Genomic DNA, 72,089 nt, shown 5'->3' on the forward strand with positions numbered 1-72,089 from the left:
GTGAGAAAGAGGTTCAGTAGTTTATTTGCATGAGGCAGAGAGAGGAAGCATATGTGTATTTGTGTCCATGTTAAAGTACTAGTAAAAGACAAAGACAGATTGAGCAGTCATTCTGTTTGTAGGCCTCAGTTTATATATTGTATGTAAGTACGTATCTGCTGACTAGTTTTCATCTCAATCGTCCGTGTTTCTGCACTGTTCAGGTGCTCTTGACTCTGATGGGCCGAGCTGGAGGCGTTATAAATAGAGAAAGGATGACCTCCTTCTCACACACCATTACCATCACATCTCACAGCAACCTCAATTGCAGAATTCTGCTCTTTCATTTATTTCAGACATTTACATTTAGTTATTTGACAGATGCAATGATATAAAGTACCAAAAGAGTGTGCGAGGCTTATAATCTGAAAGATATAGAGACTAATGCTGGTTGGTAGAACTGTTCAAGTGGTCTAGTTGGTAACTTAAAAAGATACATTCAAACCTAAGTCCTATCGTTCACGCATTTATTCAGTAATTTATTTATTTATTTACTTTCAGTAACTGCTTTATTTTAGAGAGGATCACAGTGGATCCAAAGTCTAGCCCAGGAATACTCACCAAGAATACACCCAAACAGGAACGCCGGTACATCACAGGAAACAAATGTTCTACCACTGATCAATAGTCATAAGAATTTTGCCACTAAACTGCCAATCCACTGCTGCAGGTGCAGTGCAAACCATTACACCACAGGACCCACCTAAATGCCAGGGCAGAAACTTGGCAACTAATTAGCGTCTTTTTCTGGGATCTGTTCTGATTGATGTTGCCCAGTATACACTGCTATACTTTGTCCAGAGTCTAGTTGAAAAATACATTTGATTCATTATGACTAGCTGGAAACTCAATCTATTCAATCCAGAGGCTTAGCTCCATGCACCAGAATGTGATTAATGAGAATAATCAAGGTGAAAGTTCTCAAATGTAATGTTTGTATAATGAAAATAGTTGAGGGTGTCAAAATTTATCTGACATCAATCCAAAAGAGTGCCACACATTTTCTGACCTTAGTGACTGAAATATTGCCTAATAATAAGAGTCTCATAAAACAATATGTTCTTATAATGAATTAGGACTTGTTAGTAACCAGGAACCTTACATTGACAATTAATGACAATATAATATTGTGTACATTAATGAGGAAATCTAGCATTTCTCAGTTGTATGTAACTACTTCATTGGGGTGGCATGGTGGTGTAGTGGTTAGCACTGTCAACTCACAGCAAGAAGGTTCTGAGTTCGAGCCCTGCAGCTGATGGGGGCCTTTCTGTGTGGAGTTTGCATGTTCTCCCCGTGTCTGCATGGGTTTCCTCTGGGTGTTCCGGTTTCCCCTACAGTCCAAAGACATGCAGTTAGGTTAACATGGGGCGGCCTTGGGCTGAAGTGCCCTTGAGCAAGGCACCTAACCCCCAACTGCTTCCTGGGTGCTGCAGCATAGCTGCCCACTGCTCTGTGTGTGTGTGTGTGTGTGTGTGTGTGTGTGTGTGTGTGTGTGTGTGTGTGTGTGTGTGTGTGTGTGTAGGCATGTGTTCACTGCTTCAGATGGGTTAAATGCAGAGGATGAATTTCATTGTGCTTGAGTGTGCATGTGAAAAATAAATAAAGGCTTCTTCTAAGGCTTCATTAAAAAAATACTCTAACTACAAGTTAAGCTTTAAAAGGCAGTGAGACTAACATTTTGTTACTGGAAAAGTAGAAGTTGCAAGCTAAGGAAAAGTATTTACTGAAGATGAATGAAAGCAGGAAATGCATCATGCAGCACAATTCAAATTCTTTATATTGGACCATCAGATTATCATAAATATATGTTACCATTGAATATGATCCAATAAAGTTTATGACTTCTTCAAAATCAGTTTAGAGTGCCTCAAGTCAATTTCCTGCACTGAAATATGCACTGAAAGAGCAAAAATAAAAAATTCCTAAATAGCATAAAGTTGTTACACTTGCTAACTGGACAAAAGGGGCAAAAGTCATATGGATAAAGAAAATATGCATTTGACAGAGGTTTTTATTCAAAAAGCAATGCTAAATCTAATCCTAACATAAAACAGTTAAGGGTTAATGGCCAAACAGTGGCAGTTATAAGATTTGATCGCATAACCTTTGGGTCAGCAGTACAGTACACTACCTGCTACCACTACCCCAAACGATGCTTCCTGCTCTGATACACGCATCCTCTTTACAGGCCAGACTGAGACAGATGAGCAAAAGTCTAAAACTGGCCGTGTGGCACAGCTGGCATCCTTCCTGCTACTTCTGATGACACATTAAAGGAAGTTGAGCTCAACGGAAAACACAAAGTAATAAAAAACTCTGGCTTGGCTTCATAGACATCTCACATGATCTTTTGCTCCAGCATCGGGCAACTTTCCAGTCCAGGAGGCTGTGTGTTACTCGGACCAAGGGCATATGTTCTGAATTTGGACGAAGCACTTGTCAGCTCTTTTCCAGCAAGAGTGCTGGAATCGTTTCCTCACAGTGAGGTTTTATGAGGGCCAGTTTGCATGTTTCCATCTGAACCCGATCATTAAGGCCCGTTCGCTGTGCGGTTATTATCAAGCAACGGCGGCGAATTTTCTTGCAGTCAGTCTTTCCATGCAAAAACCACACGACACTTCAACTGCTGCACTACAGGCTAAAATTTAAAACCAGAACTTGGAAAATACTTTTGACTTGTGGGCATTTCGGGTTTGTCAACATCATGACTTCGCTGTTTTTGTTTCTTTTTTTGTTATATGAACTGCTGTGACATAAATATGGTCATGTTTGTGAACTCCCTGATAGCATGTAGCAGCTGTTTTTATGTGTAATTTTTGTGCTTAAGAAAACCAGAATGGAAATTACAGGACTATATTTTGAGAGAGAGAGAGAGAGAGAGAGAGAGAGAGAGAGAGAGAACAAACATGGGTGAGATGAATGAGTCAGTTTATGGATAAAAAAATGCAACAAGGAGTGATAGGAATTTTTTTTCGTAAGTGATGACCAGTGTGTGTGCCATTCCTGCACTTCCTGCCTCTTTTAGCACTGTTTTTAATATACACTCATGGACATCTCCATACAATAGGTCCTATGAGTCATAACAAAATAATAAAGTATGGATATGCAGTATAAAACATACTGTATATAAATATGACACTTCTGAAATACAAATTCACTTGCTTATCTACTTGCAGAAACACCATCATCTGTTTTTCTTTGCTGTTGCATTAGATTGCATTAGATTGCATTACCTTCTTGTTAAGTTCAGTCCTGAATTCTACATCAATGTTTGTTTGTAGGAGCCTGAAAATTTTCAGAGGTTTCACTTGGTTGGAATAAAAACCTGCAGCCACACCAGCCATTTACAGATCAGACTGCACACCAGGGGTCTAATCCTACCTTCAAACATTGCACCACACTTCCTACCTGAGTCTGATGCTCAGGCAGAGTGACACCAAACTGTAAGCTCTTTTTAGGGATCGTTCTGAGTAACCACTCGCTAGCGTTTCTGCATGTACAGGTTCAGCATGTTTAACTAACCATACTCCCTTGCAGCAAAACTGTTCTGGTGGAATATCTTAAGGAAAGTATTTAACGATTGTTCCTCTTTGCACTATTGTGATGTCCAGTTCTTTGTCATGCTTCTAGTGTCAAGGTCAAAATAAAAACTTGTTCCAAGCAATAGTCCCAAATACAGTACAGCATTAAATATTTTTTAATGCTCAACAACCACCTGATCAAAACCCTTCATAACACCCACCATCACTACATAACAGTACTATATAATACTCCAATGACATGTTTTACTCCTGATCTTGCTGCTACACTTTTTTTTTCCACCCAATTGCATGAGAGAAAAGACCTGATAGTTTATAGACCATTATTTGCATTGTCTTTCCATCTAATACTGCACTTCCTTGTGTATTTATTAATTTCCTGAATTTTGTCCAATGAGTTTATTGTACATTTTGCACTCATCTCATACTATTGTGTATTTACTGTTTGTAGTTCTTGTGTACTTTGCTACTGCAGTATATCCATCCATCCCTCCATCCATTATCCATAACCGATTATCCTGTGCAGGGTCGCAGGCAAGCTGGAGCCCATCCCAGCTGACTATGGGTGAGAGGCAGGGTACACCCTGGACAGGTCACCAGATCATCACAGGGCTGACACAGAGAGACAAACAACCATTCACACTCACATTCACACCTACGGTCAATTTAGAGCCACCAGTTAACCTAACCTGCATGTCTTTGGACTGTGGGGGAAACTGGAGCACCCGGAGGAAACCCACACAGACACGGGGAGAACATGCAAACTCCGCACAGAAAGTCCCCCATAGGCCACTGGGCTTGAACCCAGAACCTTCTTGCTGTGAGGCGACAGTGCTAACCACTACACCTACTGCAGTATAGTCTGGGAAAAATTACATTGTGCTCCAACATAGTTAGCAAGTTACTCTATTAAGTTATCAAAGAATGACAATAAAAAAAAAAAAACTTGACCTGACTGGTAACAATCATTAGACAAGTCCCCGAAATGCATAATGCTCTTTAACTTACAGTATATGCAGGTCATTTAAGGTGAACTGCACAAGTCTCTGATCATCATATGAAGAGACAGCAATGAGATGATCAATAAGGCTCCTGCGTTTCGTAGCAATCATTTCATGTCTAGACGTCATTCACATAAACACTGTTTCCTGACGTGGTGTGAACTACTAGTAATATTCAGTGCTAATCTCAACTCTACTTTAAGATATTATTCACAGTTCTGCGGAGAACACCTAAAATATGATGACTTCTACATATTTATTATGTATGCCAGACGGCGTCACCGTCTCAGACATCACTTTGTCATAACTGGAGTGTTTCCAGAGGCACCAATGTTGCTAACAAGAAAATCCTAGCAGACAGAGAGAAAAAAACAGACATTTACCACAAAATCCTGAGCGGATATCGGTGGATGAGGCGGGGGTTTTTTGTTTGTTTGTTTGTTTGTTTTAACTTCAAATGTACGCCAAGCAACAGTAATAAAATGTTGAGGTAAAAGGCCACTGTGACCGCTACTTAATAATTAGCAGCTCCTATGTTTTTTTAATCAACCAAAGAGACCACATTCCTGCCCACTTGGTTTGGCTCATGAGACCTCGGCTTCTGAATTCAGAGGTCAAAGTTAGATAAAGCAAGTGGGTGCAAAGTGAAAGACATTTTTTATTTCTTTCTCATCTTTTCCCTTCAGAAAACAGAAATGTGTAGCTTTTATGTTGCTCCTGGATCACTGTACTAATGATACAGCTAAAGCATAAACGTTGGCACCTCTGTGTTACTTTGGAACTTCCTAGTCCTGATTTAGGAGATGGAAAAAGGAACTGTAACCATTCTCACAAGCCCAAACCTGAACTAAATAAGCCCAAGGTTTGGCCTTGCAGTGGAAAAAAAAAAACATTTCCGGCTTCATGTTGTCCACTACTACTGTTTATACCTGTGTTATGTCATTTTTTTTTTTTTAGACATAGCAGTACGTCATATTACAGCAGAAACTACATAAGCAAAGATTATGTAACTTAGCACGGTTTGAGTGTGATGATTTAGACAAGCAGTTTGCACAATTCCAAACTGACTACAGGCTTCCGTTATTTGGTGGGAACATTAGCCTTTAAGCTAACTTTAACACAGCAAATCTAAAGAGAGTATAAAGTTGGCTAGATTTTATTTTTAGCCAAACTGTTCTGTTAAAAAATTATTTTGCAATTTATGACAAGAGACACCTCTTAACGTCTACTGCACTGGATATTTGTTAAAAAAAATTTTTTAATTATTGTTGAAGAAATGTTTAGCAGTGGACATAATGCTCACATTTTCATGCTGCAGTTGTACTGATTTGCATTCGAGAACGATATGATTCACTGTAATGTCACTATTGCATCACTAGCCTTTAGAAACCTGTACATATAAGGTAGTACACTGTGTTTTTCTATGTGTATGATGCTATATATAATTTTTGGACACTATGACACATAGTAAGCCATAGATGAACTCTGATTAATTTCTCAGTGATGTCTAAGAGCCAGTTTATCCCTAAAGAATGTTTCACTTGTACTGCTCTACCTAAACAATGAACTCTTCACAAAGAAGACTTGCATCTATAAAAGATACAAGCTTTGCACTGTTAGAACTAATAGCCTCCAAAAGGATAATTAACACATATAACCTTAATGCTACAGATAGCATAGATAACTTTACACTTTATTTCAATATGTATGTTCTCGGTGCATCTGTTAAACTAATGCATGCCCATAGTGCATTGTGGGTAACAGCAACAACACGATTACCAGGAAATCTTGTTAGAACAAATTCTATGTGTAAGAGCAGTAGTGTTTGGGACGGAGTATACTTCACGTCAAGTCACTCAGGTGTTATAAATAAGTTATAAACTGGTATATATTGACTGTAACGTCTGTTAACACATAATGTCAGTTAACATTGTGTAATGACTGAAGCAACACACTTCTTTCATGTACCATTTTATTGGACTTGTATAGAAATACTTAAAAAAACATGAAGTAGCACCATTACTTAAGTTTTACTTTATCATGTAGAACTTTAAATGTCAGAAAAATAAAACTCTTGATACATTTTTCAAATCTTGTTTCAGCAAATATAATATTAGTATTTGACCATGAGGTTAAAGGCCTTTTTTATCATAAAATAAAATATACTTTGTTTTTAAACTTTGCTCAATAAAGTACTTTTACGCTCAAGTAACTTCACCTACATATACATAAACAAGTGGTAAACAAACGTATTAAAATAGAAATACTAAAACTATAGTGGTGCAACAGAAGTCTGTAATACCCACTGGAATCTAATTCATACAAATTTTTAGAAAGCATAAATGGTTTCCTTTTTGTCCAACTTACTAAGTTTTATACATTTGAATGCTTCGTAATAATATAGAATAAAATATGTTTTATATTACTGAATAAAAAATATGCTGGGTGAAACAGATTTAAAAGATTTTTTTTTTTTTTTTGCTGAACCTCGAAACCCTCAGTCCCAACAGAATACTGTTAAATGCAAGTACACACCATGATTCGGATCATCCATCCACATTTTCCGTGTGATATTAAAATAATACAGTGTTCGTTGCCCGAAGGCCATACTAAAAAATAAACCATATTTGAACCCAGCTACAAAAAAGTTCACTGAACTTAAATTAAAATATCTGTAAACATCTTTGCCATATGAAATATAATCTTTCAAGTCAAAAAAGAATAAAATACTTCAATCTGTATTAATGTCATTAATATTTAAAACGTGTGGATTTCGTTGGTTCATTTGTTCTATACATATAGATATATGCAGGATATGTTATCACTCCGCCTCGGATAATTTGTAGCCGCTGCAGTATCGTCACTGCTGTAAGTCTATCAATGTGTTTTTCCGATCCCTTGGTGAAATCGAAAGGCCTGACTTAGTTAACAGTCTACACGCTGACTCACGTACCTTTGGCCAGACTTTTGCGGCCCTTCTCCGGACTTTGCGGAAAACTTTGTCTGCATCCGCTCTACTAGAACTATGTAGATTACTAGGCTTTTAAATACATTTAAAACATGCATTAGAGGTTGAAATTATACGTCCCGAGCTACAGTATAAGCAAATGACACCAGAGCCCTCGTTCGGCTTTCACTTTTTTGGATACTGCAGCTTCATATACATATGTATATACACGTATGATAGACGCGTTATTATTAGGAGTTTCATAAAGCCATAACAGGAGTCTGTGGTTAAACGTTCCGTCGTGGTGCTATCTTTGTTGCTATCATAGTCATGTCTTTGTTATCGTTTTTTTCAATTGTTTATTTAATTACGAAAATATACGTATTGCCTGAGTAACTGCAGCGTGGCAGACGGGGCATTCAGGGTCATTGCGCTCGCAAATGCGGTTGGCACATTCCATGCAGAAGAGGTTATGGCCACATGGCACAAGGGCGGCGATCACCTCGCTCTCGAAGCACACGGAACAGTCCCGGCTGCCTTTACGGCTCGTTCCAGAGGAAGAGGAAGAGGAGGAAGAGGAAGATGATGAAGAAGAGGAGGACGCAGACGAATCTGAGGGCAACCCAGGGAGATGGGAAGCCATGCTGTTGTAGCCTGGGAAATTTAAGGAGCCTCCGCCTGGGTCGCTGCGTACCCTCCGGGCTAGTGGATGATCACTGATCCCACCCACATGATGAAGGGGCGGGGATAAACGAGGCTGGGTGGAGCAGTTCATCCCATTCAGCCGCCTCTGGTTGGCCAGAATCCCATTAGCGTTAGAGGAAGCATTGGAAGGGAATATGGACGACGATGTAGCACTATTTGTTAAGCTCATGCTACGTTCGTACTGAGACCAAATCAAACCAGGCGCCGGGTCAAATCCAGGTGAGGAATCGAATGCGAGATCAGCACAGTCAGGTGATACAATCTCGCCGCCGTAAACAAAGGAGTTGCCATTGATGTTCAGGTTGTTGTTGTTGTTATTGTTGTTGTAGCTCAGTGCAGGACTCGGCGGACTGTAGTTGGTGCCAAAGTACGAGTCAGTGGAGGCGCTACCTAGAGAGCTGGAGCTGTCGTTGCGATAGCTGGCAAAGGGCTTGCGTCCAAGGCTGGGTGTGGCGCTGGCACTAGCACTAGCACTTGTTTTGCCCCATAGGCTGGCATGATGACCGCTGGCGCTGGCCGCATGCATTTCAAAGCCCACATCTGTGCCGTTGGCGTGGAAGTCATTATCATCAGCAGCACTGGCGAACTCGATCAGCCCAGCACCTGTGCGCATAGCGATGTGTGCCTCAATCTCATCACGTGCTCGGTCCACATTCTCTGGCATGCCTGTTACCTCAAACACAGGCTCCTTGTCTCGGCTCGGGGTCACAATATAGGTGTGTGTCTGCTGTTGGATGCGCTTGATCGTGGCTCCTTTGGGTCCCACCACCAACCCGACAACACGGTATGGCACTCGCACCTGGATGGTAGTTTGACCTGGTAGGTTGGGCGGCCCAGGTACACTACCACTCCCATTCATGCTGCTGTTTTTGTTTCGTGATGCTCGGATCATGGAGAAATGCTCAGCTGCTGAGATGATTTCCCTCCGCGCCATGGCTACATCCTCCCTCCTGCCTGTCACTACAAACACGGGCTCCTCCCCTCGCACCGGAGTCTTAATGTAGGTGTTGGTCTTGGCGCGCAGGGCTTTAATCTTGCAACCTAAATGTCAACAAATTAAAAAGAAAGAATTAAAACAAAAATAATGAGCAAGAATGAAATGGTAGATGCTGGAACATGCTACACCGGGGCTACATGTGTCAAAAATGACATATTAGAATTGTATTACAATGCACATGATGGCAGTGTTGCAGTGTATTAAAACAAAAAGTGTACTGTAAAGCTGTGAAGTGTCACAGTTCAACTGGCTTGCGTCAATTTGATCAAAACAGACACAAAAATGTGCTTTTTTACAGTATTACGATATATTGTGCAGTCCTGTAGGACATACAGTAAGCGAACATGCCTTTCTACAGCAGCCAACCAGGACAAACAAAAGTAGCAGAAACAGACAAAGTGGTCAAGCAGAGCATGAAATGAATGCAAAAATATAAATATAAGATATATGGTATATGATGAAATAAAAGAAACACGCTACACGCAAATGGTTGCAGACTGCAGGCAGATGCGTGCTTTTAAATCTAAGAACAACGATTCGCTTAGCTTTTGCACGCCATAAATTCAAACCACATGCTCAGCTACATGACACACAGTGGTCCAGGTCAAAAATAGCACGGGGGGGGGGGGGGGGGGGGGGGGATCTGGATTTTCCCTGCTTTCACATTTTCAACCAGACATGAAGGGAGTGCTTTTTGTCCACCATATGACTTAAGTGCAAAATGACAAGTCAAGAAAATAACAACACTGCAGTTCCTCGAACCTGTGCATAAATTCCCCATAAATAGTGAGTCAGGGAGGAATCAGGAGTGTTAAAGCAGGACTACACAGACAAACTGGCACTGTCTGATCCATCTCAGACTAAGTAGGCTATCACTCTGGTCTGTTGTGTCTCAACAACTCCACAAACACCTTTTTATTTCGGGTGCACAGTGAAGTGTACTTTCCCAAAACAGGCTACTGTGTCAACCTGGAAAGATTAGAGGAGCCAATAATAATAATAATAATAATAATAATAATAATAATAATACCAGTTCTGTACATGGTGAAGGGTGAAGCATCTGGCTCTCACTAGAGAATTTTTTTTTGTTTGTTTTAAAGCAATAATAAAAAAATAAGTAAGGACGAATAACATGACAAACAGAGTGAAGACCCATGCATGGTGTGTTCTGGTCCGGTCTGGTGTGTCACACAAGAGGCTGCAAAGCAACTCCCTTCCTTTTGTGAGACCAAAATAAAGTAAGATCATGCATCATGTGTGATTGCATGTTAATAATGACCCCCACTTAAAGAGTGAATGTCATGCAAGGCATTTGCAGCATATGGGCCAATAATAATAATAATAATAATAATAATAATACCAGTTCTGTACATGGTGAAGGGTGAAGCATCTGGCTCTCACTAGAGAATGTTTTTTTTTTAAAGCAATAATAAAAAAATAACTAAGGACGAATAACATGACAAACAGAGTGAAGACCCATGCATGGTGTGTTCTGGTCCGGTCTGGTGTGTCACACAAGAGGCTGCAAAGCAACTCCCTTCCTTTTGTGAGACCAAAATAAAGTAAGATCATGCATCATGTGTGACTGCATGTAAATAATGACCCCCACTTAAACAGTGAATGTCATGCAAGGCATTTGCAGCATATGGGCCAATAATAATAATAATAATAATAATAATAATAATAATAATAATAATAGCTCCTAATGAGACATGGTCATCTGAAACAGCAAAAATAAAAAAAATAAAAAGGAGCACACCTTGTCTGCCCACGATCTCGGCCACATGCTCGGAGCTGGGCACAGGCACACACTCGGTCATGTTCACGCTCTTCTTCCGGGGCTCGTTGTCGCACGCGGGGTTCTCGTCCAGGTCGAGCAGGGTGAGGTCCAGCGCGAGCTGCAGAGCTCTTTGGTCGTCCAGGGCGTCGACCCCCTGGCTGCTGCCGCTGCCATTCCTCTCCAGCTCGGGGAACAGGGAGCTCGGCATCTCGGGAAGACGGGGAGGGAGGGGGGGCTGATCGCACTGTTTCTCGGCGGCTCTCCTTTGGATCAGCAACACCGGACAAAGGACCGAAAGAAGGGTGGGGATTGAAGAGGAGGCTGTGGAAAGAAAAGCCCCTGATGCAAAAACAAAAAGAAAAGAAAGAAGAGAAAAAAATCAGTGCGCTCTCTCTCTCTCTCTCTCTCTCTCTCCCTGTCTGGTCCTGGGAATAAAAAACAGACAGAAGCAGTGCAAATCCGAGCTCCCGATTTTATCCCCCCAGAAAGCGTATTCCGAAGGTACTGGGGATTGTTTCGGTGCCGGCAGTGGTACTAATCCTCCGAAAGTGCCCCTCCCTGCGCTCAGCGCTTTTCCTGTTTTCTCTCTGAGTTTTTGCTGCAGACACACAGCAGCAGCGGCACTCAACTGGAAGGGGGGGATATGCTTGCATGACGTCACCGTCCGGGCGGCGAACAGAGGAAAAAAAGAAGCGGGGCTAATTTGCATACCGCGAGCGGATTGGCGGATGAGTGCTCGATGAGCCGCTGCTTCTGTTTTGCATGAACGGACCGGACTGAGGCAGTGTTGATACAGGGGCGGAGTGATGCGGTGTTTCATTTGCTTTGTGCGACCAGATTGGAGCATCCGAGCTGCGACGCTTGTGTAATTTGCATATCGACGAACGATTGGATATTGGATGTTTGTGATCTGCATAAAACTATATGATTTGATAGAGCCGGTGAAAGGGACGGAAAGCGTGTCGGACAGCCCCGCCCTCCTTTGTTGTCCCGTCAAAATCATTACACAGATTTTATAAGGACATTTCTGTTGTTGTTATCAGATTGTTATGTATCTTCTTACGAACATTTCAGTGTATGCTCGTCAAACAGACCTAGCTGTTACTGATTCATGTATATCTATATATTATTTGGAATTAAAATGGATATTGTGTAAGAATGTTTACTTATATTGCCTTTTATTCATCTGTTAGAGTGATCAGTGTTGCTGTTATCAGATTATGTATTTTCTTACGAACATTTCAGTGTATGTTCGTCAAACAGACCTAGCAGTCACTGATTCATGTATATCTATATATTATTTGGAATTAAAATGGATATTGTGTAAGAACATTTACTTATATTGTCTTTTGTTCATCTATTAGAGTGATCAGTGTTGTTGTTATCAGATTGTTATGTATCTTCTTACGAACATTTCAGTGTATGCTCATCAAACAGACCTAGCTGTTACTGATTCATGTATATCTATATATTATTTGGAATTAAAATGACTATTGTGTAAGAATGTTTACTTATATTGCCTTTTATTCATCTATTAGAGTGATCAGTGTTGTTGTTATCAGATTATGTATTTTCTTACGAACATTTCAGTGTATGTTCGTCAAACAGACCTAGCAGTCACTGATTCATGTATATCTATATATTATTTGGAATTAAAATGGATATTGTGTAAGAACATTTACTTATATTGTCTTTTGTTCATCTATTAGAGTGATCAGTGTTGTTGTTATTATCAGATTGTTATGTATCTTCTTACGAACATTTCAGTGTATGCTCATCAAACAGACCTAGCTGTTACTGATTCATGTATATCTATATATTATTTGGAATTAAAATGACTATTGTGTAAGAATGTTTACTTATATTGCCTTTTATTCATCTATTAGAGTGATCAGTGTTGTTGTTGTTATCAGATTGTTATGTATCTTCTTGGCGGCACGGTGGTGTAGTGGTTAGCGCTGTCGCCTCACAGCAAGAAGGTCTGGGTTCGAGCCCCATGGCCGGTGAGGGCCTTTCTGTGCAGAGTTTGCATGTTCTCCCCGTGTCCACGTGGGTTTCCTCCGGGTGCTCCGGTTTCCCCCACAGTCCAAAGACATGCAGGTTAGGTTAACTGGTGACTCTAAATTGACCGTAGGTGTGAGTGTGAATGGTTGTCTGTGTCTATGTGTCAGCCCTGTGATGACCTGGCGACTTGTCCAGGGTGTACCCCGCCTCTCGCCCGTAGTCAGCTGGGATAGGCTCCAGCTTGCCTGTGACCCTGTAGAACAGGATAAAGCAGCTAGGGATAATGAGATGATGTATCTTCTTACGAACATTTTAGTGTATGCTTGTCAAACAGACCTAGCAGTCACTGATTCATGTATATCTATATATTATTTGGAATTAAAATGGCTATTGTGTAGGAACATTTACTTATATTGCCTTTTATTCATCTATTAGAGTGATCAGTGTTGTTGTTATCAGATTGTTATGTATCTTCTTATGAACATTTCAGTGTATGCTTGTCAAACAGACCTAGCTGTTACTGATTCATGTATATCTATATATTATTTGGAATTAAAATGGATATTGTGTAAGAATGTTTACTTATATTGCCTTTTGTTCATCTATTAGAGTGATCAGTGTTGTTATTGTTATTATCAGATTGTTATGTATCTTCTTACGAACATTTCAGTGTAAGCTCGTCAAACAGACCTAGCAGTCACTGATTCATGTATATCTATATATTATTTGGAGTTAAAATGGATATTGTGTAAGTACATTTACTTATATTGCCTTTTGTTCATCTATTAGAGTGATCAGTGTTGTTATCAGATTATGTATTTTCTTACGAACATTTCAGTGGAAGCTTGTCAAACAGACCTAGCTGTCACTGATTCATGTATATCTATATATTATTTGGAATTAAAATGGATATTGTGTAAGAATGTTTACTTATATTGCCTTTTATTCATCTATTAGAGTGATCAGTGTTGTTGTTATCAGATTGTTATGTATCTTCTTACAAACATTTCAGTGTAAGCTTGTCAAACAGACCTAGCTGTTACTGATTCATGTATATCTATATATTATTTGGAATTAAAATGGATATTGTGTAAGAATGTTTACTTATATTGCCTTTTATTCATCTATTAGAGTGATCAGTGTTGTTGTTATCAGATTGTTATGTATCTTCTTACAAACATTTCAGTGTAAGCTTGTCAAACAGACCTAGCTGTCACTGATTCATGTAGATTTATATATTATTTGGAATTAAAATGGATATTGTGTAAGAATGTTTACTTATATTGCCTTTTATTCATCTATTAGAGTGACCAGTGCTGTTGTTGTTATAACAGATCAGTTGTTTGTTTAGGTTGTAAAAGAAGGAGTACAAATTCACAATACAGGCAATTGAAGTTAAGTATACAGTGTTGTAACTGTCCTGTAAACACACCTACTTAGTCCAATAGATTGTCATGACTATCTAAAAGTCACTGAAAGTAAAAATTTTGTAAACAGCTCATTCACCTTTTCCAGTAAAGTCGATATGTTTGGATATGGAATGATAGTGTCAGCTTCTGAAAATAAACATTCCATTCTGGTAGACTTTTCAACAATCAGGTTTCTTATTTGTCTTGTGAAATCAAAAGTTATAATCCCATTCTCAACATTGTTATTTAATAAAGAGTGACTAACAACTACATGCCCAGACATGCTTTGTCCTGGAGTTCAGAGTGTGTGTGTGTGTGTGTGTGTGTGTGTGTGTGTGTGTGTGTGTTTTTCTTTGTTTCTATCCGTCCGCCTCTCTTCTCCTTGACTCCTAAGAGGTAACTGCTATGGTCAAACACAGCTCATTTCTTTGGGATGTTGCCAGTCTGGGACATTGAGCAGTATTTACATGATCGTCACTCAATCCGTGAACACCAACAAAGCAGAAATGATGCAACATCAAGTTCTGTAGCCTCTGTTTGACCATAGTCACTAAGAAGAAAAACAATCATACGTCCAGCTGTCTGAATTGAAGAAGCCTTTCGGATGAGAGGTGAAATGTCTTCAAGGATTTCAAGCAAGTCCAGTTGTCTTCTTTAGCACCTACGGTTTACGATGACCTGGATGACTAAGAACCTTCACAGACATAAATCATATGTCCATGTTTTTTGTCCTTTGGTACTCAACAATCTAGAAATTGAGACATGCAGTTCATAACTCTTTATCATGCATATGATAGAGTTATATCACAATACTTGAAAATGTTTTTGCAGTATGTAAATTCTCTGTTTCATTTAGATAATGATACACAATACTATCAAAAATGCAGCAGCACAATATGAAAAACTGTGTCCTGAATTGATTTTTATTTCCAAAAATGACAAAAAAAGAAAAGAAAAAATTAGGAACAAAGGGCGTGAGTCAAGTATGTAATTAGGTGCATTAGTCTATGTAATGGAGGAATCGAATGATGTTGTAGAGTGATATTGTAGAAGTACTGTTAATATAAAACGCACCCAGAAAAGCAATTCAGGACATGATACTGCTGTTATATTGTTATACTGCCTGATTCTAGTTCAAAACAAGGAAGGCTGAGAAAATTACAAGTCTAGTCTTTCCATTTGTGACCCAAAACCTAGACCCGAGCCCAAATACATAATACAATCAGTTCAATCAATACTCCTTTCAGACAAGTCTGGGCTTGACTGATTAAACATTAACAACACACCTAAGCAATGTGTTCGTCCCCTGTATATAAGTGCTAGACGTCCGTGTTTCTCCCAGTAGTTCCTCATCTGGGTGTACAACTACCTTTTATAGCTCAGGACATGGTGTATGTGTGGGGGTGCTCCTCTTCTTTCACAAAGAAAATCTCAAACCAATTCAGTGGCACTGAAATGAGAAGCAGCTGCTTTGTCACCTCGAGTCCTGGGAACAATAGCTATGCTAATTCAAACTGCCCTTCTAAACCTGAGATTATGCTCCAAGCTTCTCTTATTTAATACTCACCCCTTTTTTATGCTTCTTTAACCCCTTCTGCCTTCTTCTTTTTCCATTGGAGCTGTATAGGGAAACATCTGGAGGGGCATTATGCAAACTCCACATGTACGATCTCAGAGCTACTCACACAAGGCCGTTCTGATTTGAGATTCAAGATGGAAAGTGCCTGCGTGCTACCATACATGCATCATTGCAGCGTGTCCTGTTGAGACAGGGAAATATTTTATTGGGTACTTGTTCTGCAACATTTGCCACCAAAATAGTTCCATATTCATACATACCTTTTTTTTCTCAAGTAAATACTGAAACAAGTGCTTTTAAATATTTAATTGCTGGATGTAATTCCATCCTTTTATACTCAAAGCAACAGACTAGTACTCATGTAACTATTCCTAAATATTAGCTTACATATCCAATAGCAATCAACAGCACTCCCAGTCTGTGGAAAACAAAGGGAATTCAGCCTCTGTTACGGTTAACTGCCTCTCAGCCAGTCAGTGTTCCTCTCTCTCTCTCTCTCTCTCTCACACACACACACACAAAGAGCAGAGGTTATCTAAAAAATGACCCTTTCCATTCTCTTCCTAAGATCTCTGTGGGACAGCTCAAGCATTTCTGAAATAAGGAAAATGAAGAAACACAAAACTGAACAATAACATCACTTACAATATGGATGTGTTAATTTTCTCCTCTGCGGCATTGTGCAGATCATAGTGAAATACACCCTATACCACAAATTTTTTTTGCTCTTGCTTCAAATTCCAGATGGGATTTCACCTACGCTACCATGAATACATTTTATTTAAAAAAAAAAAAACATTTAATATATCTGGGAATTGGTTTCCATCAATATTTATCATTCTGTGAGTGGTGTCCATTTGAATCAGGTATGTGAAATATTTGGCACAAGCCTTTAAGCACACTTGGCAGATTCGTTCTTTGTTCTCTCTTTGCACAAAAGACAAATGAAGGTGAGCTGTCCCTAAGGACAAGCCTATTCAAATAGCACTAATCAAACATAAATACATCCCTGGAGTCAGTAGAGTGCTGCATGTGAGCAAATGTGATTCCTGTACTATCATATAACATCACTATAATTGCTCTGTTTGCTAGCTGAGGCATTGTGAACCCATGACGTTACATATTTACCAGCAGCTATCTACCATAGGAACATGTTTATGTCTTTCCCACATTCCTTCATTATCAGAATGTGCTGTAAAGTTGGAGCAAATTTTGAACAATTCAAATTTTTTTTTCAAGTAATCTGTGTGAGTAATCATGTGAGTGATTTTTAAGTAACATATTGTGAAGAACATGCATGTTTGCCTCATCTACCTCGCATATTTGTGCAATTCGAGTTTGCTGAGCTAGATAGCTGGATGCAATAGCTAACATGTATGACTAGCAAGCTAACAGTAGCTAACTCTCTTCAAGCCAATACTAGACTTACAATAATGGGCAGTTTTGGAACAATACAACAAAACGATCACATAATAAGGGTGATTAACAGAGAAAACATATAGCTCCTTCGTTCTCTCACTTCAATGCCAATAATATTGTTACACCTTGATATGGCTAATCCCAATTTGAGTTTATGAGGAACGTGCTTACAAAATTTGTAGTAATCTTACAAATTTTAAAATGTAAGCCTATAGCATGCCAATCCTAAATTGGCAGATTTGCAGTTAGTATTATACGATGTGAAGGCAGGGTTCCAACAAAAGAGACCAAATGACTACCTGGTGATTAAATAAGCTGTAAACCTCAGGTTCTTTTTATAGGACATTTACCTTAGGTTGTTGAAGATGGATGCTGGATTGTAACTGATATTTGCTGTCTGGCATTAACTGTTACTCATAAGCTTAATTGCATATTAGCTGTATTTTCTTTACCAAGGAAAGGAAGCTTAACGTAGCATGTTAGAGAGGTCCTGCTAGCTTTCAACCTCTACTGTCTGGGAGAAACGAAGAGAAAGGAAAAAGCGTCAGGTGCCTGTGTGCACAGTGAGCAGGGCAGCGGAGTGTTTAGAGGAAATACAGTAGTCAGTGGACTCTGAGATCATCTTTTTTCCCCCTTGAGGGCTCTGTGTGTGTGTGTGTGTGTGTGTGTGTGTGTGTGTGTGTGTGTGTGTGTGTGTGTGTGTGTGTGTGTGTGTGTGAGAGTGATGCAGGATGAGGAAACACATTCAGATTTGCAGCCCGAGTTGCCCTCTAATCCACATTCATTCATGGATTTAGAGTGTGCATGCATGCAAATGTGTGTTTTTGTACGTGTTGTAATCTGCTCCATTGAACTTAACTCATACAATAAAATGTTACACACTCACATCACTGTGACAAGCAGCATCACTGCCTTGTTGTTTATCATAAGCCCTTTATGTCTATTATGGTTGGTTCAATTTGGTGTGTGTGTGTGTGTGTGTGTGTGTGTGTGTGTGTGTGTGTGTGTGTGTGTGTGTGGATGCATGCATGCATGCATACAATCCAGAAGGAAGAGGTAAAGTAGGCCATTGCTGCAGTGGTGCAGGGGGAGTGTGTGTGTGTGTGTGTGTGTGTGTGTGTGTGTGTGTGTGTGTGTGTGTGTGTGTGTGTGTGTGTGCACTGACACACTGAACTGGAGTGGCACTGAATCTGCCACCTCCTATTGGCTGCCTGCCAGACGGCTGGAGAAGCATGCAGCAGAACGGCAGGACAGCTGGGGCTGATCACCCATAATGCATCACTCCTCCTCCCCTCACCTTACACTGCCTAATCCATCCTTCCACCTCTCCACCTCTTCCTCTACCTCTCTTTCTCATCCGTGTTATGAATGCTGCTGCGGAATTTGACTCACTGTATGATCCACCCTGAATAAGTCTGACTGGAAGGTTGTCAGAGAGAGAGAGAGAGAGAGAGAGAGAGAGAGGAAAAAACATGAGACCTAAACCTATACATGCGTCATCTTCTGCATCCTGGAGCTCTGAGGCAGGCAAGTAAAAAGTATTAGTGTGTAAGGTAATAGGGGTAATTACTGGGGAAAACCATTCATACAGACAGCTGGAAAAAAATATAGATAGATAGATAGATAGATAGATAGATAGATAGATAGATAGATAGATAGATAGATAGATAGATAGATAGATAGATAGATAGATAGATAGGTGTGTGTGTGTGTGTGTGTGTGTGTGTGTGTGTGTGTGTGTGTGTGTGTGTGTGTATATACCTCTCAGCCCTGCCTCTCATTGGCTCCAGCTTCACCTGTGACCTTGATGACTAAGTGGCATAGAAAATGTGTGTGCGTGCGTGTATAACTGAAATAAAATAACAGCAAGTATAAATGTGAACAAGTAAATATATATTAAAATATTATTTTTTAATGCTCAGGTCTTTGGATATACTTTGGATATAGCTTGGACTAGATTCTGCCTAATGTAGAAAAAAAAGCATCTGCCAAATGAATAAAAACATAAATATTGAATAAATATTATGTTTATGTGTATAGAAGGGAAAGCTGAATCCAGAATCAGTGGATGCTAACCAAGTAGAGCAGGAAGTGCTGAAGTGGAGTGCTAATTACACTCTTAATGAGTAGGACAAGCTGTGCTACTCTTGCTGCAGGCTCACCGGGCAAACCGTGCCAGCCGTGCCAAGTTCAGCCACCCTGTAACACAAATTGTGACAAACAATAGCAAGAAGGAGTGTGTGTTACAGTTCAGCTCTGTATTACGTTAAAACTGCACGCTAATTCAAACAGTCGGGCGTTTACAGCTGACTAAGTGACTTCACTGTGAGTGAGGGATGAATGAATCCTGTCTTTGTCTGTCTGCCTGGAAAAATAGGCCCTCTGTTTGAGCCCTGAGGAACCCCAGCACAGGAAAGCAGGAAAAGGGAAGTGATGTAACGGTCATATATACAGGCTGCAGGGGACAAATACTGTTCGGCATGGACACACATACACACACACACGAATGGGGGTAAGGTCTGAAACCTTCGTTCACATAAAGCAATCCAGAGATTAGAATTAGTCCTGTCATTGCACTAGCTGTTCAATTCACACTGCAAAGAGAAGGGAGGGGATCTTACCCACCTCTTAGGGAAAAGATCCGTTCTTTTTGTCCTTTATTTGTTATAAAGTTTAAATATATTTTAGGTGCTTGATAAGGTCTCCTGTTATTGCCTGTTTTAAAGATGTTTTACACTCATTTTTCAACAGTACTGTACATAAAGTTGAAGTCTGCTTGTTTGCTAAATTGCTGTTAAGTGCCCTATGTACATATGTACACTGTCAACAACTTTGATCTCAGTAGTATTTAAGGTGGTTTGTGACCAGTAGGTTGTGAGTTTTTCCCCAGTGCTGATAGGCCCTGGAGCAGTCCCCAAATCCTGTTCAGGGGTGGGTTTCTCAAAAGCCTCTTAACATTAAGAGCATCTTAACGAGGAGAGAGAGTGTTCATGATGATGCTCGCTCTACCATTTAACAATGATCTTTGTGCTACGATGCTTTTGGGAAACCCACCCCAGGTTAGTTGTACTGTATTTGGGTTGCAGTCCATCTCACTTGTAAATTGTGTTGGATTAAAAAAAGAAAAAAGGACAAAGGAATACAGGCATAAAGGATGTAACCAATTACAAATTCACTATTCTGAAAGAAGAGATCATGTATTTTAAATGGATTCAAATACAGATACAGTGGTTTGCTCCAGTAGCCTAACCTAAACATGGCTTTACTGAGCTCTAAAATAAAATCACATATCGACATTTTTGTATACAAGCTGGCCCGAAATTCAAAGATTTTATTTTATTTTTTATTCAACTGAAATACAATTTCAGTTTGTTTAATTTTTTTTAAATATCCCCTTATCACTTCCCAGGCAAATAGATAGATAGATAGATAGATAGATAGATAGATAGATAGATAGATAGATAGATAGATAGATAGATAGATAGATAGATAGATAGATAGATAGATAGATAGATAGATAGATAGATAGATAGATAGATAGAATGCTCATTATTTTGTATTATTATTTCTCATTATTAAATGAAAATCCTTTCTGAGATAATGGTTTTGTTCATATCCACTTCTGGTTCAAATCTGAGTTTAGATAGCCGGCATTGCATTATATCCTGATCTATCCATCCATCACCTATCTGCTTATCCATCAAGGTCATGGGGAAGCTTGAGCCAATCTCAGCTGATTTCAGGCAAGAAGTGGTTTACACCTGAACAGGACACCAATCTACCACACACTCACATTCACACCTGTGGGCAACTCAGAGTAGCCAGTTGACCTTTGGACTGTGGGAGGAAACTGGAGCACCCAGAGGACACTCACGGAGAGAACATACAAACTCCACACAGAAAGGCCCTGCTCAGCTATGAGATTTGAACCCAGAACCTTCTTGCTGTAAGGCAACAGTGCTAACCACTGCACCACTTACTAGCCATAAATTAATCTGACTACACAGGTGGGATTAGCTCTTGGGACAAAGAAAGTTCATTAATGTGAATGATGAATGATGCATTTACAGCATTCATTCTTCATTAGTAACAGTCTGGTCAGGATCACAGTGCCTTAAATTAGGCTAGTAGTTTGTTTATATAATTATGTGAGAGGAATTAAAAAGCTGGCGGCACGGTGGTGTAGTGGTTAGCGCTGTCACCTCACAGCAAGAAGGTCCGGGTTCGAGCCCCGTGGCCGGCAAGGGCCTTTCTGTGCAGAGTTTGCATGTTCTCCCCGTGTTGCGTGGGTTTCCTCCGGGTGCTCCGGTTTCCCCCACAGTCCAAAGACATGCAGGTTAGGTTAACTGGTGACTCTAAATTGACCATAGGTGTGAATGGTTGTCTGTGTCTATGTGTCAGCCCTGTGATGACGTGGCGACTTGTCCAGGGTGTACCCCGCCTTTCGCCCGTAGTCAGCTGGGATAGGCTCCAGCTTGCCTGTGACCCTGTAGAACAGGATAAAGTGGCTAGAGATAATGAGAGATGAGATGAATTAAAAAGCAGTCCCTTGCCGACCTTTATTTTTAAATCAATCAATCAATCAATCAATCAATCAATCAATCTAGCAAACAAACAAACAAACAAACAAACACCCTCCCAGTAAGCTATGCCCACTACAGATACAGTTATGGATGTTTGGAACACTACACAGATACAGATAGTGGCATTTCATCGCCATTTTTGAAGCATTTCATCGCCATTTTTGAAGCAAAAAAACACATATCTCTGTTATATTTTGCACCCAATGATACAATACAGATAGAAAATTATGGTTACTCTTGCGCAAGACCACACTTATGGACTGAATCAGCCTATTCGAGCTGAAATCCTACAGCAGAATGTATTCATTATGAGTCTTTGGCTCACTGTACACATCCATCCATCCATCCATCCATCTATCTATCTATCTATCTATCTATCTATCTATCTATCTATCTATCTATCTATCTATCTATCTATCTATCTATCTATCTATCTATCTAAATCCTACAGCAGAAAAATGAGCTGGTCTTCACCACAGATAGTAGATCAGCTGAAAGGCTACGAGTCTAGTACACCTCAGTGTGATTTGCTTTTCAGACATCGCATGTTTACAGTCTACTTTTAGGCAATTTCCCAGAGGTTCATAATAAAGCAAGTTGCAAATAGTTTACAACATCTCCACAAAACAAACATTATTATCTCAGCTAGCTATAGGCCAGTGGCTGACTTACCGCTAACACTCAATAAACGACAAGAGTTACGCCTAACACTCAATAAACGTCCAAACAAAGTCCAAAGAAGCACTGTGATTTCCAAGCATAGAAACAAAAGCACACACTGACACTAACTTGCCCTGAGCTTTGTTTTTCTTCAAAGACGTCCTTGTGCATAATGACAACAGTGACAGTTAGCAACAGTGCTAACAGGTTTTTTTGTGCCAAGAAGACTGATTATCCCCCAGGCTCGGTTTTCTGGCTTTTCACTCCTTATGTCTCAAACAAGTGCAAAAATACATAGCCAATGTGGGTTTTTAGTTCATTCGTTGTGGAACTGGGCTTCAGGCTTGCTAGATGCTGTGCACTTTAATGGCTGTTGGCTATGTTTTGATCACATTTCAAAAGACGAAGTGTAAAACCTAGATAACACTTTATAAATTAGCTATGAGGTTTGGCAAAAGTGAGTCACATGGTGAAAGAGAAACAGATCCAAATACAAATGAGAAAGACACACACACACACACACACACACACACACACACACACACACACACACACACACAGGAAGACAGAGAGAGAAAGTGCTCACTTAGAGCAAAGGCTGTGTTTTGAGACAGTTTGAAGAGCATGCAGGTCAGATATGAGCTTCCACTAAGTCCAGGCTGCATTGATCGTCTGTTTGGGAGGCTTCCAGAGTAACAATAGCAGACTGTGGGTGGTAAAAGAGAGCAACTGGACTTGCTTGAAGATTCTTGAAGACGTTTCACCTATCATCCGAAAGGCTTCTTCAGTTCTGTCTGACTAATAGGGAGTATCAGTTATTTATCCTCTCATGGATGAAAAGCAATCCTAAGGTGTCGTTGAGTCATCCTGTTGGTGTGGGTCACTGGGGGCTGGGTGTGAACGGCCTAGAGAGTCGTTGGGGTGATCAATGGGTTGTTGGTTCTCTCTGTCCTCCTGTGAGTCAGTCAGTGCGTTTACATGCACATAGAGAAAATCGAATTTCTGCCGTTGCTCGACTGAAATCGAAGTTCTAAATGCCATGTATACACCTTAATTCGGCTGAAATTGAACCGAACTTGATTTCTCGGAATCGAGCTACACGACCTAGATTATGCGATTTCTGCCGAGCTACTTAGTGCATGTAAACCCAATTGAGCTACGTATTCGAGCTACTTACTTCAGCACTGCCCCTTCCGGAAGTGACGAGTGACGAGACCACAAGCGGGAAACACAACAGCCTCGGTCGGCATGACAACGGCATGAATCTTTTTCTTTTTGTGGCATTGTTTGCACTGTTAAAATTTAGCTCACTTACTGTATCACCAAATACATCTGTACAGCTGTTGCATAGCTGTGAATTGTGTACATAAACAAGTCACTGTATTTGTGTGTGTGTGTGTGTGTGTGTGTGTGTGTGTGTGTGTGTGTGTATATAGATGTCCAACATCTGAAGAATGTCAATAAAAACAAAACAATTTAACTTTTTGTGTGTTTATTAAGACAAGTTAAATTGTAAGCAAAAAAAAAAATTTTTTGTAAGCAAAAAATGGACTTTAGAAAAATATACAATTGTGCAAAATAAGTTGTCTTACAAAACAGTGGTCTGCGCAGGACAGTTTGTAGCCATACAGTCTGTTAGAGCAAGCCCAACAGCTTGAGCACGGAACTGCCAGTGTTGCCAGATTGGGGGGTTTTAAGTGCATTTTGGCGGATTTGAACATGTTTTGGGCTGGAATACGTCAGCAGTATCTGGCAACAGTATAGCTCTTCTTCATGACGACAACCGGAAGTGTACCAACACGATGGGGCGTGTAGCGCCACGTGTGGCTCGGGTGCACAATGCACCTTGCACAATAGCCCGATTTCACTTGTGCATGTAGGATTGGATTTCTCTGGCACCCCTGCTGGGACCCTTTGCTCGATTACCGACAGTAGCTCGATTTGGATGTGCATGTAAACATACTGACTGAAAACAGCTGGGTTTTGGTGTGCATTCAGTTGTCTGGGAAGTGTGCCAAGAACTGCATTGTAGGTGGCTGATAAATGGTGTCTTAGGCCCTGTCCACACGGCAACAGATTCAGGTGAATCCAATACAATTGTTTATCGTTTCAGCCTGGCGTCCACATGGCACCGGCGTTTTGGGTGCCCCAAAACGCAATCTTTTGAGAACGGGTTCCAGAGTGGAAAGATCTGGCAACGTTGCCGTTGCGAAGTCATCTGGATGAGTAGAACGGATTTGTTTACGATGACGTCACAACCACATGACTGTGAGTGCTTCACGCCGGGCAGAAGTGTAACGAACTCGATGCGAGTTGTCAACAAATCCTATAACCTGGTTCATGAAATGCGCTTACAAAATATTTTCACTGTGAATATTTATTGTGTAATGGTGCAAAGTGAGAGAGAGAGAGAGAGAGAGAGAGAGAGAGAGAGAGAGAGAGAGAGAGAGAATAGCCCTTAGGGCAGAGTCAATCCCGCCAGCAAAAATAGGGAAAAAAAGGAGCGATCTCACCTCTTCAGATGTTGGTTTAAGTCCTACAATACATTCCTCAAAAAGGGCGTAGAAGAACAAATTAATCCATCAACGTGTAGCATTCAATTTATTCCAGACCATTAAAGACGCCGCCTTCCGCGTAGAATCATACGTCATCCTCGCCGCCATATTGGATGGGTCAAAGCGGAGAATAAAGATGCCTCATTCATGTGCTGCGTTTAACTGTACCAACAGGTTTACCGTCCAAACGAGATCACATGGGATTACCTTTCACAGGTGAGACTGGAAAAATACTTTTCATTGTATTTGGTCATTATAATGTAATTTTACGAACAGATTTTTCTGACTTTGTGGCTAATATGAAGTCTCGCGCATAATAGTTTATGCGCATGCGTCCTTACTTCTTCTATTGTTCTGGTGTCTCCGAAGGGACCGTCTTACAGTGCCCCTAGAGGTGTGGCATGTGTATTGCATCATTTTCAGCAAGCGTTGCGTTGCAATATGGACCTGATATTTCACTGATCGTTGCCCATGTGGACGCGATATTTTTTTAAATAACATCTCGTTGCCGTTGTCGTGTGGATGTCGTGTGGTAAACCTGTTGGTACAGTTAAATGCAGCACATGAATGAGGCATCTTTATTCTCCGCTTTGACCCATCCAATATGGTGGTGAGGATGACGTATGATTCTACGCCGAAGGCGGTGTCTTTAATGGTCCGGAATAAATTGAATGCTACACGTTGATGGATTAATTTGTTCTTCTATGCCCTTTTTGAGGAATGTATTGTAGGACTTAAACCAACATCTGAAGAGTTGAGATCGCTCCTTTTTTTCCCTATTTTTGCTGGCGGGATTGACTCTGCCCTAAGGGCTATTCTCTCTCTCTCTCTCTCTCTCTCTCTCACTTTGCACCATTACACAATAAATATTCACAGTGAAAATATTTTGTAAGCGCGTTTCATGAACCAAGTTATAGGATTTGTTGACAACTCGCATCGAGTTCGTTACACTTCTACCCGGTGTGAAGCACTCACAGTCATGTGGTTGTGACGTCATCGTAAACAAATCCATTCTACTCATCCAGATGACTTCGCAACGGCAACGTTGCCAGATCTTTCCACTCTGGAACCCGTTCTCAAAAGACTGCGTTTTGGGGCACCCAAAACGCCGGTGCCGTGTGGACGCCAGGCCGAAACGATAAACAATTGTATCGGATTCACCTGAATCCATTGCCGTGTGGAAGATACATTAGGCTACATCCACACGACAACGGCAACGAGATTTTATAAAAAAAAATATCGCGTCCACATGGGCAACGGATCAGTAAAATATCAGGTACATATGGCAACACAACGCTTGCTGAAAACGATGCAATACACATGCCACACCTCTACGTGCGCTGTAAGACGGTCCCATCGGAGACACCAGAACAATAGAAGAAGTAGGACGCATGCACATAAACTCCTTCTTCTACCCAGCGTGAAGCACTCAGGAACAAACACACAACAATAAGAAGAAGATGGCTGCGACTACGCGAGGAAATCGTGCCTTCTGTGTGTACAAATTAGTTTTATTAGTGTGCATAGTTTTATATAACTTAATTTTCTTATTGTGTGTGAACATTTTGAAAAGCATTTTTATATAATTTATATAACTTTTTATATTGTGTGTGAACATTTTGAAAAGCAGTCTTATCCAATAAAAAAAAGAAATTCAAGAAATGGTTCAGTTACTTGTTTATTTAAAAGAAAAGCTGTATACAAAAGTGAATGCAATGCAGTGGTTCATATAAAACAGCGAGAGTGCTGCTTGTTCTAGTCATGTGGTTGTGACGTCATCGTAAACAAATCCGTTCTACTCATCCAGACAACTTCGCAACAGCGCTGTTGCCAGATTTTTCCACTCTGGAACCCGTTCTCAAAAAATATCATTTTGGGGCACCCAAAACGCCGGTGCTGTGTGGACACCAGGCCGAAACAATAAACAATTTTATCAGATTCACCTGAATCCGTTGCCGTGTGGACAGCCTCTTAGACCACCACCCCTGTTCAGGGATGGCCGTTCCAGGTTGACAAAAATGGCTTCTTTAACTCCTCGCTCATACCAATGATCCTCTCTGGCTAAAATGTGTACGTTGCAATTCTGAAATGAGTGTCCTTTGTTGTTAAGATGAAGATAGACAGCAGAGTCCTGGCCTGAGGAACTGGCTCTCCTGTGTTGAGCCATGCACCTGTGAAGCGGTTGTTTTGTTTCCCCAATAAAAGAAGCCCGTGCATTCCTCACTGCACTAAATTGCATACACTACGTTGTCCTGTTTGTGTCTGGGTATTCTGTCCTTAGGGTGGACCAGTTTCTGCTTCAGGGTGTTGCTGGCTCTGAAATGTACTGGAATGTTGTGTTTGTAGAAGATCCTCCTGAGTTTCTCAGATAGACCAGAAATGTAGGGAATGACAATGTTCTTGCGTTTGTTCCTGTTATCTTCCTTGTCCGTCATGCTCCTTTTTCTGCTCTTGAAGAAAGCCCAGTTGGGATACCCACAGTTCTGAAATGCTTTCTTGATGTGATTTTGCTCCTTCTCTTTTCCCTCTACTATTGTAGGAATGTTCTGAGCCCTGTGTTTCAAGGTTCTAATGACCCCCAATTTGTGTTCCAGTGGGTGGTGTGAGTCAAAGAGTAGGTACTGGTCTGTGTGTGTGGGTTTCCGGTAGACCTCGATGCTAAAGCTTCTGTCTTGTCTAATGTGTACATCACAATCCAAGAAGGCTAGATTATTCCCACTGACGTCCTCCCGAGTGAAATTGATGTTGATATCCACTGCATTGATGTGTTTAGAGAAGGCTTCCACTTCATGGGTTTTGATTTTAACCCAGGTGTCATCCACATATCTGAACCAGTGGCTGGGAGCAACTCTTGAAAAAGTGGTCAAAGCTTACCGGTGTCCCCTATTGGCCACAATAGGGGACACCGGTAAGCCCATGGCGCATACATGCTTCTGTCTGTAGAAACTTTCATTAAACTGGAAAAAAGTGGTGGTCAGGCAGAGGTCAGGCAGGGTGCAAATCTGGTCCATGGTGAGGTTCGTTCTATCCAGTAAGGTGCTGTCTTGAAGGAGTTGTTTTCTAACAGATTTGACTGCTTCTGTGGTGGGAATGCAGGTGAATAGAGAAGTGACATCGTAGGAAACCATGGTTTCATCTGAGTCTCGTTTGAAGTCTGCAACTTTAGTAGCAAAATCTTGGGAGTTTTTGACGTGATGTGGCGTGTTTCCAACAAGAAGAGCCAGGATGGTGGCTAGGTGTTTGGCAATGTTATAGGTGACAGAGTTTATACTGCTAGGTCTGAGTGGAGCTCCTTCCTTGTGAATCTTGAGGAGTCCGTATATGAGAGGAACGGCTTCCCCAGGGTACAATCTGTAGTACAGAGATCAGTTGATGGCTTAGTCCTTTTCTAGTTGTTGCAGGCAGCTAACAACTTTCTTTTTGTAACAACTGGTGGGATCCCGCCTCAAGGTTTCATAGGTAGTTGTGTCGCTGAGGAGACTGGCCATCTTTGAGTGGTAGTCTGCTGTGTTTAGTACCACTGTGCATCTCCCTTTGTCAGCAGGAAGGATGGTGATGTTCCGGTCTCTTTGAAGCAATGTAAGAGCCCTCCTTTCTTGAATGGTAAGGTTGGAGGGGGGTGCTTTCGCACTGGCAAGAGCAGCCGATACCTTCAGTCTAAGTTGTTCTGCCTCTGTGTTGGTCAGATTGTTGTTTCTGATGGCTGACTCTGTGGCTGTGATGAGGTCTACCACTGGTATCTGCTCTGGTGAAATGGCAAAGTTTAGTCCCTTGGATAAAACATCTTTCTCTGATCTCTCACCCAATCAGAAGAAGTCGTCTTTTGAATGATAGGTGAAACGTCTTCAAGAATATTTAAGCAAGTCCAGTTGCTCTCTTTTACCACCCACAGTTTACTATGACCTGGATGACTGAGAATCTTCACAGACAACAATAGCAGACTTAGTATTATAGCTATAATGCAACATAAAAAAAGGAATGTGGGTTTACTTAATACAAAAGGAAGCAATTTACTGTTTTGAAAATGTGGTCAATTTTTAATGCATGAATTGAAATACATGCATTTCCCTCACCAAAATGCACTGGAGTGACATTGAATACAGGTAATTTTCAACATGTATTACAGCTTGACTCGATGTTATAATAAACACAGTTAACTAATTTACCATATCTTTAAATAAATTGTGAATTTTCACATTGCACTTCACACACTTTGTCACACTATGTGTAGCCATGTGTATGAAGCACCTTGTGATGTCTTGTGCATTGCACTGTAATCCTGGATGCACACTATTTCATCCTACTTAAGACTATATGGTGTCTAGACACAGTCATGTGGAAAGCCATGGCCTAATGGTTAGAGAAGCACCTTTTTGGGGACCAAAAGGTTGCTGGTTTAATTCCCTGGACCAGCAGGAATGGCTGAAGTGCCCTTAAGCAAGGCCCCTAACTGCTCTGGGTATGTTATATGGTGCTCTGGATAAGTTCTGTTCTGTTCATTCCCGTAACCGCATTGCGGTCGTAGGGAGGCATGAGAGATGCTGACATAGTCACTCATCTCTCATGTCTTTTCTCTGGGCTTGGATTGCTTGGTGGCACCCAGCTCCTCTCCAAGCATATTCACACCTACGGTCAATTTAGAGCCACCATTTAGCCCAACCTGCATACCTTTGGACTGTGGGGGGGAAACCGGAGCACCTGGAGGAAACCCACGCAGACACGGGGAGAGCATGCAAACTCCACACAGAAAGGCCCTCATTGGCCGCTGGGCTCGAACCCAGGACCTTCTTGCTGTGATGCAATAGTGCTAACCACTACACCAACGTGCCGCTGGATAAGAGTGTCTGCTAAATGTCATTAATGTAGTGTAATATAGATGACACAAAAAAGACTTATTGTCGTACTGTTAAATTTCCAGTTTCTTAGTAACATGACAAGAAGCATATTTTTTCGATCTTAAATTCAAGATAGAGAAAAAAAAGAGGCAGGTAAAGGAAGGACTATTTGTAGTTGGTACATCTAGTTGCAAAAAGGAACATTTATGCAACCTTAAATGTAACTATAAATGGTGAAAATGTACAACATGTCAGATTTGTTACAAAAAGTGGTAGAACAGGAGAGGAACACAACACTTTGGAACATAGTAGCCAGGCACTATTCATGACATAACTGCACGTTGTATAAAAATCTTCTTTACATAAGACCTTTTCTTGCATATAAAACATACTTCCTAGTTTGTGCAAGAATCAATATGTAAGAAAAAATGTAACCAAGAAAACATTGCATTGTGACTATAATTATTACGTTTATGTATAACTCATATGTATGCTTCATATACATTGTTCAGATGTATTGAATCTTACCTTTTAGCTTTTCCTTTAAACCTTATATCTGAAAGGAGAGGGCATGAGGTCATTGTAGTACACTACAACCACCAGAAGGGGGAGCACCGCAAAGTAACCATGCAGCCAGAACAAAGACCATGAGCACCATGTTTGAGACAAAGACTTTTCCCCCCAAATAATCTGATCTTGGCTCACACTCTCTGAGGGAAAACTATGCTGTCACCACTTACTGATCCTGGCTCCCAGGCATGTGCATCCCTCCCTCATCAAGGTCATTACGTAGGGCAGAAACATTTAGCTGTTCAGGTAACAGCTCAGAAGAACTTACAAGTAAATCATAACGCTGTGATACAACGAAGCTGGTTATTTAGGGCTCCAGTGAAGAGAAGTATGGCAAGGGATAAGGCCACATACATGACAAATCTAAACCAGATCACTTGTTTGTCCTTGAAGAATGTTCAGTATGTAAAATCCTCTCTCTCTCTCTCTCTCTCTCTCTCTCTCGGTACTCATACAGTGGATATACAAATGTCCACACACCCCTGTTAAAATCACAGCTTTTTGTGATGTAAAACACAAAACCACGATTAATCACATCAGATCTTTTTTCCAATGTGAGACATAATGTGATATAACAACCCAAAAATATTCAAGTGACAAACAAATTCAAACATTTTCAGGGAATGAAAAAAAAAGAAGAAGAAAAAACTGGTTGCCTAAGTGTGCATACCTTTTCATAATAGAGCCTGTGACTATGTTTAGAGTTAACCAATCACAAACACGTGTTGAAAAGTAACTGAGTAATTATATCAGTGATATTCAGTAATTACATCTGCCATCAATTAAGTGATTATGATTCACAAAAAATAAACATCAGCTGTTACTGGTAGGATTTCCTCAACGTCTCTGATTGCTGAAGCCCTGGTCCACATAGAGCTCACAAAGAATTTACGGAATCTGTATATTTAACAGTTATTCCACGAAATCGAGTCGGACATGAGCTGATAGCCGCCGAGGCACGTAGTGCCGAGTCGGCTATAAGCCAGGTACGATGAGATTGAGTGGAATAACTGTTTTATTATATCCACATTCACTGGCTTTTGAGAAACAGAGCATTTTTATTTTTTTGAAAATTTGATAAATAAAACTTTGTACAAAACGTCCGACAAAATTATTTCTGCTTAGAATGTAAACAAGCCAGGAAAATGACGGTAGCAATTTGTGAAAAATTCTATAATAATAATTCTTAAAAAATAAAAAGATATGTTCTTACCATCAAATACTTTTTATTTCATATTTTGCTGCTTTTTTTTTGTTTGTTTTCAAGTACAGTTTTTATTTCATCCCAGGCTTGTAGTACTCAAGTCCAGGACTCAGACTCTAGTCTGATTCATGCCCAAATTTTAAGGACTCGTGACTCGACTTGGATTTGAGCACTGATGACTCGGACTTGGACTTGTGCATTAACTGCATTTGGACTCATAAATTGGAGATGAGGACTCTGATTTTTTCTTTATTTTTTGTAACATGCCATAATAATTTGGCATAAGATATTTATATCTACATTCATTTTTATTCTAATTTCATGCAAGAGAATGCACATTGACCTGTTCATACGTCGTGTTCAAAAACAATGTAGTTCCATGGTGTCAGAATCAGAGCTGGGTTTTTTTAGATGAAAAATGTTTGTGTAACATTTTGAAATGCACCCAAATGCCAACAGCACAAAAAGCCAAATCCAAGTTCCCTGCCATGTAGTTCCATGGTGTCAGAATCAAAGCTTGTGTTTTTGAGATGTATCATGTTTGTGTAACATGGTTATGTTTTTGACATGCACACAAATGCATTTGTTACAATAAAGCACATTAGAGTGATATGTTTGTGAGAGTGTTATGTTTTTGGCATGGATGCTTAACATTAGTGCCATCAGCCTTTTTCTAAATATTCCCAATAGAAGACATCTTTTCATTAATTTATTGTAGGCTATGGTATGGGAAGTACAGTGGTGCTTGAAAGTTTGTGAACCCTTTAGAATTTTCTATATTTCTGCATAAATATGACCTAAAGCAGGGGTTCTCAACCTTTTGCAACCTGGGCCCCACCAAAGCTGGTTCATTGCAGTTGGGGGCCCCTCTTCTCGCCCCGCCCCCATCCCCCCCCAAAACACACTCACCCGCAGTGACGCCACCCGACCTACAGCACCTTATATCGACCGATAGATAGATAGATAGATAGATAGATAGATAGATAGATAGATAGATAGATAGATAGATAGCCCCGGGCTAGATTATTATTATTATTATCATTATTATTATTATTAGTAGTAGTAGTAGTAGTAGTAGCAGTAGCAGCAGTAGTAGCATTATCCATTCCATAGAAATACATAGGCCTATTATCATTATTAGGCTATTGTTATAATTGGCAGTAGCACCACATTTCTAATCTGCTTTCGGGCATTATTATAATTATAATTATAATTATTATTATTATTATTATTATTATTATGGCCTATTATCATTACTAAGCTGTTGGCAGTAGTACAAGACTTATGTTCTTTCAGGCATTATTATTATTATTATTATTATTATTATTATTGCTGTTGTTGGTTGTTGATATTATTATTATTATTATTATTATTATTATTATTATTATGATTATGCTATTATTATTATTAATAGGCATTATTATTATTATTATTATTATTATTATTATTATTATTAGTGTTTTTATTAGGTATTTTATTAGGCTTATCATTAGCTGGCTATTGATATCATTGGGAATTGGGACCAGGCGTGAATTTAGGTTTTACTTTTTACTGTGCCTTTGTGATCTGCATTTGCATTAATGCGAGACCTGAGCCTGCTTTGCCTTACAAAGATCCTCGATTCTTGGCGAAATGTTTGACAAGCACAGTCTCAAGTCATCCTCAATTTGCGCACGATTGCGATATTTCGTTTTGAGCGCAGTCATTTTTGAAAATCCTGCCTCACACAAGTAGGTCGATGCGAATGGGATGAGCAGTTTCAAGGCTACGTCACACAGTTGCGGGTACTCCTGCATCAATGCCGCCCAGAATGTCGAAAGAGGGCATGAGGTGAAGACTGCCTTAAGTCTACTGTCACTCTTCAGCTCAATAAGCTGTTCCTGCATGTCAACTGGAAGTTCGTCAGCAGTACACACAAATGGATCTCGAACCCACGCAAAAGAGCGATAATCCTCTGTGAAGTATGCCGCAAACTGTTTTCTCATTACCGACAGGTGCTCTGACGCTGCTTGAAAGACAGATGAGAAATCGTGGGAAGTGCCTGCATTACTGATAAAGTCTGCAAGGCTTGGGAACATATCACAGTTCCCCCGACTGTTGCGGCCACACACACAAGATTTTATGATAGATTTTATAATAGTATTGATTTGTATGTAATAGTCCAATGTCCTGCATTTTGACATGGGTAAATGTGTTGCATCTGCTTAGCTACTATAGCTTGTTAGCCCCAGATTTTTTTTTTTCCTCCATACATGAAGCCTACTCGCGACCCCCCTGGAGTACCTCCGCGCCCCACCAGGGGGGCGCGCCCCCCTGGTTGAGAACCACTGACCTAAAGCATCATCAGATTTTCACACAAGTCCTAAAAGTAGATAAAGAGAACCCAGTTAAACAAATGAGACAAAAATATTATACTTGGTCATTTATTTATTGAGGAAAATGATCCAATATTACATATCTGTGAGTGGCAAAAGTATGTGAACCTCTAAGATTAGCAGTTAATTTGAAGGTGAAATTAGAGTCAGGTGTTTTCACTCACTGGGATGACAATCAGGTGTGAGTGGGCACCCTGTTTTATTTAAAGAACAGGGATCTATCAAAGTCTGATCTTCACAACACATGTTTGTGGAAGTGTATCATGGCATGAACAAAGGAGATTTCTGAGGACCTCAGAAAAAGCGTTGTTGATGCTCATCAGTCTGGAAAAGGTTACAAAACCCTCTCTAAAGAGTTTGGACTCCACCAATCCACAGTCAGACAGATTGTGTACAAATGGAAGAAATTCAAGACCATTGTTACCCTCCCCAGGAGTGGGTGACCAACAAAGATCACTCCAAGAGCAAGGTGTGTAATAGTTGGCAAGGTCACAAAGGACCCCAGGGTAACTTCTAAGCAACTGAAGACCTCTCTCACATTGGCTAATGTTAATGTTCATGAGTCCACCATCAGGAGAACACTGAACAACAATGGTGTACATGGCAGGGTTGCAAGGAGAAAGCCACTGCTCTCCAAAAAGGATATTGCTGCTCATCTGCAGTTTGCTAAAGATCAAGTGGACAAGCCAGAAGGCTATTGGAAAAATGTTTTGTGGACAGATGAGACCAAAATAGAACTTTTTGGTTTAAATGAGAAGCGTTATGTTTGGAGAAAGGAAAACGCTGCATTCCAGCATAAGAACCTTATCCCATCTGTGAAACATGGTGGTGGTAGTATCATGGTTTGGGCCTGTTTTGCTGCATCTGGGCCAGGATGGCTTGCCATCTTTGATGGAACAATGATATTATAACAATTATACCAGCGAATTCTAAAGGAAAATGTCAGGACATCTGTCCATGAACTGAATCTCAAGAGAAGGTGGGTCATGCAGCAAGACAACGGCCCTAAGCACACAACTCGTTCTACCAAAGAATGGTTAAAGAAGAATAAAGTTAATGTTTTGGAATGGCCAAGTCCTGACCTTAATCCAATTGAAATGTTGTGGAAGGACCTGAAGCGAGCAGTTCATGTGAGGAAACCCACCAACATCCCAGAGTTGAAGCTGTTCTGTATGGAGGAATGGGCTAAAATTCCTCCAAGCCAATGTGCAGGATTGATCAGCAGTTACCGGAAATGTTTAGTTGCAGTTATTGCTGCACAAGGGGGGTCACACCAGATACTGACAGCAAAGGTTCACATACTTTTGCCACTCACAAATATGTAATATTGGATCATTTTCCTCAATAAATAAATGACCAAGTATAATATTTTTGTCTCATTTGTTTAACTGGGTTCTCTTTATCTACTTTTAGGACTTGAGTGAAAATCTGATGATGTTTTAGGTCATATTTATGCAGAAATATAGACAATTCTAAAGGGTTCACAAACTTTCAAGCACCACTGTACATCTTCACACTACTCAAAGCTATCAATGTGTTTTAGAGAGTGTGCATGTGTGACACCTGTGTCATTTGTGTTGGACTCAACTCGGATCAATAGTGGACTCGATTCAGACTTGACTCGAAATTTTCTTAAATGACTTGGACTTGACTCGGACTTGAACACTGTGGACTCGAGACTGGACTCGGACTCAAGGTTTAGTGACTCGACTACAACACTGTTTCATCTTCAGTTGGTTCAGCAACATGCTCCGCCATTTTCTTCTTCTTTAGGTTTTGTTGATGGTTGGCAAACCAACTTAAAGGTGTATTACTACCACCAACTGGGCTGGAGTGTAGAACAGGAGATACTGGGGGAGGGGATGACAATATTCTTTTAGCTATTTCTGTTTCTTTTAAATACTTGATAAAGTGATATATCTGACTTGATGCACTCTGCCATTTTGTTTTTCTTTACTCATGGCATATGAGCTGATAGCCTAGTAGGAGAGTAGCCAATCACAGTGCGTGATTGCTCATATCCAGTGAATGTGGATAGAATAAACCTGTTTATTCATGCAGTTATCCAATCATCATCTGATCATGTGGCAGAAGCACAATGAATAAAATCATGCAGATACAGGTCAAGCACGTCAGTTAATATGTCAGTGTGGCAGCGGGGGCGTGGTCAAGCGCCGGTCTGTGACAGAAGGGCGGAGCCAGGGAAGGTGAGTGGCAGAATCACTACACCTGACGGTAATTAACCTGTGTTTGTGTGTCTCCCCAGTAACCGCGCCCTATTTAAGGAGGCAGAGGGAGAGCAGAGGAGAGCTCTTCCCGGGACAAGAACACAGCGTGTGTGTGTGTTTACCAGAATAAAGCTATATTGTTACACTGAAAAGTCTGGCAATAAAAGCCGATTTCATACCTGAAGCTTTGTCCTGCCGTCCTCTGTGCTCCACCCACACCTCAGGGAGCTCTACAGTGGTGCCGAAACCCGGGAAAAGGTGGAGCACCAACCCCGCAGCCCCATGGAATCCTCCCCGTTCGCGGACCTGGTCCACGCCCTCGCCACGGCTCGGCAAAGCCAGCACCAGGCATTCGTCATGCTCCGAAAGGAGCAAGAGCGGTGCTTCGAAGCCCTGGTGCTGGCCCAGCAGGAAGATCGTGAGGAGTTCCGGCATCTCCTTGCGTCGGCGGGGTCCACCAGCGCCCCAGCCGCGGGCCCGTCTCCCCTCACTGTGACCAAGATGGGCCTGCAGGATGACCCCGAGGCGTTCCTCACATTGTTCGAACAGGTCGCCGAAGCCTCGGGGTGACCGATGGAGCAGCGCGCGGCGCGCCTCCTCCCCCTCCTGACGGGAGAGGCGCAGCTGGCCGCGCTACAGCTCCCCGCCGACCGCCGGCTGGCCTATGCGGACCTTCGCCAGGCCGTCCTCCAGCGCGTGGGGCGCACACCAGAACAACAGCGCCAGCGCTTCCGCGCGCTGTGGTTGGAGGAAGTCGTATCGCATACCGGTGAGTGTCCAAGGGGCTACATATCAGGCGTTGGTGGATTCTGGTTGCAATCAGACCTCGATCCGCCAAAGCCTGGTGCAAGACGAGGCATTGGGGGGAGCACAGGGGGTGAAGGTGTTGTGTGTGCACGGAGATGTTCGCAGCTACCCTTTGGTGTCGGTCCACATATATTTCAGAGGGGAAAAATCTATAGTGAAGGCGGTGGTTAATCCTCGCCTTACCCACTCTTTAATTTTGGGGACTGATTGGCCGGGATTTCAGGGTTTAATGATGCGCCTAGTAAAGAGTGGGTCCTGCCATTTGACAGGGGGAGGTCCCGGTGTCGCTTTGGCTGGAGCTGCTGTCGCAGAGCCGTCTACGTCATCTCCGTGACAGAGTGAGGAGCCGCCGGCTCCTCCTCTTTCTGTTGGGGAATCCCTCGTGGATTTCCCATTAGAACAATCGCGAGACGAGACTCTGCGACATGCGTTTGACCAAGTGAGAGTAATCGATGGTCAAACGCTCCAGCCGAACGCCACCCCGTCCTTCCCCTATTTTTCTATTATGAAGGATAGATTATACCGAGTGACGCAGGACACTCAGACGAAAGAGCGAGTCACACAGCTGTTAATTCCAAAGAGCCGCCGGGAATTGGTATTTCAGGTGGCTCACTTTAATCCCATGGCTGGACACCTAGGGCAGGATAAGACACTAGCCCGGATAATGGCCCGATTCTATTGGCCGGGGATTCGCGGTGATATCCATAAGTGGTGTACGGCGTGCCGCGAATGCCAGTTAGTAAATCCAGCGGCCATTCCAAAAGCGCCTTTGCGCCCCCTACCATTAATCGAGACCCCGTTCGAAAGAATTGGGAGGGATCTCGTTGGGCCATTAGATCGGTCAACACGAGGGTACCGCTTTATATTGGTTCTGGTGGACTATGCAACGCGATACCCGGAAGCGGTGCCTCTTCGCAATATCTCAGCACGCAGTATTGCGGAGGCCCTCTTCCACGTCATCTCCCGGGTTGGAATCCCGAAAGAGATTCTGACTGACCAAGGCACCTCGTTTATGTCACGAACACTGAGCGAACTGTATGGGCTATTAGGTATTAAGCCGATCCGCACCAGCATTTATCACCCACAAACGAACGGTTTAGTTGAACGGTTCAATCGCACCCTCAAGAACATAATTAAAAAATTCGTAAGTGAGGACGCACGTAACTGGGATAAATGGCTCAAACCCTTGTTATTTGCAGTGCGAGAGGTCCCCCAAGCCTCCACGGGGTTCTCCCCGTTTGAATTGTTATACGGGCGTAAGCCGCGCGGCATTTTAGATGTGCTGCGAGAAAATTGGGAGGAGGGACCTTCACAAAGTAAAAACGAAATTCAGTACATTATGGACCTGCGCGCAAAACTCCACACGCTCACACACCTAACTCAGGAGAATTTGCGGCAGGCCCAGGAACGTCAAGCCCGCCTGTACAACAAGGGCACGCGCCTTAGAGAGTTCACTCCGGGAGATAAGGTACTCGTACTGTTGCCCACGTCGAGCTCCAAATTAATCGCCAAGTGGCAAGGACCCTTTGAGGTCACACGGCGAGTCGGGGACGTCGACTATGAGGTAAGGCAAATGGACAGGGGTGGGGCGCTACAGATCTACCACCTCAATCTGCTTAAACTCTGGAACGAGGAGGTCCCTGTGGCGTTGGTGTCGGTAGTTCCGGAGAAGGCGGAGCTGGGGCTGGAGGTTCAAAAAGGGACATTGGCATCACGTACCTCTCCGGTCCCCTGTGGAGACCACCTCTCCCTGACCCAACTCACGGAGGTCGCCCAGTTGCAGGCCGAGTTTTCGGATGTGTTCTCGCCCCTGCCCGGTCACACTAACCTCATAGAACACCACATAGAGACGCCCCCGGGGGTGGTAGTGCATAGCCGCCCTTACAGGCTACCCGAACACAAAAAAAAGGTGGTTCGGGAAGAACTTCAGGCCATGCTCGAAATGGGCATCGTCGAGGAGTCCCACAGTGACTGGAGCAGCCCGGTGGTCTTGGTACCCAAGGCCGACGGCTCGGTCCGGTTCTGTGTGGACTATAGAAAAGTCAACGCGGTGTCTAAATTCGACGCGTACCCAATGCCTCGTATTGACGAGCTGCTCGATCGACTAGGCACGGCTCGCTTTTACTCGACACTGGATTTGACGAAGGGATATTGGCAGATCCCCTTGACTCCATTATCCCGGGAAAAAACGGCCTTTTTCACACCGTTCGGCTTACACCAATTTGTCACACTTCCTTTTGGGCTGTTTGGGGCACCCGCTACGTTTCAGTGGCTGATGGACAGGGTCCTCCGGCCCCACGCCACCTATGCGGCCGCATATCTCGATGACATTATCATTTATAGTAACGACTGGCAGCGGCACCTGCAACACCTGAGGGCCGTCCTTAGGTCGCTGAGGCGGGCGGGTCTCACTGCCAACCCGAAGAAGTGTGCGATTGGGCGGGTGGAAGTACGGTATCTGGGCTTCCACTTGGGCAACGGGCAGGTGCGTCCCCAAATTAATAAGACAGCAGCGATTGCGGCCTGCCCGAGGCCCAAGACCTAAAAGGGGGTGAGACAGTTCCTGGGGCTGGCTGGCTACTATCGTAGGTTTATACCGAATTATTCGGACGTCACCAGCCCGCTGACTGACCTCACTAAAAAGGGGGCGCCAGATCCGGTCCAGTGGACGGAGCAGTGCCAGCGGGCTTTCTCTGAGGTAAAGGCTGCACTGTGTGGGGGGCCACTATTACACTCCCCTGACTTTTCTCTCCCTTTTGTGTTGCAGACCAACGCGTCGGACAGAGGGCTGGGGGTGGTGTTGTCCCAGGAGGTGGAGGGGGAGGACCGCCCCATCCTGTACATTAGCAGGAAGCTGTCGGTGCGTGAGGGGCGCTACAGCACTATTGAGAAAGAATGCCTGGCGATCAAGTGGGCGGTCCTCGCCCTCCGTTACTACCTGCTGGGGTGCCCTTTCACCCTCTGTTCGGACCACGCGCCCCTCCAGTGGCTCCACCGCATGAAAGATGTCAACGCGCGGATCACCCATTGGTATCTGGCACTCCAACCCTTCAATTTCAAGGTGGTCCACAGGCCGGGGGCGCAGATGGTCGTGGCGGACTTCCTCTCCCGTCAAGGGGGGGGGGGGGGGGGGGGAATCGGCTGCGGGCCGGACGGGCGCCCGACCTGAGTCGGGTGGTGGGGGTATGTGGCAGCAGGGGCGTGGTCAAGCACCGGTATGTGACAGGAGGGCGGAGCCAGGGAAGGTGAGTGGCAGAATCACTACACCTGATGGTAATTAACCTGTGTTTGTGTGTCTCCCCAGTAACCGCGCCCTATTTAAGGAGGCAGAGGGAGAGCAGAGGAGAGCTCTTCCCAGGACAAGAACACAGCATGTGTGTGTGTTTACCAGAATAAAGCTATATTGTTACACTGAAAAGTCTGGCAATAAAAGCCGATTTCATACCTGAAGCTTTGTCCTGCCGTCCTCTGTGCTCCACCCACACCTCAGGGAGCTCTACAGTCAGTTAGTATGTTAAAATGTGGCTAAATATCATGGTTTATTGCTCTAAATTCCAGTTAACAATGATGGTGTATACATTCTTTTTAGACCTTTGTATTTACATTTTGAGACTTATTATTTTGCATCTAGATCATATGTGGCATAAAATTAGCTCCATAATTTCTATAATGAATTGTTTCACTGTGCCACGAACAAACAGCACCAAAGTGTATTGCATTGAATCACTGGTTGCTGTAAATGTATCATTTATCATGTGTATTTTATCTACAAAAGGAGAAATTTAATATGAAATTTGTATGGGAAGCAGCCTTGTGTCTTTTTTTTTTAATCAATTTAGTAGTTGGCAATTCTGGGAATAGCAGAACCAGCAGTACAGGTCCGTGTCATGAATTACTGCTATTTTTTTTATAGTGTGTAAAACCCATGTGAGCAGAACTGTCCTCAGCTTCACTCTCCTGCACTGCTCCATTCGTACAAGCTTTAAATTAACCCTGGTTTTAATGGTTTTTAAGATTTTTAGGGTTGCCGGTTTTATAGCCCTTTCAGCAGTTAAAGCTCTCATAATAGTACAAAAGGGCAGGTGGGTATAGTGGCTCACCTTTCCCATTTATTGAATTTAGACAGCAGGGTGACTGCTCAAATGAATGGTTCTCTTTATTCCCTATAATGACCCGAGCTGCACTTCAAACACGAGCTGAATTAGACCAGTAGTGAAGCCAGGTTGTTTTAACGATGAGAAACATACATGTTTTGAGTGTGTCTCTCATATACACAGGGACATGTGTGGATGTTTCTGGACTGATATGGTCAGATATGGCTCCATAATTGGCACCAGTGAATCACACAGTGGAATAGATAGCATCTCTGGAGGCTACAGGAAGTTCCATTAAAGCCAATCCCCGTTATGATTATAGCTTGAGCATAAAAGCCAAGAGCTGATATTTTTGTACATGATAGTGAGTCAGAGAGAGAGAGAGAGATTTCGAACAATTCAGCCATGAATGAATTGCAAATGTTGCACTGGTTGTAATAGAAAATGGTATTAGTTGTATTGTTTTTGAAGTTTTCATACTGTCAGATTGAACAGCATGACTAGCAAATAGCAAAGAACTGCAAGCTCCATTTATCAATGATGTGTATATTTCCTTCTAAGACAGCACAGTGTATGAAGGAAAATTTGCATCAGCCAGCAATTCAATATGATAGAATGTGATTTAGTATTGAAAAAAAATTATTTTTTTCGTTTCTTTCTTTTTGTTTTGAGGAAAAATGGTGTTACATTTGAAAACCATGTCTCATGCATTGGGAGAGACAGACACAGAAGCCACACCTCCTTCACTTGGAAGGACACAGAAGCCACACCTCCTCTACTTGGAATGACAGACACAGAAGCCACACCTCCACTTGGAAAGACAGACACAGAAGCCACACCTCCACTTGGAAAGACAGACACAGAAGCCACACCTCCTTCACTTTGAATGACAGACACAGAAGCCACACCTCCTTTACTTGGAAAGACAGACATAGAAGCCACACCTCCTTCACTTGGAAGGACACAGAAGCCACACCTCCTTCACTTGGAAGGACACAGAAGCCACACCTCCTCCACTTGGAATGACAGACACAGAAGCCACACCTCCACTTGGAAAGACAGACACAGAAGCCACACCTCCACTTGGAAAGACACAGAAGCCACACCTCCTCCACTTGGAATGACAGACACAGAAGCCACACCTCCACTTGGAAAGACAGACACAGAAGCCACACCTCCACTTGGAAAGACAGACACAGAAGCCACACCTCCTTCACTTTGAATGACAGACACAGAAGCCACACCTCCTTCACTTGGAATGACAGACACAGAAGCCACACCTCCTTCACTTGGAATGACAGACACAGAAGCCACACCTCCACTTGGAAAGACAGACACAGAAGCCACACCTCCACTTGGAAAGACAGACACAGAAGCCGCACCTCCTTCACTTTGAATGACAGACACAGAAGCCACACCTCCTTCACTTGGAATGATAGACACAGAAGCCACACCTCCTTCACTTGGAATGACAGACACAGAAGCCACACCTCTTTTACTAGGACAGATCACCTTGACCCTTTTAATGTACAAAAAAAAAAAGAAGAGCTAACAAAAGCTAACCTGAAGTGACACACTGAGAGGATGTAAGCCAAGTACCAAAATGCTCATAATCCTCTTTGCTCAAGTAAACTAGCCATAATTAGGCTAGTTTACTTGATCAGGCTGAAGTGATGCAAATATGTTTTTTTTTGTTTGTTTGTTTTTGTCTTAATCTGAATCTTTTTCTTCAGGGCTATGTAGACACACAAATCCGAACTTTTCAAATCAGATCGAATCAGATTTGAGTCACTTTCATATGTGGTCCTAGATCAGATATGTATCCGATTCGTGGCTATGTGACATGAATGAGAATGGTCAGATCAGAATTCATGCTGAGTGCTCTCTTTATCAGCCAGTACTAGCAGTGTGGCATAACCACAATGGAGAAGCGCGACAAGAGTTGCAAAAACAGCAAAAGATAGCAGTCTGGCTTTTTTTTTTTTGCCTTCTCAACCCGGTCATGGACAGCTGATAAACTGTTTGCTGTCTTCCAGAGTAAAATGTGATACATACAGCATCCATTTAGTTGGTTTTAATACCATGAGTTGTCTCAAAAATATGACATTTTTGTTGTTGGTGACATAGATGACTTGTGCAAAAAAACAACATATCAATGTGCACATATGTGCCATTTCGGAGGACAATTGCATTCACATGATAGTTACATACAGATCACTTGTAATTATGAATGTGAACCGTCACAACAAGAAAATCCGATCTGAGCAAAGAATCAAACTTGAACAATGAGGCTTGTAATATGAACATAGCCTATGTTGCTCATTTTAAAGCTCAACAATTCGACACAGTATGTTACCATAAAAGTAGTAAATCATATGTGAAAAAGCCAGAGCATTGTCTAATAGTTAGCTTTACTTAAGCTACAGCAGTTTGTGTCAGTGCTGGTTAAGGCCCTAATACATTATCCATAATATTCTGCATCATTTCCTCTTTCTACAGTGTTTGTATTAACTGCCTCTATAATAACTTGTCTGTAAATGTGCACTTCTTCAAATCTGTAATTACAACATTACATAATTTAGTGTCCTGCACTTTCAGTTTCTCAAAGGAAAAATCAATTGTAACTCAAGACATCAATTAGCAGCACAGAGCAAAAGTAGTGAAGAAGGGGGAGGGGTGTGTGGAGAGAATGATGAGATTTATAGGCGAGCTAGAAACGTTATTTTTCACATAATCGCTGAATACATCAAAGCAGGTCTTTTTATTCACAACACTGAAACTCTTATTTTGTAATAGTGCTGACAATACCCTACCCTAGTATGATTTTTAGTGTTTGATCATTTAAGCCAGCTTTACACCAAATGATTTTCAACCCAAATTTGCTGTCTGACATACCCTACACTATACGGCCATTAGATGTGTGTGGATTATGTGGGCTATATGCTTGTGGAGCATCCCATTCCAGATTTAAACCTCCCTTTACTGTTATGCTCTTAATTTCCCTGAGGGAACCCACCCAAAGGGATCAATAAAGTTTTATCTAATCTAATCTAATCTAATCTAATCTAATCTAATCTAATCTAATCTAATCACCTCCACTCTTCTGGGAAGGCTTTTCACTAGATTTTGGAGCATGGCTGTGGGGATTTGCTCATTCAGACATAGGAGCATTAGTTAGGTCACTCAGTGATGATGTGTGAGGAAGTCGGCATTCCAGTTCATCCCAAAGGTGTTCAGTGGGGTTGAGGTCAGTGCTGTGTGCAGGCCATTCAAGTTCTTCCACTCCAAACTTGGCAAATCATGTCTTCATGGAGCTCGCTTTTTTCCAGGGTCAGTGTCATACTGGAACATGTTTGGACCCCTTAGTTCCACTGAAGGGAAATTGTAATGCTACAGCATGCAAAGGCATTCTAGACTATAGTGTGCTTAGTGTCCTTTGTGGCAAAAATTTGTCTACAGATGTCCACTTACTTTTGGCTATATAGTGTAGGTCATGAGTTGAGAAGTAAAAGTAAAACTAGAAAAGCACTCGGAGAGCGCAGACCTCCACCAAGAATCCTTAAAAAAAAATCCGGGATCCAGAAGGTGATCCGGATCACCGCAAAAATTTAATAGATTGCTATTTGTGCCCAGTCACACCTCTGGAAAAAATTTCAGAGCAATCCGTTCATAACTTTTTCCGTAATGTTGCTAACAGACAAACCAACCAACAAACAAACCAACGCTACCGAAAACATAACCTCCTTGGCGGAGGTAACAACACGTTCACTGAAAGCAGATTTAGTGCCAGTGTGACCAAAAACAACCAACGACAAAGTCTGAACAGTGTCAGAAATTTTTCACTGAAATCTCAGCATGTGATCGCTGATATAATGCTCATCTACAAGCCACCAATAGGAAGACAGCAAAACCTATGGAACGGTAGTGGCAACAAAACATGCTCATTGCAAAATATCCTTATTACTTAAAGCTCACTTTGAAGAATATTTCTATTTATTCTATCCACATTCACTGGATATGAGCAATCGCGTGCTCTGATTGGCTAATCTACTACTAGGCTATCAGCTCATATACCGTTAGTGGAGAAAAACAAAATGGCGGAGTGTGTTGCTGAGCCAACCGAGGACGAAATAAAAACTCTACTTGAAAACAAAACCCCAAAAATACAAAAAAGCAACAAAATATGGAATAAAAATATTTGATGGTAAGAACATACCTTTTTTATTTTTCAAGAATTATTATTATAGCATTTTTCACAAATTGCTACTGTCATTTCACCTGTTTGTTTACATTCTAAGCAGAAATTATTTTGTCGGATGTTTTGTATAAATTTTTTATTTATCGAATTTGCAAAAAATAATAAAAATGATCTGTTTTTCAAAATCCAGTGAATATGGATAAAATAAAACATTTATTCCACTCAATCTCGTTGTACATGGCTTATAGCCAACTCGGTGCTAAGCGCCTCGTCAGCTATCAGCTCATGTACGACTCCAGTGGCGTGCACAGATAGACACGAGGTGGTGCTCAAGCACCTGCCCCTCTGCCCTCTGTCCAAAAAAGTGCCCTTTTGAATTTTTTTTTTCACAGTTTACTGAGGCCAATGTCAACATGATCTTTTAGAAAAGCCGCGGCATTAAAAGCGTGTGTGAAAATAATGTCCCGATGTGTGCCCCCTCCGCACACACACCGGACCTCTGTCTCTCTTGCTCTGTCACGTGAACAAGCGTGCAGTGCATTCAATGTGAGGTTGCAGCAGCATAGCGTCCTGGAAGCCACGGCCTTGTCGTAGCGCAGACAACACATCGGGCAGTCAGTCAGCTCTTCCCCTGCCCCACCAGCCAGATAACACATGAATCGAGTGAAAATGTATTGTTTGCCCTCTAAGCCCAAGCTGTAATTATTTTGTCGTGAAGTAGCCCGTCGCATACAGAAACAACTGCACATGGCAGCCTTTGCCAGCTTATTTGCTCCCTTTCCATATGGAGAAACAAACTGAACAACATTTTAAATGTAGCCTAAACCACTGAGGCAACCCCACTCTCCATCAATTCCGACCTGTTTTTATAACATGATTAAGAATATCACATTATGCTAGTATGCACGCCGTTATGCAAATAAAGGAGAGCTCCATTGAGCCCATTGAGTGTGTATATTTCGTTACAAATTTTAAGATGATCTCACGGACATCTGTGAATAAACACAGTCTTGAGACTCAAGTCAGTGACGGGAAGATCAGACTTTCAGACTTTATCAGACTTTTTAAAGATGGAACTACAGAAAAATACCCAAAACTTTGATATGATTATGAACACAAGAGGAGGGTTAAATCTCAGACTTTTATAATAAGGTGTTCCACATGCGCAAAAAAGTGCCCTTTTTCCCCCCAGAGCACTTGCCCCCCAAAATGTCTGTGCATGCCACTGTACGACTCAATTTCGTGGAATAACTGTTAAATATGCAACTCCATTTTCTGCACAAGCCCAGATCACACTGATTGACGACATAAGCAGAACATCATAGTCATTTTTCATTGAGCTTCGTCTTATAATCTGCTATGAAGAGCACATGTTCTGGTACAGTTTCTTAAAGAACAGGATAGGACAGGATTTTATCCTGACCATCTCATACATTGTGACTAGGAACAATCTTAAAACAATAGTACACATCAAATAAAAAAGATAGATTCCTTTAGATCCACTAAATTACTATCACTTTCCTGTTCTGAATCGATGCAGTATTATTAAAAACATTGCGATCAACTAGTATCGGTCAGTCTGAAAACAATTATCATCTAAAATTGTCCGACTGAACAGCGCTGTAATGTGAAAAGAGGACAAATCCTGATTTAAATGCACTGGTAGCAGTATTGCTGACAAGGAAATGTGAGGTGCCAAAAAGGCCTTTGGCAATGTGTGTAATGAAGTTGTCACTCACAGGTTGTGTAGTTACAAAGACCGTATAGAAATGTCTCATGTCACTGCAAAATCAATAACCAGAGACTTCGGCAACAACACTGAACTAAAATGAAGCACTTCCACTTCCATAAGCCCTGATTCAGACATCCAGAGAGAGAGAGAGAGAGAGAGAGAGAGAGAGAGAGAGAGAGAGAGAGAACCAAGCAAACAAATACAGACATGTAATAAGTGGCCATAGAGTGGTTCTTGATGCTAGACTTGACATTGTTGTCCTGTAATGATCCACTTTCAGAAAGCTTAGCCAAATAACAATCTCCTCAATCTCTCCTGCCATATTCCATAATTCTCTGAGCACTTTATCTCCAACCTCTCTCAGTCCTCTCATCCACCTCTTGGTCTCCCTCATTCTATTTCACCTCTCCTCCACCCCAAAATAAACTCAACCACAGAGAACACCATGTTATCAGGACAACAGTGAGGTGAGTGTATGTTAGAGGGTCTTATGAGTGAGAGTGAGTCTGCTTCATCACAATCCACATGGGCATGGCGAGCGTGAGCTGGAGTGTGATTAGCAGAACCAAATTAAATACACACATACACACAGTTTCATTCCTAGTCAGACCTGATCAGAAAGCACATTTTGATTTAGCCTAGTGACAAAAAGGACAGTTCAAGTATAATCTAATCAACTAATCACAAATTTAATATTATTACATCGGAACCTTTCCATTTAAATATCTTGATGTTCTGCTTAACATAGAATAGTGGCTTTAATCTTACAAATATATATGATAGTTCAGCAACCAGAAACACTGGCTAAGCTAGTCAGCTAGCTAAACACTGAAAATAGTTCCTCTGGCTAACATCTTCTCTAGCAGCTATCTGGTGTTAAACAGTTAGGCAGGTTTATTAGCTAACATCAGGTTACTAGTTTTTTTATTATTATTATTATTTCATCTCATTCATCTCATTATTTCTAGCCGCTTTATCCTGTTCTACAGGGTCACAGGCAAGCTGGAGCCTATCCCAGCTGACAAGGCGGGGTACACCCTGGACAAGTCGCCAGGTCATCACAGGGCTGACACATAGACACAGACAACCATTCACACTCACATTCACACCTACGGTCAATTTAGAGTCACCAGTTAGCCTAACCTGCATGTCTTTGGACTGTGGGGGAAACCAGAGCACCCGGAGGAAACCCACGCGAACACGGGGAGAACATGCAAACTCTGCACAGAAAGGCCCTCGCTGGCCCCGGGGCTCGAACCCGGACCTTCTTGCTGTGAGGCGACAGCGCTAACCACTACACCACCGTGCCGCCCTAGAGATAGCTAATACTGGATAATTCTGTTTTACACAAATTTGCTTGCAAGCTACTAGCAAGCAGCTAATGTATTGTGTAATTAAAACCAGTTAAGGTAAATAATGTTCGGTACACTATGATGGTGACATCATATAAAAAAGTTTGCAATCAGTTGATTACATTTCTCTCAAGCGCCACCCTTTTTGACTTGGAACAATAAGGACGTGCTGATCAAAAAAGGTCAGTGCAGATATTAAACAGCCCAGAGAGCCAAGAACTATATATACTGAAATGTAAACAGTCTGTGTGACTGCACCTCAGAGTTACATTACGATCCATAAATGTTTATGTCTCCAAATGAACATTATGTGTTGGCTGAGATGGTGTGTTGAAGCAAAGATGTTTTATGTCTGAGGATTATGCATGTCTTCTTCAGCAATATAGGACACACACACACACACACACACACACACACACACACACTGCCCTTTGTCTGTTTCGCCCCATTCCTCCTACTCAGATGCATCTCGTCCAGGTTGTTTGGAGAGCAACGCTTTATGAAATCCATCGTAGCCGCTAAGAAGGGAAAGGGCAAATTCGGATATATAAACATTCCTCTCCTTTCATTAGTCCTCAGGAAAAAAAAAAGCATGGGGAGGAGGGTGAGGTAAAAAAAAAAGAGAGAGAGAGAGAGAGGATTGTCTGCAGAGTAGAACGCAGGATCTCTCTCTCTCTCTCTCTCTCGTTCGTTCTCTTTGTGGTATTTGGCCAGGAACCATGAGAAGGTGTGTGGGTGGAGGGCCTGGATCCATCAGGGAGAAGACAGGAGTCTTTCTTTCCCTCTCCCCCTCTCTCTATCTCTCCCTCTCCCCCCGTTTCTCTCTCCATGTCTCTTACTCTCTGTGGTAATTGAGAAGTTGCCTGGCTGGGACTCAGCCCAGATGGAAATCATTCTGGCATGGGGGAAAAAAAGAGAGAATGAGAGAGAGAGAGAGAGAGAGAGATGAGCCCAAACTGATGTCCTTGGCTCCTAATTGAACACAATCTTACAGATCTCGCGACTGCTGCAATGACTCAACCTTGATCGTTATAAATTTACAAGGAGTCCGTGGTTAGGAAATCTCACAGTTTAACAAAGCACTTTTTGAAGAAGCTATCAGTGCCGTTATGAGTCAGACAAGCCCTGTTTTTGGTGTGTTACTCTATCAACCACACTATAATCTGATTCAGTACATATCGGTAGGTACATATGGCAGATGCTTTATTCAGAGTGACTTACCAGTAAAGCTGAAACTAATCAAAGCACAGAGCTGACCAGTTCAGGGTTAACCTTGTGTTCACACCAGAAGTGATTTCTCTCCTCACATTAGGATCAAGGTTCAGTCATCATAGCAGTTCAGATATTTTATTTTTTCACTGATGTGTGTCACACTTCCCTTTATCAATACTCAAGAAACCAATTTGATCTCCATACAGCTATAGATTGGTGACGAATTTAAAAAAACCCACTCTATTATGCTATGGAAGACTTTTTTAGTGAGGCTTCGGGGGAAGAGTCACTCCAAATCAATTCAAAGTCCTTCTGAGTGATCATCTTTATCTTATAATGAAACATTTCTATTATGGGATCTCTTCCAGGATAACACAGGACACAAGGCTTAGTGAATGTTTTGATAAACATGAAAATGGTGTAAATCATATACTACGGCTTTCACAATCACCAGATCTTGACCCAGTTGAACACTTATGGGAGATTTTGGAGACAGCACTCTCCACCACCATCATCAAAACATCAAATGAGAGAATATCTTTAGGAGATATGGTTTCCATCTATCCAATATAGTTACAAAGACCTGAGGCCTTTTTACATATTCCATAATATTGGCATAAAGAAGACACTTCAGTATTCCGGCTTTAGTGATTTACACTTGATAAAGCCAGCATGAAGCCACGCCAGTGTGTGTTTTTATATTGGAAGCTGACATTTTGCAACCAGAGGCGTGACGTGTCATAATAGAGGAATCTACACGTTGGAAACGTAAATACCCCAAGCACACTGGCATTGCTTTGAAAACAACGGCGGGTGAACTGAGTGTTGAGGTGCTTTTCTCACTGAAAACTGTGCTCACAAACAGAGAGAAAAGAGAGAGAGAATCCAAGTGAAAGGTAACGAGGAAGAGGGGAGTGGAGAGACTTGTGCAAGCAACATGTTTGTGGATCAGAAATATTTTGGAAGAGAAAGTGAAGAAAAGCAGGAAGCGATTTGAGGCAGAAAAACCTTAGACGCTGTAGACAGAGATGTTGGAATTCGTGCTTCTTTCGGAAAGAAGAATATCGACGTCAAAAACGTCACATCCCTGTCCTGCCATGCCGGCTGTCCCTTTTGCACAGACATCGATTCCAGTTCTGTTTCTACCAATCATTCTGGCTCAGAGGCAGAACAACGCAGACCCCTGTTCCTGTATTTGGATGTTTTATACAGAACACGAGGTGGAATAAAAGCGTAAGATTCCCACCTTGAACAGGCTGTGGAGAACCTATGCTGAAGTCCACTGAAGGTGTTATTATTCTAAGAACCTGGTTATGACACTTTATGTTGGTTTTATCATTAATCTGTCAGCATTCTATTGATTTAATAAATGTAATTAATAAGCTAATTAGGAAGAATGCATGCTCCAGTGTTCATATGGTGATTTAAGTGAACTAGTTTGCTTTACTGTACAGTCCATTGCAGGTTGTTACAGGTGGCATTAACGGCATTTAGCAGACACTCTTATCCAGACCGACATACAACAAACCCAGAGCAGCCTGGGAAGCAGTTGGGGGTTAGGTGCCTTGCTCAAGGGCACTTCAGCCATTCCTGCTGGTGCAGGGAATCAAACCAGCAACCTTTTCATCCCAAAGCTGCTTCTCTAACTATTAGACCATGGTGTCCCCTGTTTATAGTTTTTTTCTAATTAAGCTCACCCAAAATCCAAAATGTTTCTCCAAGTGTAGCTGTTAAAAATATTTAATGCAGTAAAGTAATAAACGTCAACAAATCTCTTCCTTAACTAGGAACAGCTATCCAACAGGAACCAGAAATGTTGTTGGACATTGTTTCAAAGTGGAGAATAACGATTTGTCCTAAATCTTACTCCTGTTGATGGTTGCCATATTGCTTCGCTCCTCATTTGAAAAATTAACCTCTGCTCAACTTTATGACGTCGTCCTGCTCACTCTGCCAATATCCGTTCTGCTTCTTGTCATAAATCAACACACAGTGAAAATAAATGACTTCCACTGACCTTGCGTGTGAATGCAGTGTAAAAGTCTTCCTAAAGAAGCCAGCATTTGCAATTCTGGGCTTGAAACTCAGAAATGTCTGATCACTAAGCTTGTACTTTAACCTTAGCTTAAGCCACCACTGCTGCCTCAATATATAGATTCAACACTTGAGAATGTCCAGACAATGCTACATTACACCTTAAAAGAAGGTGGCCTATAACTACAGAGCAGATCAGTCTACAGCTGACTTTACACTGTATTATTTTTAGCCCAGTTTTGCTGTCACATACAAAAATCTCACAGCATGAAATAATTATTTGGTCATTCTTCGGTCTTGCTTACATTGAACAATATTTACATTTATACAAACTTTTTTCTAAAGTAGTTTGTCTTATTCACAGATCCATCACTCGAAGATCTTCATTGTATAATCTGACATGGAGAGCATGTGTTATCACACAGTCTGTCAGAATTTGGCCAAGATTTTATTGGGCTTATATTGTACAGCATGGTGGTGTAGTGGTTAGCGCTGTTGCCTCACAGCAAGAAGGTCCTGGGTTCGAGCCCAGCAGCCAACAAGGGCTTTTCTGTGTGGAGTTTGCATGTTCTGTGTGTGTTGATTTCCTCTGGGTGCTCTGGTTTCCCCCAAAGACATGCAGGCTAGGTTAATTGGTGGCTCTAATTTGACCGTAGGTGTGAACGGTTGTTTGTCTCTGTGTCAGACCTGTGATGACCTGGTGACTTGTCCAGGGTGTACCCCGCCTCTCACCCATAGTCAGCTGGGATAGGCTCCAGCTTGCCAGCGACCCTGTAGGACAGGATAAGCGGCTACAGATAATGGATGGATGTTTGATCTTAAACACATTGAGAAGGAAAGAAATTGCACTAATTAACTTTTGACGAGGCACCTGTTAATTGAAAAGCATTCCAGGTGACTACTTCATGAAGCTGGTTAAGATAATACCAATAGTGTACAAAGCATCATCAAGGTAAACACTGGCTACTTTTAAGAATCTAAAATATGAAACATTTTGGGGGTGTTTTTAAACACTTTTTTGTTTACTTCATAATTCCATAAATGTCCCATGAGTTATGTCATAATTTTGATGTCTTCAGTATTGTATTACAATGTAGAAAATAGTCAAAATAGAGAAAAACCTATGAATGAGTAGGTGTGTCCAAACGTTTGACTGGTATTGTAATTGGTACAGGCCATTTCAGTCTGAATTCAAAGCGATACATCTCGTCACTCTGAGCCATGCATGTATGTTGTAAAGCCAGCTCCAGATAAGCAGCTCCTAAATTGGTGAGCTGGAGCCGAAACGACGGCAGCCTGGCCAAATTCAGATCTGTGCAGAGGAATGAAGTGTTTATCAGCAACTGTCAGGAAAAAGTGGAAACAGCCACCAGCATGCAAGAGCAGTTTGGAGAACGAGAGCTCCAATTACAGATGACAGGAATCAAAAGCATGAGGCTGACGTTGGAATACTGGAGAGAGAGAGAGAGAGAGAGAGAGGGAGGAGCAGACTTTGAATGAAGAGTGGGGAAAGTCCCTTTTCCCCTCTCTCTCTCTCTCTCTCTCTCTGCTTCTCTCTTTCATCCTCCAAATGCTGAATCATCAATGCAGTGGACTCACTGAACTCCCCTTTAGTCTTCTGTAGTCTCCAGAAACAGACCTGTATTTAAGTATTTTGGAATAATTTGGAGCAACATGCATTTAAACATTCATCAACTTATGATATTTGCCTCACGGAGCAGAAATGAAAAAGGTTCCTGGAAGTACAGTGAGCTCCGGTTCCACAGGTGGAAATGAATCTAAAGTTCCTGAATTTCTGAAAATATTCCTGTAGTGGATACACAGTATGCCTCATGTGGCTGGAAAACCACAAATGAAACATCATAAACAATAAACTTTAAATGATAATCAGAGAACATCATCAGAATGTGTTGGACTTGTGTGGTGGCCAGGGAAAACCCCTCGGATATCCATGTGGCAGAATTCTGGCAAACAGCCAAAAATGATGCAGAATTACATTTTGATCAAATTAGTTTTTGGTTTGTTTGTTTTTTCCTGCCTATATCATGCGTTGACATTTCTACATATATAAATATATTTCAACCACCAAAACAAGGTACAAATGTTTAAACTACTTTCCAAATCTGCCTTGGCTTTTGGAAAGCTCATATTAAATAATTAAGAGGACAGTTTATCAAATGTCACAGTCTGCTTAAACAAGATATTTTCATTGCTAGCTTGCTAGCTAAATGTGCTACACAGTGAATGTGAATGTAATACTTGGATCAAGTTGTTGGTTATGTGCCACCATGAAACAGACATGAGCCCAAAAGTTTCAGTTTGTAAACAACATACCAGCTGCCAAATTATCTGTGATGCACCAATAGGTGACCATTTTGTGTGATCACATCTGCAGGCTTCTCTGAAGATTGGTTTGGGAAACACTGTGCTAGCAAGAAAACAAACTGGAAAACCTTGGGAGTGTTTACAGGCCTCTACTTTCCTTCAGCTGAATACTTTCTTAATGATGCATTATCAGAGCTTGTAAAAGGGTTTCTAATTTTATCACTGAATAGAAGGAGAGCAGACATACTATAGATGGCAAGATCCTCTGAACATGGGGTTGAAACTGTTAGCATACAGCAGGCTTGTAGTACTCAAGTTCAGGACTCAGACTCAAGGCCGACTCGTGCCCTAATTTTAAGGACTCGTGACTTGGACTTGAGCACTGATGACTCGTACTTGGACTCATGCATTAACTGCATTTGGACTCAAATTAGAGATGAGGACTCAGATTTTTCTTTATTTTTTGTAATGTGTTATAATAGTTTGGTATATTTATATCTACATTAATTTTTTATACCAATTTCATGCAAGAGAATGCACATTCACCTGTTCATACGTCATGTTCAGGAACAAACTCACATTAATGGTGCTAAAATGCCTGGAGAGAAGCCCCTAGGATTGTCCGCTTTGCTTATACAGACTTCTCGTGCAGTGGGAAAAAATGCACTGCTATGTGTTCCATATGTAGAAGAACTATCGAGGAGACGACGGGGACGACCTCAAACTTCAATCGTCATTTGGTAAGACTCCACCCATTGAAGGGAGTGACAGGCTATGTTCATTGCCCTGTTGATAGCGGGGCTTGCTGACCAATGAACTAGCTAGTGTTAACCCTCTCTCATGTTATTTGTCCTCTTGATAGGGGGGCTCGCTGAGCGATGAACAAGCTTTTCATCTGTAGCCTATTAACTAAAATGGGGCAGTCAAGCAGTAACGTTAGTCCAACACAGTAGCAGAGACGCTTTCACATAAAGGCAGCAACAGTCACCGTCAAATGGTGCAGTTGGAGTCTTGTTCTCGGACTTGACTCAGATCAATAGTGGATTCGACTTGAAATTTTCTTTAATGACTTGGACTTGGGGGCGGCACGGTGGTGTAGTGGTTAGCGCTGTCGCCTCACAGCAAGAAGGTCCTGGGTTCGAGCCCCGGGGCCGGCGAGGGCCTTTCTGTGTGGAGTTTGCATGTTCTCCCTGTGTTCGCGTGGGTTTCCTCCGGGTGCTCCGGTTTCCCCCACAGTCCTCTGTGTCTATGTGTCAGCCCTGTGATGACCTGGCGACTTGTCCAGGGTGTACCCCACCTTTCGCCCGGAGTCAGCTGGGATAGGCTCCAGCTTGCCTGCGACCCTGTGGAACAGGATAAAGCGGCTAGAGATAATGAGATGAGATGAGACTTGGACTTGACTCAGACTTGAACACTGGGGACTCGAGACTTGAGGTTTAGTGAACCGACTACAACACTGGCATACAGTATTCTTAGCAATTCAGCTAGTTAGCAAGACAGTTTGACTCAAATGGTTCAAAGGAAAAATGAAGGCAAAAATCCCCCAAAATCACTCAGTTACAAATTTCCTGAACTGAAACTCTCGTGATGAATCATGAGGGAAGTCAGTGAGCTCAGTAATGAAGGAAACACAGTACAGTGTGCAACAAAATACACCTTATACTCCACAGTGAGGAAAATATATGTACATCTACAATACGTTCTGCTCAGGCTCTCAGGTCCACCAAATCTGATCTCCCAGAGGTGGGCAAGATCAGACTCATATTGATGATGGGCAGAACTTCTAGTGCCATAGCCCACAAAGTTTGAAATATCATCCCTAGGATCTTCATCACTGCACTTCCTTCTCCTAGTTTAAGGGATACCTTAAAAAGTAACTTTTCTCCCAACATCTTGCCTTTCTTCTTGCTACAAATTTATTTTTAATTGTGCAGCATGTTAGAAAGGCACCATAAGAATAATATACATAATAATAATAATAATTATTATTATTATTATTATTATTATCATTATTATTATTATTATTATTATAATACATGCAATAAATTTGGTTTATTAAACAAATGTCCACAAAGCAAATGATATTCTATTTAACACACACACACACACACACACACACACTGGTGCTTGAAAGTCTGTAAACCCTTTAGAATTTTCTATATTTCTGCATAAATATGACCTAAAACATCATCAGATTTTCACACAAGTCCTAAAAGTATATATAAAGAGAACCCAGTTAAACAAATGAGACAAAAATATTATACTTGGTCATTTATTTATTGAGGAAAATGATCCAATATTGCATATCTGTGAGTGGCAAAAGTATGTGAACCTTTGCTTTCAGTATCAGGTGTGACCCCCTTGTGTAGCAATAACTGCAACTAAACGTTTCCGGTAACTGTTGATCAGTCCTGCACACCGGCTTGGAGGAATTTGAGCCCATTCCTCCGTACAGAACAGCTTCAACTCTAGGATGCTGGTGGGTTTCCTCACATGAACTGCTCAATTCAGGTCCTTCCACAACATTTTGATTGGATTAAGGTCAGGACTTTGACTTGGCCATTCCAAAACATTAACTTTATTCTTCTTTAACCATTCTTTGGTAGAATGACTTGTGTGCTTAGGGTCGTTGTCTTGCTGCATGACCCACCTTCTCTTGAGATTCAGTTCATGGACAGATGTCCTGATATTTTCCTTTAGAATTCGCTGGTATAATTCAGAATTCATTGTTCCATCAATGATGGCAAGCCGTCCTGGCCCAGATGCAGCAAAACAGGCCCAAACCATGATACTACCACCACCATGTTTCTCAGATGGGATAAGGTTCTTATGCTGGAATGCAGTGTTTTCCTTTCTCCAAACATAACGCTTCTCATTTAAACCAAAAAGTTCTATTTTGGTCTCATCCGTCCACAAAACATTTTTCCAATAGACTTCTGGCTTGTCCATGTGATCTTTAGCAAACTGCAGATGAGCAGCAATGTTCTTTTAGGAGAGCAGTGGCTTTCTCCTTGCAACCCTGCCATGCACACCATTGTTGTTCAGTGTTCTCCTGATGATGGACTCATGAACATTAGCCAATGTGAGAGAGGCCTTCAGTTACTTAGAAGTTACCCTGGGGTCCTTTGTGACCTCGCCGACTATTACACGCCTTGCTCTTGGAGTGATCTTTGTTGGTCGACCACTCCTGGGGAGGGTAACAATGGTCTTGAATTTCCTCCATTTGTACACAATCTGTCTGACTGTGGATTGGTGGAGTCCAAACTCTTTAGAGATGGTTTTGTAACCTTTTCCAGCCTGATGAGCATCAACAACGCTTTTTCTGAGGTCCTCAGAAATCTCCTTTGTTCGTGCCATAATACACTTCCACAAACATGTGTTGTGAAGATCAGACTTTGATAGATCCCTGTTCTTTAAATAAAACAGGGTGCCCACTCACACCTGATTGTCATCTCATGGATTGAAAATACTTGACCTCTAATTTCATCTTCAAATTAACTGCTAATCCTAGAGGTTCACATACTTTTGCCACTCACAGATATGTAATATTGGATCATTTTCCTCAATAAATAAATGACCAAGTATAATATTTTTGTCTCATTTGTTTAACTGGGTTCTCTTTATCTACTTTTAGAACCTGTGTGAAAATCTGATGTTGTTTTAGGTCATATTTATGCAGAAATATAGAAAATTCTAAAGGGTTCACAAACTTTCAAGCACCACTGTGTGTGTGTGTGTGTGTGTGTGTGTGTGTGTGTGTGTGTGTGTAATATATGTACATAGTTCAAAATATATTCTGTTTCAGGACTCTGAGGTGCATATACTGTATATCCATACATCTTCCAGACACAAAACTACCTTTAGTAAAGCTTCCTAAGCCACTATCATTTGTGCAATCTGCAACATGTATAAATTTCAAGTGATGTTTCAGAACAAAAGAGTGTCTAGTGGCACTCTGTGAGTCACAGATCACTTTAAAACACACAGACGGCTCCCACTTAGTGAGAAGAAAATGGGCATTAATGCAAATGTCCCTGTCAGTAACACATTTTCTTCTCTCCGGCGGGAGAGCAGCCACGTGGGAGGACACACACGGCACTCAGCAATGAAAGAAAAGGAAAAAGAAAATATAGCAAGACCTGATTCTGTGACAAAAGGCTTTTTAAAGGGCTCAAGAGGAAGTGGATGTTGAAATGCTTGATAATTCAGGTGGAAAATATGACTCTTCAGAACCGGCCCTGCAGGTTCAGTTTCTTTATGTGTAATATAAAGGTGTTGACAAATTATTGATCATTGCTCAGTGATGTGCAGTTACCAAAAACAGCTGGCTATATACAGTATCAGTCAAAAGTTTGGACACCCCTACTCATTCATAGGTTTTTCTGTATTTTGACCATTTTCTACATTGTAAAACAATACTGAAGACATCAAAACTATGAAATAACATATGGAATATATATGGAATTATGTGGTAAATAAAAAAGTGCGGAGTTTGCATGTTCTCCCCGTGTCCGCGTGGGTTTCCTCCGGGTGCTCCGGTTTCCCCCACAGTCCAAAGACATGCAGGTTAGGTTAACTGGTGACTCTAAATTGATCGTAGGTGTGAATGTGAATGGTTGTCTGTGTCTATGTGTCAGCCCTGTGATGACCTGGCGACTTGTCCAGGGTGTACCCCGCCTTTCGCCCGTAGTCAGTTGGGATAGGCTCCAGCTTGCCTGCGACCCTGTAGAAGGATAAAGCGGCTAGAGATAATGTGATGTGATGTGATGTGATAAAAAAGTGCTAAAAAAATATATGTTTCATATTTTAGATTCTAGCGCTGTCACCTCACAGCAAGAAGGTCCTGGGTTTGAGCCCCGTGGCCGGCGAGGGCCTTTCTGTGTGGAGTTTGCATGTTCTCCCCGTGTCCGCGTGGGTTTCCTCCGGGTGCTCCGGTTTCCCCCACAGTCCAAAGACATGCAGGTTAGGTTAACTGGTGACTCTAAATTGACCGTAGGTGTGAATGTGAGTGTGAATGGTTGTCTGTGTCTATGTGTCAGCCCTGTGATGACCTGGCGACTTGTCCAGGGTGTACCCCGCCTTTCGCCCGTAGTCAGCTGGGATAGGCTCCAGCTTGCCTGCGACCCTGTAGAACAGGATAAAGCGGCTAGAGATAATGAGATGAGAGGAGATGAGATTTTAGATTCTTCAAAGTAGCCACCATTTACCTTGATGACACTTTACACACTATTGGCGTTATCTTAACCAGTTTCATGAGGTAGTCACCTGCAATTCTTTTCAATTAACAAGTGTGTCTCGTCAAAAGTTAATTAGTGCAATTTCTTGCCTTCTTAATGTGTTTAAGATCAAACAGTAAATAGTAAATTATAAAAATACAGTAAATAGCCCTATTCCACAACTGTAGTCATCCATATTATGGGAAGAAGCGCTCAACTAAGTAAAGAGAAACGACATCCGTCATTACTTTAAGACATGAAGTGACTTTTAATTCATAAAAATAAACACTGAAGTAGAAATTGTGTCCAAACTTTTGACTGGTACTGTACTTAGAGTAATCTCTGAAGGCTTAAACAGAAGGAGACAAAATGCACTTAACTTTCTTTCTGTTTCAAAATGAAACAAAGCCAGTGGAAAAAAACAGGTCAGCCGAAGAAATGTGCAGAAATACTAAAATTCAGATGTACTGAAATACATAGGGGTTAAAAACAGGGATCTAAAGACTACATGTGTCTTAGGCAGTTCACTAAAACAGAGACTGTAAGTTGTTGACCTTCATTTAAAACATGAAAGTGTTGCAAGAGCCACAGCTACAACTACGATATACTCAATGTCACTTTTAGATCTGTAATTCCTTACCGTATCCCATCTGTTGTGCTGCACAATGTGTCAACCCACATCAGTGGAAAGGTAGCAGAGCAGACCTACTGCTGAGCAGGTATTATTTTGGGTGGTGGTTCTTTCTCAGCAGGAGCATTAGTGAAACTTTAGTGTGTGGGATGCTTGAATGAGTGTATCAGATACAGCAGAATGGCTGTGGTTTTTAAACACAATATAACGCTAGTATTTAAAGAAAAGGCTTGGTGAAAAATCTAAATTATGCAATTTTCACTTTATTCCAAATGCAGCTGCTCGGCCAATTGACGTTAAGTGGAATTTACATTTTAATTTTGTACTGGAGCTATGTCAACAAACAAGTAATGGACTTGACTCACTCAAACCTCACCCACTTCTTCACTGATATTGTGCAGACTCACTGATGTGGTTTAGGAAACAGTATGATTTACTGTAAGCTGTAAAAATGAAACTTAACAATGTAATGCTCTGACATTATGGAACAGCCATCTTGGCCAACCAGAATCACTGTTGGGTTTTTTCAGTGCAGTTCCACAGAAGACAATAAGAGGCGTGTTTGTTTGAATTCTCACCACAGGCAGGCGGGTATGCTAACAGATTACAAGCTGAGAAAATAAGCAAATGTAATGTTACTCAGAAAATTCACAGGATTTCTGATAAAAAATTTGAAAGCACATTTGCAATTACTGCATGTACAGTTGTGGTCAGAAGTTTACATACAGTGACATGAATGTCATCTTGGATATGAATGTCATAGAAAAATGTGGGCTTTCAGTAATTTCTTTGAACTGTTCTTTTTCTGTGGCAGAATGTACAGTATACATCTTTAAAAAATAAACACTCGAATTTGGTGCACAAGTTTTAATTTTCTTTGGGTTTTCTGAAATCAACACAGGGTCAAAATTATACATACAGGGTCAAAAATATACATACAGCACACCTAATATTTGGGTAAAATGTCTCTTCGCAAGGTTCACCTTGACCAAACATTTTTGTTTACTATGAACAAGCTATTGGCAGAATTCTGGTTGGATATTTCATGACTCTTCACGGTAGAATTGGTAGAGTTCAATTCCTTTTTTTTTTTTGGCATGGACTCGACTTGTAAGCACAGTCCATATATTTTCAATGGGGTTGAAGTCAGGACTTGGTTTAAGCTTAATGTTAGCCTGCTTTATCCTCCACAACCAGCTCTGATGCATGTTTGGGTTCATTGTTCTGTTGTAAGTCCCAAGTCGTGTTCAAGTTTCTGATGGTTTATGCTGAAGGATTCTGAAGTAGTCCTCCTTCTTCATTATTCCAACCACTTTGTGCAATGAACCAGTCCCACTTGCAACAAAACAGCCCCAGAGCATGATGATCCTACCACCACCACCACCAGTTAGTACAATGTCCCTCTGTACATGGTGGTCATTGTGGCCAAACAACTCAATCTTTGTCTCATCTGACCATACAGCTTTCCTCCAGAAGCCTTTTTTCTTTAGCTGTGTGGTCAGCTTTAAACTTTAGTTCAGCTTGAAGGTGTCAGTTTTGGAGCAGGGAGTTATTTCTTGGATCGCAGCCTCTTAGTCCATGGTGATCTGAACTGTAGACAGTAATCCATCAGTTTCCAGTTCATGGCAGGGCTGCGCCATGATAGTTCCCAGGTTGTTCCTGACCAACCAAAACAATTTCCTTTCAGCTGAGGGTGATGGTTTGGGTTTTCTTGAAGCAAAGTGGCTTGGCAAAGTGACTACAGCTCACAATAACTTGCATACAATTGTTTGAACTGATCTTGGAATTTGCAGTTGTTTAGAAATGGCTCCAAGAGACATTCCGGAGTTGTGTACATCTGCAATCCTCTTTCTCAGATCTGCACTGAGCTCCTTGGACTTTCCCATTTTACTGTGTGTTGGTCAATCCAATGAGTGCTGTAAGCAAACCCTTTCTTTGAAGGCACAGAGAAGCTACCAGCTGGAGTCAATCATGATCACTAACAGGAAGTTAAGAGACCTCAGCCTTGGCAAGATCAAAGACATTTTGGAAGTTTCAGCACCTCTGAATTAATAATCCAAGTGAGTGTATGTTAATTTTTGGCCCTGTATGTATAATTTTGACCCCGTGTTGATTTCAGAAAACCCAAAGAAAATTAAAACTTGTGCACCAAATTCTCATCATCTCATTATCTCTAGCCGCTTTATCCTGTTCTACAGGGTCGCAGGCAAGCTGGAGCCTATCCCAGCTGACGATGGGCGAAAGGTGGGGTACACCCTGGACAAGTCGCCAGGTCATCACAGGGCTGACACATAGACACAGACAACCATTCACACTCACATTCACACCTACGGTCAATTTAGAGTCACCAATTAACCTAACCTGTATGTCTTTGGACTGTGGGGGAAACCGGAGCACCCGGAGGAAACCCACGTGGACACGGGGAGAACATGCAAACTCCACACAGAAAGGCCCTCGCCGGCCACAGGGCTCGAACCCGGACCTTCTTGCTGTGAGGCAACAGCGCTAACCACTACACCACCGTGCCGCCCGCACCAAATTCTAGTGTTTTTTTATATGAAAGACGTATGCTGTATAATCATTCTGCCACAGAAAAAGAACAGTTCAAAGAAATTACTGAAAGCCCAAATACTGCCATGACATTCATATCCAAGATGACATTCATGTCACTGTATATAAACTTCTGACCACAACTGTATGCATTAGTGACATTTAATGCATGCCGTAGAGGCCATACCTTCCAAATTTTGAAGGCAGAATTGTACTGGAATGGTGAAAGTTATGCAGATGAAAATGTTTTTCCATTTCAAATCAAAATATAGACCTTAGCTTCTGCTGTTCTACATATTTTTACAAGTGACTTTTACTATCTGTTTGAACCAAGTAAGCATATACATTATATACACAAATGTATGTGAACACCTGACCCAAACCGTTGCCACAAATGTGGAGGCACACAATTGTAATGTTATTAAATGCTGATACTGTCACTAAGAAGCCCAAATATGTTCCAGCATGACAGTGCTCCTACGCACAAAGTGAAGTCCATGAAGACATGGTTTGCCAAGGCTGGAGTGGAAGAACTTGAATGTCCCGCACACAGCTCTGACCTCAACCCCACTGAACACCTTTGGGATGAACTGGAACACTGACTGTACCCCAGGCCTCCTCACCCAACATCAGGGTCTGACCTCACTAATGCTGTTGGGGCTGAATGAGCAAATCCCCACAGCCAAGCCCCAAAATATAGTGGAAGGCCTTCTCAGAAGAGTGGAGATTATTAATAACAGCAAAGAGGACTAAATCTGGACAAGGGTTTCAACAAGCACATATGGATGTGATTGGGCATACATCTGGTCATTTAGTGTATTTCAAAAAACAAGATTTTGGGTGACATAGACATCCAGTTAGTACATTGGCATCATATCTCCAGGACAAAACTCACAAAGTTAAGTGCCTTACTGACTGACTACATTTGAGGTAAAGGAACACTGGAAATCATATTGCAAGAGCACAGTGCATGAAATCATGCAGATACAGGTCAAGAGCTTCAGGCAATGTTCACATCAAACATCAGAATTAGAAACAATGTGATCTCAGTAACTTTACTCAGTGACTGGGTCAGTGCCAGACAGGCTGGTCTGTATATTTCAATTTTCAGGTTACATAGAATGGTGTGTGTGTGTGTGTGGGGGGGGGGGGGGGGGGGGGGGGGGGGGGGGATATCCAGTAAAAAGCAGTTTTGCAAGTAGAAACACCTTGTTCATGAGAGAGGTGAGAGAAGCTGACAGGTTTGAGCTGACAGGAAGGCTACGTTAACTCAAATAACTACTCTGTACAACCATGGTGAGCATAAAAGCATCTCAGAATGCACAGCATACCAAATCTTGAGGTGGATAAGCTAAAAGAGTAGTACAGTAAGAGTATAGCATTCCTACTAAAGTAGATAGTGAGTGTATATTACATCTCATTTGAATGCACTGGAATCTATAGATTCCAATTTTACATTTTGTAAAATCATCATAATGTATTTTACAACCTTGTTTTATTAATACACAGTAATTAACTATTATGTAATTATCAATACATAATAGGATCAATACAGAGGTGATTATAGAAAATCACATGTGCTGATTGGTCGAGAAATTCAGATTTTTTTCTCAATAATCACCTTGAGTGACTCGGCAAAATGGCGGCCAATCGCTTCATCACCGTAAGCGAAGAATAATTACAAATATTATGAAAGAAAATGCTGTTCCTAAAAGCACTATAGATGCTACGAGGTTTGGTCTAAAACTATTTAAAGGTAAAGGTGGAATTGTGATTTATTTTATCTGCTTCAAAACAAAGTATTTTACGTGAGTCGGCATACAGTGCTCAGCGTAAATGAGTCCACCCCCTTTGAAAAGTAACATTTTAAAAAATATCTCAATGAACACAAACAATTTCCAAAATGTTGACAAGACAAAGTTTAATATAACATCTGTTTAACTTACAGTGGTGCTTGAAAGTTAGTGAACCCTTTAGAATTTTCTATATTTCTGCATAAATATGACCTAAAACATCATCAGATTTTCACACAAGTCCTAAAAGTAGATAAAGAGAACCCAGTTAAACAAATGAGACAAAAATATTATACTTCGTCATTTATTTATTAAGGAAAATGACCCAATATTACATAACTGTGAGTGGCAAAAGTATATGAATCTTTGCTTTCAGTATCTGGTGTGACCCCCTTGTGCAGCAATAACTGCAACTAAATGTTTCCGGTAACTGTTGATCAGTCCTGCACACCGGCTTGGAGGAATTTTAGCCCATTCCTCCGTCCAGAACAGCTTCAACTCTGGGATGTTGGTGGGTTTCCTCACATGAACTGCTTGCTTCAGGTCCTTCCACAACATTTCCATTGGATTAAGGTCAGGACTTTGACTTGGCCATTCCAAAACATTAACTTTATTCTTCTTTAACCATTCTTTGGTAGAACGACTTGTGTGCTGAGGGTCGTTGTCTTGCTGCATGACCCACCTTCTCTTGAGATTCGGTTCATGGACAGATGTCCTGATATTTTCCTTTAGAATTCGCTGGTATAATTCAGAATACATTGTTCCATCAATGATGGCAAGCCATCCTGGCCCAGATGCAGCAAAACAGGCCCAAACCATGATACTACCACCACCATGTTTCACAGATGGGATAAGGTTCTTATGCTGGAATGCAGTGTTTTCTTTTCTCCAAACATAGCGCTTATCATTTAAGCCAAAAAGTTCTATTTTGGTCTCATTCAACCACAAAACATTTCTCCGATAGCCTTCTGGCTTGTCCACATGATCTTTAGCAAACTGCAGATGAGCAGCAATGTTCTTTTTGGAGAGCAGTGGCTTTCTCCTTGCAACCCTGCCATGCACACCATTGTTGTTCAGTGTTCTACTGATGGTGGACTCATGAACATTAACATTAGCCAATGTGAGAGAGGCCTTCAGTTGCTTAGAAGTTACTCTGGGGTCCTTTGTGACCTCGCTGACTATTACACGCCTTGCTCTTGGAGTGATCTTTGTTGGTCGACCACTCCTGGGGAGGGTAACAATGGTCTTGAATTTCCTCCATTTGTACACATCTGTCTGACTGGGGATTGGTGGAGTCCAAACTCTTTAGAGATGGTTTTGTAACCTTTTCCAGCCTGATGAGCATCAACAACGCTTTTTCTGAGGTCCTCAGAAATCTCCTTTGTTCGTGCCATGATACACTTCCACAAACATGTGTTGTGAAGATCAGACTTTGATAGATCCCTGTTCTTTAAATAAAACAGGGTGCCCACTCACACCTGATTGTCATCCCATTGATTGAAAACACCTGACTCTAATTTCACCTTCAAATTAACTGCTAACCCTAGAGGTTCACATACTTTTGCCACTCACAGATATGTAATATTGGCTCATTTTCCTCAATAAATAAATGACCAAGTATAATAATTTTGTCTCATTTGTTTAACTGGGTTCTCTTTATCTACTTTTAGGACTTGTGTGAAAATCTGATGATGTTTTAGGTCATATTTATGCAGAAATATAGAAAATTCTAAAGGGTTCACAAACTTTCAAGCACCACTGTATAACAGGAAAAAGTAAGGTTAATAATATAAACTTAGATTACACATTTTTCAGTTTTACTCAAATTAGGGTGGTGCAAAAATGAGTACACCCCACAACAAAAACCACTACATCTAGTACTTTGTATGGCCTCCATGATTTTTAATGACAGCACCAAGTCTTCTAGGCATGGAATGAACAAGTTGGCAACATTTTGCAACATCAATCTTTTTCCATTCTTCAACAATGACCTCTTTTAGTGACTGGATGCTGGATGGAGAGCGATGCTCAACTTGTCTCTTCAGAATTCCCCAAAGAAAGTAATTTCTTTCCACCACAAAGATGAAGGCTACAAGAAGATCAGCAAAGCTTTACTTATCAGTCAGAATACCGTAGCAACAGCGGTACAAAAATTTAAGAAAGATGGAACTGCAACCATCTCACAGAGACGTCCAGGTCGTCCACGGAAGTTCACACCTCGACAGGAGCATCTTCTGATGAGAAGGGTAGAAGAAAATTGGCATGCAAGTTCACTGCAGTTATCTAAAGAAATAGAAAGCCAAACTGGGGTGACTATTTCCCGTGACACAATACGGCGTACACTGCAGAGGAATGGCATGCATGGATGCTGTCCACGAAAGAAGCCTCTCCTAAAGCCCAAGCACAAAAAAGCCCACCTAGGGTTTGCCAGGGCCCATGCTGACAAAGATGAAGACTACTGGGACTCTATAGTCTGGAGTGATGAGACCAAGATAAATGTTTTTGGAACTGATGGCTTCAAAACTGCATGACGTCGCAAAGGTGAGGAATACAAAGAAAAATGCATGGTGCCTACAGTGAAACATGGTGGTGGCAGTGTCCTTATGCGGGGCTGCATGAGTGCTGCTGGTGTCGGGGAGCTGCGTTTCATTGATGGCATCATGAATTCACAGATGTATTGCTCTATACTGAAAGAGAAGATGCTACCATCACTCTGTGCCCTTGGTCATTGTGCCCTTTTCCAACATGACTAAACACACATCTAAGGCCACTGTTGGATTTCTGAAGAAAAACAGGGTGAAAGTGATTCAGTGGCCAAGTATGTCTCCTGATCTGAACCCAATCGAACACCTATGGGGAATTCTGAAGAGACAAGTTGAGCATCACTCTCCATCCAGCATCCAGTCACTAAAAGAGGTCATTGTTGAAGAATGGAAAAAGATTGATATTGCAAAATGTCGCCAACTTGTTCATTCCATGCCTAGAAGACTTGGTGCTGTCATTAAAAATCATGGAGGCCATACAAAGTACTAGATGTAGTAGTTTTTGTTGTGGGGTGTACTCATTTTTGCACCACCCTAATTTGAGTAAAACTGGAAAAAAATGTGTAATCTAAGTTTATATTATTAACCTTACTCTCACATTATAAGTTAAACAGATGTCATATTAAACTTTGTCTTGTCAACATTTTGGAAATTGTGTTCACTGAGATATTGTTTAAAATGTTACTTTTCAAAGGGGGTGCACTCATTTACGCTGAGCACTGTAGATTAGTGACAAGTCTGCACTGCAACTTTATTACATTTATATGCTGCTTTTGAAGTTTGAAATAAATTTTTTTAATCCGATTTTTTTTTAAATAAATCATCTGTGTATTTATACTAAAACAATTATCTGCCTCAGGCTCGGTGGGCGGCACGGTGGTGTAGTGGTTAGCACTGTCACCTCACAGCAAGAAGGTTCTGGGTTCGAGCCCAGTGGCCTATGGGGGCCTTTCTGTGTGGAGTTTGCATGTTCTTCCCGTGTCTGTGTGGGTTTCCTCTGGATGCTCCAGTTTCTCCCACAGTTCAAAAACATGCACTTAGGTTAACATGGGGTGGCCTTGGGCTGAAGTGCCCTTGAGCAAGGCACCTAACCCCCAACTGCTCCCTGGGTGCTATTGAGGTATTTCACCTGACGTCACAGGGTCACGTGACGCCCCGGTGTCCACCATTTTGAACGTCAAGCTAGCTAATGTCAACAACAGTAGCTGGTATGTTACTGTAGCAATGTTTACGTTCAGTCATTTGGATGACTGTTAAAACCTTTCAGTCTCAAGTTTTTCCTTTACTGGATTTACTAGTTTACTGAGCTAGCGCGCCGGCCGCCGGCAGGCTAGCGCGCGCTAGCTCCCAGCTTGCCCGAGCGCGCTAGCTCAGTAAACTAGTAAATCCAGTAAAGGAAAAACTTGAGACTGAAAGGTTTTAACAGTCATCCAAATGACTGAACGTAAACATTGCTACAGTAACATACCAGCTATTATGATGTTGACATTAGCTAGTGCTAACAGCTAGTTGCTAATACACTGCTACAACTACACCGACCCTAATAATATAGTTCTTGGTCATTGCCTGGTAACAGCAAATTTATAACGGGCCATGTCTCAACAGACTAAGAAGTTATTTCAATGACATTTAATAACATGTTGTTTATCCTGAGGACCGAAAGCAAATGAAAATGTGAACAAACCTTAGCTGTAATAAAATGGCGACCACCGGCTCCAGGGACGACCCGCTGATGTAGGCATGTTACCCAGCCTGACACAAAATATTTGTTGGTATCCAAACTCTTATACGCTTTCAGATCAATACCTGTGTATAGCGATGGGTTTTTAACGACATAGGTATACAGATCATGTGGGCCGAAGTCAGGTAAAGACTAGGGCTTCGTGTACTTCCGTACGTCAGTGAACAATCCTGGTGGAAGCAGGTAAACGGCGTTCTCTAAGCCTGCTAACCTCAATTTTTGCAAATACCTCTCCCTCTGCTCGCCCTGTAAATGCCCTACGTCGCTGGATAGTGAAGGTGTTTTCTGCATCTCGCTCCTTTTTCTTTTATGTTTTTCGTTTGTCGCCTTCCTCGCATTCAAACTGATTCGAGCCGTGCCGTCCAAAATGGCAGCATCACATGACTTGGTCACGTGGGTGAAATACCTCAATAGCATAGCTACCCACTGCTCTGGGGGGGGGGGGGGGGGGGGGGTGCATACGTGTGTTCACTGCTTCAGAAGGGTTAAATGCAGAGAGGAATTTCACTGTGCTCGAGTGTGCATGTGACAAATAAAGGCTTCTTCTTCTCAGTGAATATCAGTGAACAATAACCTCAACTTTGGTTCAGTTATTATCCAGCGATATTCACTTCACTTCTGGCGAATAATTGTTAATGAATCATGTTTGTAAAGCTACCTAGCATAACTTAAACTGGAAGCAGGAATGATAGAAACACCAGACATCTGTTCGATCTGTGAATTTAAAACACTTATAAAATGACTTCATGATCCTGTTTGTTTTGTGTCAGTTCAGTGTGTGGAGAAGTGACCCATGGCTACTTGAAATGAAATCATAACCCAGGTCAGCAGCTAGACTCAATCATATTAAGTGTTGCCTCAGGAACATGATTAAAAATATCAAGATTGTCAAATGATAAGCTTTATTTTCAGTCCTGGACAGCTAATAACAAGGTCACTCAGGGTTAATCCGTGCTAATGTTTAAAATTCCACAGTCATGTTAGAAATTGGTTATCAGGGGTCTGTTCCACTTGTAAGATTTACAGTTTATTTGTTGGCTATTTAGCGCAAAATTCCAAACCTGCAACTCGTAACATCTGGCTGAAAAAGGGCAAGGTCACACCATCACACATTCCGACTGTGTAGGAGTGGGCTTGTGAAGGAGTGGGTGTGCGGTGGGTGTGCGGACTGCACGGGGTGAGACAGCTTCTCTGTGGCTTTATCTCTGACAACTGCACTGATTTACGATGTGCAAAGTCGATGATGTCATTGAAGATGAGATGAGGTCAGGGGCTCCTCAAGATTCTTCGTGACCTCCATCAGGGAGTTTACAAATGCCTGGATCTGTGGGGTCAGGAGGAAACCCAAACAGGTAATTCATCACTCAAACCACAGAAAATAAACATCCTAAACTTAAAGCTGACCTTCCATGACTTACTCCGACAAGACAAAAGCAAATGATTTGACAGGATGCTAATGGGCCAAGCATTTGCTTCGATAAAGGTGATCACCAGCCACTTAAGCTAGAAGCATGAATGTTAGCTCAGAACCAGTGATGGTCTGTGAAGACACACGAAAAAAGCATGCTTTATCTGGATTATATCCATGTGACTAATTAAGATATGCTGACTAATTTATCACACACGGAGCTTTAAAAAGCTTAGACAGTACAGAAAGAATAAAGTTGTGAATCATTTAAGTGGTATTTGCAAACTGCCAAAATGTCTGCTGCAGTGTCCTTGTCCCTTTATTATTAAAAACTGCAAAATATCGAGGTATTTTTATAAGTAAGAAACTGGGACGTAAAAACCATTTTATAGTTGGATAACAAGAAACAGAGTCTGAGTGTCCTGAAATGTCCTGGGGCTTCATATGAAGGTCAGCAACTGTAATGTGTATGCCAACAATTAACCCTTTATATTCTGCATGCTTTGGAATAAACTTCACATAATAAGAAGGCTTAGGGATTTTTTTTAAAAAGTAAAATGCACATATTAAAGTCTTTTGATTGAGTGTTAGACAATGTGATGTTCTGATGGATGTCACATGAAAATTATGGATCGTTCTGTAAAGAAGCAAAAAGAAAACGGAGAGTTAAATATTCCATTAAAAAGTCCAGGGCAGTAGACATTAAATGTTGCATTAAATGATGTCTGTGAGGATTGGTGACTGATCTAGGTCATATTCCTGCTTTATGCTCATCACTGCAAAAAAAAAATAAAAAAAACCCAAAAACATCTTATCAAGTGAAAATATCTTGAAAATTGTCAACTGTATCCAGAATTTCCTAACAATATTACAAAAAACCTAATATTATTATTATATTTATGAGGAAATCGATGAATTGTTTTGATAAATTTGGATGTTTTTGTTTGTGAATGTGTCTATATAATAAAAAGAAAATCACACGTTGGCTTGAAGATATGAAGTTTATCTTCTAGTGTTGAAAAACTTGCATTTTTCATATGAAATTTATTGTGGCTCTGAGTGACGTGTCCCGATATTTCACTCCGATGACGTCACTCCCAGTGTTTTCCTGTTGTCAAAATAGTGAACTGGTTCAAAATTAAAATTCTTTTGATTAACTTGCGTATTTTTTGTGCATGTGTCTGTATAATATAAAGAACATTACATGGTGGTGCAAAGATATGAAGTTTATCTTCATATCTTTGTTAAACTGTGTAATATCCTCTATATCTATTAATCTATAGAAATCTATTTAAATTTTTTTTTTGGAAAGAAGCAAATTATGTCTCAATAGAACAAGATTAATTCAAGCTTGACATTAGTAAACTGTTTGTTTTGTATTCTTTTAAAAGGAAATTGGAGACAAATTTCACTACATTCAAGATATTTTCACCTGCTTAAGATTTTTATTTATTTATTTATTTTTTGCAGTGCAGTGCAGTGTTCTAAGGATATCAGGAATTCAAACCCGCTATGGCCATGAGCAGGACAAAGCACTTACGCTTTGTCCTGATGACCTACTCAAAATAAATAAATAATAAATAAATGCATAATAAATAGCTAAATAATTATTAATTAATGATTAAGCAATAATTATAGTAATATAATTATTAATTAATAATATTAATTAATAATAATTGATGATACATAAATCAATCAATAAGTAAAAACATACAAAGATGACATACTCAAAATAAAAATAGATAAATAAATAGCTAAACAAACAAATAAATAGACAGACAGACACATGGATAGACAGACAAATAAAAAAACAATTATTACCCAATTAAAAAGATCCTATTGAGGTCATTGGACATATGATAAAGGTCATATTTCAGTTAAAAAAAATAATAATAATAAATAAGTGGGCAGCATGGTGGTGTAGTGGTTAGCGCTGTCGCCCCACAGCAAGAAGGTCCGGGTTCGAGCCCCGTGGCCGGCGAGGGCCTTTCTGTGCGGAGTTTGCATGTTCTCCCCGTGTC

The 72,089-nt window shown here is 41.4% G+C and overlaps 1 protein-coding gene across 1 annotated transcript; it reads right to left on the reverse strand.

The window, feature by feature from the left end:
* Nucleotides 1–6,634: 6,634 nt before the first annotated feature.
* On the reverse strand, nt 6,635–11,678 carry mex3b (mex-3 RNA binding family member B). Its single transcript, XM_060941120.1, has 2 exons — nt 10,991–11,678; nt 6,635–9,275 (listed from the first exon to the last, which is right to left on the reverse strand). The coding sequence occupies exons 1-2, from the start codon at nt 11,217–11,219 to the stop codon at nt 7,897–7,899; spliced, it is 1,608 nt and encodes a 535-aa protein (XP_060797103.1). The 5' UTR covers nt 11,220–11,678; the 3' UTR covers nt 6,635–7,896.
* Between the last annotated feature and the right edge of the window lie 60,411 nt (nt 11,679–72,089).

Source organism: Neoarius graeffei, chromosome 15, assembly GCF_027579695.1.
Source record: "Neoarius graeffei isolate fNeoGra1 chromosome 15, fNeoGra1.pri, whole genome shotgun sequence".
NCBI lineage: Eukaryota > Metazoa > Chordata > Actinopteri > Siluriformes > Ariidae > Neoarius > Neoarius graeffei.

Coding starts and splice junctions, on each gene's coding strand:
- mex3b (XM_060941120.1), bottom strand. CDS start 11,219: ATGCCGAGCTCCCTGTTCCCCGAGCTGGAGAGGAATGGCAGCGGCAGC. Junction 9,276..10,990: donor CGAGATCGTGGGCAGACAAG/GTGTGCTCCTTT, acceptor GTTGACATTTAG/GTTGCAAGATTAAAGCCCTG.